Source organism: Cherax quadricarinatus, chromosome 37, assembly GCF_038502225.1.
Source record: "Cherax quadricarinatus isolate ZL_2023a chromosome 37, ASM3850222v1, whole genome shotgun sequence".
NCBI lineage: Eukaryota > Metazoa > Arthropoda > Malacostraca > Decapoda > Parastacidae > Cherax > Cherax quadricarinatus.
The window spans coordinates 2306618-2378706 of NC_091328.1; the positions used below are offsets into that span (position 1 = coordinate 2306618).

The following is a 72089-nucleotide window of genomic DNA, read 5'->3' on the forward strand; positions in this document are numbered from 1 at the left end:
GGGCCAGAAAGAGCTGAGCTGGAAAGACAGTCCACTGAGCATAGGGGCCTCAGCCAGGGAAGGGCTTGAAGGAAGGAACACTTCAATGGAAGGAACTAAACACCTCAGAGGACGCAATGGAAGACACAGTGGGAGGAGGAAAAGGCGAGATCAGTTTTTGTCTACGGGCTCCATGAAATTGAAGGGAAAACTTATGATGAAAGGAAACAGAAGGAGAAAACAGCGATTGAAGGTATCATGAAAGCAATAGGTGAGGGCGATATGACACAAGTGGCAAATTTTCGGAGAATTGAGTGGTTTGCAAGGGGACAGAAAAGGCCTCTCAAAGTAATTTTCAAGGCAGAATCAACTCGAACCATGATTCTGCAGGAGAAAGCACGACTGAGAGACAAACAAGAGTCCCAGAGTGTGTACCTAGATCGAGACAGAACACAAGAGGAAAGGTTGATACTGAAAGAGAGAGTACAAAAACGAAAGGAGGAACGAGAGGAAATGGCAAAGATGCGCAGAAGAACCCAGATGCAGGTGGAAGGGCAAACACACCCTCCAGAAACACCCGCAGAAGGACTCCAACACTGACAACCCCAAGGCAACTGAGCAATCTAAACCGACACTCACACACTGATCCCTCTGCCCCCACCCCCAACACCACAAACCCCACCCATACAGCAACCCCCTATGGGAACTTTGCCCCCACCCCTATCGCAAAGCCCCGTAGGCCCCTGCCAGGGATCCCAATCCCCCAACCCCAATCTTCTCCCAGGATCACAGTATCAGAAAAGAAGTTGAAGGTTTGGTACACGAACGCGGATGGAATAACAAATAAATATGAGGAGTGGCATAAAGATATCAATGAGAAGTCCCCAGACATCATAGCAGTCACAGAAACGAAACTTACTGAGACAATAACAGACACAATCTTCCCACCATGATATCAGATCCTGAGGAAAGATAGAAGGAGCAGAGCGGGAGGAGGGGTTGCACTGCTCATAAAAGACCGATGGAGATTTGAGGAAATGGAAGGCATGGACATGATTGGAGGAAGGGACTGCATAGTAGGTACACTTCAGTCTGGGGAACATAAGGTAGTCATTGCAGTGATGTATAATCCACCACAGAACTGCAGGAGGCCAAGAGAGGAATATGAAGAGAGCAACAGAGCAATGCTGGGCACACTGGCCGAGGTGGCAAGAAGGGCTCACTCCAGTAGAGCAAAGTTACTGGTTATGGGCGATTTCAACCACAGGGAGATCGACTGGGAAAACCTGGAGCCACATGGAGGTCCCAAAACATGGAGAGCCAAGATAATGGATGTGATACCGGACAATCTTATGCATCAACATGTTAAGGACACTACCAGAGAGAGAGGAGAGGATGAACCAACAAGACTGGACCTTGTGTTCACCCCGAGCAGTTCAGACATTGAGGACATCACATATGAGAGGCCCCTTGGAGCTAGTGACCACATGGTTCCGTGTTTTGAATACATAGTAGAATTACAAGTAGAGAGGGTAACAGGAGTTGGATGGGAAAAGTCAAACTATAAAAAGGGAAACTACACAGGTATGAGGAACTTCCTGCAGGAGGTTCAGTGGGACAGAGAATTGGCAGGAAAGTCAGTAAATGAAATGATGGAATATGCAACAACAAAATGCAGGGAGCTAGAGGAAAGGTTTGTTCCCAAGGGCAATGAAATTAATGGGAAGACCAAAGCGAGTCCTTGGTTTACCCGAAGGTGTAGGGAGGCAAAAACTAAGTGTAACAGAGAATGGAAAAGATACAGGAGGCAAAGAACCCAGGAAAATAGAGAGGCTAGTCAAAAAAGCCAGAAACGAGTATGCACAGATAAGGAGGGAGGCCCAGCGACAGTATGAAACCAACATAGCATCGAAAGCCAAGTCTGACCCAAAACTGCTGTATAGCCACATAGGAGGAAGACAACAGTCAAAGACCAGGTGATCAGGCTGAGGAAAGAAAGTTGGGAACTCACCAGAAGAGATCAAGAGGTATGAGAGGAGCTCAACAAGAGATTTAAGGAAGTATTTACAGCGGAGACATGAAGGCCTCTGGGTGGACAGAACAGAGGGGCACGCCAACAAGGAATATACCAACAAGTGTTAGATGACATACACATAACTGAGGAGGAGGTGAAGAAGATGCTAAGGGACCTCGATACCTCAAAGGTGATGGAACCAGACATCTCCCCATGTGTCAACATAGTTGCTGATCCCCTATATATGTTGTATAGCTTATCTGGGTATCATAGTTAGTACCATCCATATGTTTTACATACACGATCCCTTGCTAGGCCCAGTGACTAGTTTGTGTGACGTCACGTGACGCTGTTGTGAGCCCTTCGCGCCTGGGATCCTCCTCAGTTCCGTTAGACCTACCAAGCAGCTACAGGCAGGCTGGGCCTCCTTCTCTCACACTTTGCAATATAGTGTTACCATCCAACAAGTGTGTTTATCTCCAGCATTCATATCTCCTACGAACCCCCATGACACATGGGTCCTTAGAGAGGGAGCAGAAATGCTGTGTGTGCCACTAACCACAATCTTCAATACATCCCTTGAAACTTGGCAACTACCTGAGGTATGGAAGATGGCAAATATAGTACCCATATTTAAAAAAGGAGACAGAAAAGAGGCACTAAACTATAGACCAGTGTCACTGACGTGCATAGTATGCGAAGTAATGGAGAAGATTATCAGGAGGAGACTGGTGGAGCACCTGGAATGGAACAAGAGTATAAACGCCATCCAGCACGGTTTTATGGAAGGCAATTCCTGTGGCACAAACCTACTGGAGTTTTATGATAAAGTAACAGAAATAAGACACCAGAGAGAGGGGTGGGTTGATTGCATCTTCTTGGACTGCAAGAAGACCTTCGACACAGTTCCTCACAGGAGATTGGTGCAGAAGCTAGAGGATCAGGTGCATATAACAGGAAGGGTGCTGCAGTGGATCAGAGAATACCTGACAGGGAGGCAACAACGAGTCATGATACGTGATGAGGTATCACAGTGGGCACCTGTAACGAGTGGGGTCCCATAGGGGTCGGTCCTAGGACCAGTGCTATTTCTGGTATATGTGAATGACATGATAGAAGGGTTAGACTCAGAGGTGTCCCTGTTCGCATATGAAATGAAGTTAATGAGGAGAATTAAATCAGATGAGGATCAGGTAGGACTCCAAAGAGACCTGGACAGGTTCGACACCTGGTCCAGTAACTGGCTTCTCGAATTTAACCCCTCCAAATGCAAAGTCATGAAGATCGGGGAAGAGCAAAGAAGACCGCAGACAGAGTATAGGCTAGGTGGCCAAAGACTGCAAACCTCGCTCAAGGAGAAAGATCTTGGGGTGAGTATAACACCGAGCATGTCTCCGGAAGCACACGTCAACCAGATAACTGCTGCAGCAATGGGCGCCTGGCAAACCTGAGAACAGCGTTCCGATACCTAAGTAAGGAATCGTTCAAGACACTATACACTGTGTACGTCAAGCCCATGTTGGAGTATGCAGCACCTGTTTGGAACCCACACTTGATCAAGCACGTCAAGAAATTAGAGAAAGTGCAAAGGTTTGCGACAAGGTTAGTTCCAGAGCTAAGGGGAATGTCCTACGAAGAAAGGTTGAGGGAAATTGTCCTGACGACACTGGAGGACAGGAGGGTTAGGGGAGACATGAAAACAGCATACAAAATACTAAGTGGAATAGACAAGGTGAATAGAGACTTTGTCAATGGTCCAAGTCGGACCGAAACGTCGTCGTAAGCTTCTCTCTTTTATGTGCGGGTTATTTGTGTATCGTTCCAGTCACGGTATTGTGCCTTTTTGTTATTTAGAGACAGGATGTTCCAGAGGGGGACACAAAAACAAGGGGCCATAATTGGAAGTTGAAGACCCAGATGAGTCAAAGGGATGTTAGGAAGTATTTTTTCAGTCATAGAGTAGTCAGGAAGTGGAATAGCCTAGCAAGTGAGGTAGTGGAGGCAGGAACCATACATAGCTTTAAGATGAGGTATGATAAAGCTCACGGAGCAGGGAAAGAGAGGACCTAGTAGCACTCAGTGAAGAAGCGGGGCCAGGAGCTGAGTCTCGACCCCTGCAACCACAATTAGGTGAGTACAATTAGGTGAGTAAACACACACACACACACACACACATGTAGCGGAGGCAGGATCCATTCATAGCTTTAAGCAGAGGTATGATAAAGCTCATGGTGCAGAAAGAGTGACCCAGTAGCGGCCAGTGAAGAGGCGGGGCAAGGAGCTATGACTCGACCCCTGCAACCACAACTAGGTGAGTACACACACACACTCAGGAGCTGTGAATCGACCCCTGCAACCACAACTAGGTGAGTACATCTCAAGAGCATTTATTGTACCAGGAGAATGACAGAGCGAGACGATGATGCCTAGAATCCGCAGACACAGTCTCTATTGCACACAATGGAGCAGTGTACATACCTTGGCACTTACTACGAAAGCTATTTTGGACCGACATTTAAACCACAGACATTATTTCCTTTATCCAGGTCCAGACCTGACCCAAAGTTACCTAACTTCAGTAGCCACACACCTCACCTACACCTCATCTTCGTCAGGTGTCTTTCACCTGAAGTACCTGCCTTCCTGCTCTATGTATTTCGATGTTTTGCAGGTTTTCTGCGCTGCTAAAGGCTCTTGCATTTATAACGTCTTCCTGATAACCATAAGTTTCCCTTTGTTACACCTGTTTCCAACACTTGTCGGCTCTCAGCCACACACAACACCGACCAACCTGTCGGCTCTCAGCCACACACAGCACCGACCAACCTGTCGGCTCTCAGCCACACACAGCACCGACCAACCTGTCGGCTCTCAGCCACACACAGCACCGACCAACCTGTCGGCTCTCAGCCACACACAGCACCGACCAACCTGTCGGCTCTCAGCCACACACAGCACCGACCAACCTGTCGGCTCTCAGCCACACACAACACCGACCAACTTGATATATGTCGGTAGCCAAATGTGTTAGAAACGTTGAGTGATAGTAGACAGAAGCACCATTAGCATGGAGCCAGTAGCACCAGCACAGCACCACCACCACCACCACTACCAGTAGCACACCACCACTACCAGTAACACACCACCACTAACAGTAGCACGGAACTACCACCACCAGTAACACACCACTGCTAGTCGTACACCACCAACACCACCACCACCACCACTACCACCACTACCAGTAGGACAGCACTACCGCCATAAGGAACACACTACCACCAGTAGCACACCACCACCACCAGTAGCACACCACCACCACCACCACCAGTAGCACACCACCACCACCAGTAGCACACCACCACCACCATCACTACCAGTAGCACACCACCACCACCACCACCAGTAGCACACCACCACCACCATCACCACCAGTAGCACACAACCACCACCACCACCACCACCACCACCACCACCACCACCACCACCACCGACCCAGAAAAAAAAAACCAGAATAATCCATCGCATCGATTCCAAAACACATCACAATTCCACACACTAAACACACACATTACAAACACACACATTACAAACACACACATTACAAACACACACATTACAAACACACACATTACAAACACACACATTACAAACACACACATTACAAACACACACATTACAAACACACACATTACAAACACACACATTACAAACACACACATTACAAACACACACATTACAAACACACACATTACAAACACACACATTACAAACACACACATTACAAACACACACATTACAAACACACACATTACAAACACACACATTACAAACACACACATTACAAACACACACATTACAAACACACACATTACAAACACACACATTACAAACACACACATTACAAACACACACATTACAAACACACACATTACAAACACACACATTACAAACACACACATTACAAACACACACATTACAAACACACACATTACAAACACACACATTACAAACACACACATTACAAACACACACATTACAAACACACACACATTTCCTCTAAGAAACACACATTCATTAAGACAAACAGTAATGAGACCAATTAACCGGATTCACTCATTATAATGACCTTTATTAAAGTGGAACCTTTTATGTTTCCGAAGGGTCTCGGACCTTCCCTTATTAGCCGGAATAATACCTCATTAAACTGACAAAAAATTATTAAATATAGCATTAATAACAGGAGGAAAAACACACAGAAGTGAGCACTGAATTTTGTTCCCAGAAATAAAATGATCATCACGTCAAAAGTTCAGAGAACGTTTCGCTCGTCCTTTGAGTCGCTGGGCCGCTGGATGTCCCGGATAAAACTCACAGGCGGCAGGATCTCAGAATCTTGCCTAGGAAAGAAAAGTTCTCATTTGATTTAAATATCATAAGTTAGGTTAGGTTAAGTTAGGTTAGGTTAAGTTAGGTTAAGTAACAAAAAGGCATAATACCGTGACTGGAACGATACACAAATAACCCGCACATAAAAGAGAGAAGCTTACGACTACGTTTCGGTCCGACTTGGACCATTGACAAAGTCACACGGACCGAAACGTCGTCGTAAGCTTCTTTCTTTCATGTGCGGGTTATTTGTGTATAGGTTATGTTAGGTTATGTTAGGTTAAATTAGGTTAGGTTAGGTTAAGTTAGGTTAGGTTAGGTTAGGTTAAGTTAGGTTAGGTTAGGTTATGTAAGGTTAGGTTATGTTAGGTTAAGTTAGGCTACGTTACGTTAAGTTACGTTATGTTAAGTTACGTTACGTTAGCTTAGGTTAGGTTAGGTTAGTTTAAGTTAGGTTAGGTTAGGTTAGGTTAAGTTAGGTCAGGTTAGGTTAGGTTAAGTTACGTTAGGTTAGGTTAGGTTAGGTTAAGTTAGGTTAGGTTAGGTTAGGTTAGTTTAAGTTAGGTTAAGTTAGGTTAAGTTAGGTTAGGTTAGTTTAAGTTAGGTTTAGTTAGGTTAGGTTAGGTTAGGTTAGGTTAAGTTAGGTTAGGTTTGGTTAGGTTAAGTTAGGTTAAGTTAGGTTAAGTTAGGTTAAGTTAAGTTAGGTTAAGTTAAGTTAGTTTAAGTTAGGTTTAGTTAGGTTAGGTTAGGTTAGGTTAGTTTAAGTTAGGTTAAGTTAGGTTAAGTTAGGTTAGGTTAGGTTAGGTTAGGTTAGGTTAGGTTAGTTTAAGTTAGGTTAAGTTAGTTTAAGTTAGGTTAAGTTAGGTTAGGTTAGGTTAAGTTAGGTTAGGTTAGGTTAGGTTAGTTTAAGTTAGGTTAAGTTAGGTTAGGTTAGGTTAGGTTAGGTTAGGTTAGGTTAGGTTAGGTTAGGTTAGGTTAGGTTAGGTTAGTTTAAGTTAGGTTAAGTTAGGTTAGGTTAGGTTAAGTTAGGTTAGGTTAGGTAAGGTTGTAAATTTTCTTTCTGGATGCGGACCATTACTACGTTTCCTGACAATGGCTAAAGATGGATCGAAACGTCTTCACAAGGTTCCTTTCCTAAGTGCAGGTTATTTGTGACCTTACTCACATGGTAAGACCTGAGTCACTGTCTGCTGGTCCAGACCTGAGTCACTGTCTGCTGGTCCAGACCTGAGTTACACTGTCTGCTGGTCCAGACCTGAGTCACTGTCTGCTGGTCCAGACCTGAGTTACACTGTCTGCTGGTCCAGACCTGAGTCACTGTCTGCTGGTCCAGACCTGAGTTACACTGTCTGCTGGTCCAGACCTGAGTCACTGTCTGCTGGTCCAGACCTGAGTTACACTGTCTGCTGGTCCAGACCTGAGTTACTGTCTGCTGGTCCAGACCTTGAGTCACTGTCTGCTGGTCCAGACCTGAGTCACTGTCTGCTGGTCCAGACCTGAGTCACTGTCTGCTGGTCCAGACCTGAGTCACTGTCTGCTGGTCCAGACCTTGAGTCACTGTCTGCTGGTCCAGACCTGAGTCACTGTCTGCTGGTCCAGACCTGAGTCACTGTCTGCTGGTCCAGACCTAAGTCACTGTCTGCTGGTCCAGACCTGAGTTACACTGTCTGCTGGTCCAGACCTGAGTTACACAGTCTGCTGGTCCAGACCTGAGTTACACTGTCTGCTGGTCCAGACCTGAGTTACACTGTCTGCTGGTCCAGACCTGAGTTACACTGTCTGCTGGTCCAGACCTGAGTTACTGTCTGCTGGTCCAGACCTTGAGTCACTGTCTGCTGGTCCAGACCTGAGTCACTGTCTGCTGGTCCAGACCTGAGTCACTGTCTGTTGGTCCAGACCTGAGTCACTGTCTGCTGGTCAAGACCTGAGTTACACTGTCTGCTGGTCCAGACCTGAGTTACACAGTCTGCTGGTCCAGACCTGAGTTACACTGTCTGCTGGTCCAGACCTGAGTTACACTGTCTGCTGGTCCAGACCTGAGTTACACTGTCTGCTGGTCCAGACCTGAGTCACTGTCTGCTGGTCCAGACCTGAGTCACTGTCTGCTGGTCCAGACCTGAGTCACTGTCTGCTGGTCCAGACCTGAGTTACACTGTCTGCTGGTCCAGACCTGAGTTACTGTCTGCTGGTCCAGACCTGAGTCACTGTCTGCTGGTCCAGACCTGAGTTACACTGTCTGCTGGTCCAGACCTGAGTTACACTGTCTGCTGGTCCAGACCTGAGTTACTGTCTGCTGGTCCAAACCTTGAGTCACTGTCTGCTGGTCCAGACCTGAGTCACTGTCTGCTGGTCCAGACCTGAGTCACTGTCTGCTGGTCCAGACCTGAGTTACACTGTCTGCTGGTCCAGACCTGAGTCACTGTCTGCTGGTCCAGACCTGAGTCACTGTCTGCTGGTCCAGACCTGAGTCACTGTCTGCTGGTCCAGACCTGAGTTACACTGTCTGCTGGTCCAGACCTGAGTTACTGTCTGCTGGTCCAGACCTGAGTCACTGTCTGCTGGTCCAGACCTGAGTTACACTGTCTGCTGGTCCAGACCTGAGTTACACTGTCTGCTGGTCCAGACCTGAGTTACTGTCTGCTGGTCCAAACCTTGAGTCACTGTCTGCTGGTCCAGACCTGAGTCACTGTCTGCTGGTCCAGACCTGAGTCACTGTCTGCTGGTCCAGACCTGAGTTACACTGTCTGCTGGTCCAGACCTGAGTTACTGTCTGCTGGTCCAGACCTGAGTCACTGTCTGCTGGTCCAGACCTGAGTTACACTGTCTGCTGGTCCAGACCTGAGTTACACTGTCTGCTGGTCCAGACCTGAGTTACTGTCTGCTGGTCCAAACCTTGAGTCACTGTCTGCTGGTCCAGACCCGAGTCACTGTCTGCTGGTCCTGACCTGAGTCACTGTCTGCTGGTCAAGACCTGAGTCACTGTCTGCTGGTCCAGACCTGAGTTACACTGTCTGCTGGCCCAGACCTGAGTTACACTGTCTGCTGGTCCAGACCTGAGTTACACTGTCTGCTGGTCCAGACCTTGAGTCACTGTCTGCTGGTCCAGACCTGAGTCACTGTCTGCTGGTCCAGACCTGAGTCACTGCCTGCTGGTCCAGATCTGAGTCACTGTCTGCTGGTCCAGACCTGGACAGGTGAGATTAAATCCTTTTGGGAAACTATAAGAGGCCATCCTAGAGACCATCCTAGAGACCAACCTAGAGACCATCCTAGAGACCATCCTAGAGACCAACCTAGAGACCATCCTAGAGACCATCCTAGAGACCATCCTAGAGACCAACCTAAAGACCATCCTAGAGGCCATCCTAGAGACCATCCAAGAGACACTCCTAGATACCATCCTAGAGACCATCCTAGAGACCATCCTAGAGACCCTCCTAGAGACCATTCTAGAGACCATCCTACAGACCATCCTACAGACCATCCAACAGACAATCCTACAGACCATCCTACAGATCATCCTACTGACCATCCTACAGATCATCCTACAGACCATCCTACAGACCATCCTACAGACCATCCTACAAAAAATCCTAGAGTCCCTCCTAGAGACCATCCTACAGAAAATCCTAGAGTCCCTCCTAGAGACCATCCTACAGACCATCCTACAGATCATCCTACAGAAAATCCTAGAGTCCCTCCTACAGACCATCCTACAGACCATCCTACAGACCATCCAACAGACCATCCTACTGACCATCTTACAGACCATCCTACACACCATCCTACAGACCATCCTACAGAAAATCCTAGAGTCCCTCCTAGAGACCATCCTACAGACCATCCTACAGACCATCCTACAGACCATCCGACAGACCATCCTACAGACCATCCTACAGACCATCCTACAGGCCATCCTACAGACCATCCTACAGACCATCCTACAGGCCATCCTACAGACCATCCTACAGGCCATCCTACAGACCATCCTACAGACCCTCCTCCAGACCATCCTTCAGGCCATCCTACAGACCATCCTACAGACCATTTTAGAGACCATCCTACAGACCATCCTACAGACCATTCTACAGACCATCCTACAGACCATCCTACAGACCATCCTACAGACCATCCTACAGACCATCCTACAGGCCATCCTACAGACCATCCTACAGGCCATCCTACAGACCATCCTACAGACCCTCCTCCAGACCATCCTTCAGGCCATCCTACAGACCATCCTACAGACCATTTTAGAGACCATCCTACAGACCATCCTACAGACCATCCTACAGACCATCTTACAGACCATCCTACAGACCATCCTACAGACCATCCTACAGACCATCTTACAGACCATCCTACAGACCATCCTACAGACCATCCTACAGAGCATCTTACAGACCATCCTACAGACCATCCTACAGAACATCCTACAGACCATCCTACAGGCCATCCTACAGGCCATCCTACAGACCATCCTACAGACCATCCTACAGACCATCCTACAGAACATCCTACAGACCATCCTACAGGCCATCCTACAGGCCATCCTACAGACCATCCTACAGACCATCCTACAGACCATCCTACAGACCATAGTATTAAATTCTACATCAAAATAACGCGTGTACTGACTTACTTAACATGTGTACTGACTTACTTAACACGTGTACTGACTTACTTAACATGTGTACTTGCTTACTTAACACGTGTACTGGCTTACTTAACACGTGTACTGACTTACTTAACATGTGTACTGGCTTACTTAACACGTGTACTGGCTTACTTAACATGTGTACTGACTTACTTAACACGTGTACTGACTTACTTAACACGTGTACTGGCTTACTTAACATGTGTACTGGCTTAACATGTGTACTGACTTACTTAACACGTGTACTGGCTTACTTAACACGTGTACTGGCTTACTTAACACGTGTACTGGCTTACTTAACACGTGTACTGGCTTACTTAACACGTGTACTGGCTTACTTAACACGTGTACTGACTTACTTAACACGTGTACTGGCTTACTTAACATGTGTACTGGCTTACTTAACATGTGTACTGACTTACTTAACACGTGTACTGACTTACTTAACATGTGTACTGGCTTACTTAACATGTGTACTGGCTTACTTAACATGTGTACTGACTTACTTAACACGTGTACTGGCTTACTTAACAGGTGTACTGGCTTACTTAACACGTGTACTGACTTACTTAACACGTGTACTGACTTACTTAACACGTGTACTGGCTTACTTAACATGTGTACTGGCTTACTTAACATGTGTACTGACTTACTTAACACGTGTACTGACTTACTTAACATGTGTACTGACTTACTTAACATGTGTGCTGGCTTACTTAACACGTGTACTGACTTACTTAATATGTGTACTGGCTTACTTAACACGTGTACTGACTTACTTAACACGTGTACTGACTTACTTAACTTGTGTACTGACTTACTTAACATGTGTACTGGCTTACTTAACACGTGTACTGACTTACTTAACACGTGTACTGACTTACTTAACATGTGTACTGACTTACTTAACATGTGTACTGGCTTACTTAACACGTGTACTGACTTACTTAACATGTGTACTGGCTTACTTAACACGTGTACTGACTTACTTAACATGTGTACTGGCTTACTTAACACGTGTACTGACTTACTTAACATGTGTACTGGCTTACTTAACACGTGTACTGACTTAACATGTGTACTGGCTTACTTAACATGTGCACTGACTTACTTAACATGTGTACTGGCTTACTTAACATGAGTACTGGCTTACTTAACACGTGTACTGACTTACTTAACATGTGTACTGGCTTACTTAACATGTGTACTGGCTTATTTAACACGTGTACTGGCTTACTTAACACGTGTACTGACTTACTTAACATGTGTACTGGCTTACTTAACATGTGTACTGGCTTATTTAACACGTGTACTGGCTTACTTAACACGTGTACTGGCTTACTTAACATGTGTACTGGCTTACTTAACATGTGTACTGACTTACTTAACACGTGTACTGGCTTACTTAACACGTGTACTGGCTTACTTAACACGTGTACTGGCTTACTTAACACGTGTACTGGCTTACTTAACATGTGTACTGGCTTACTTAACATGTGTACTGGCTTACTTAACACGTGTACTTGCTTACTTAACATGTGTACTGGCTTACTTAACACGTGTACTGGCTTACTTAACATGTGTACTGGCTTACTTAACACGTGTACTGGCTTACTTAACATGTGTACTGGCTTACTTAACACGTGTACTGGCTTACTTAACATGTGTACTGGCTTACTTAACATGCGTACTGGCTTACTTAACATGTGTACTGGCTTACTTAACACGTGTACTGGCTTACTTAACATGTGTACTGGCTTACTTAACACGTGTACTGGCTTACTTAACATGTGTACTGGCTTACTTAACATGCGTACTGGCTTACTTAACATGTGTACTGGCTTACTTAACACGTGTACTGGCTTACTTAACACGTGTACTGGCTTACTTAACATGTGTACTGGCTAACTTAACACGTGTACTGGCTTACTTAACACGTGTACTGACTTACTTAAATAACACTTGTACTGGCTTGGCTGAGTAAGGCAGAAGCCAGCAAGAAGGTTATATCTGCTGCGTCACTTCTCCCTATTTGGTGAGTCAAGCTAAGCCGTATTCAAGGTCTCTGTACATGGCTATGCACGCTATTATACAGTTATACCATGGTCTGTAATTAATACTAGTTTTAAACATTTGCTGGTTATAAGCCTAGTAGATCTCATCTATGACAAATTCCCCCCCCCCTCTCCCTCCCTCAAATTAAAAATGGACACTGACATTTTCTGATATAATTAATTAAAATAGGTGAGAACCTACGTACTGGCACTGTGCACCCAAGCTGTCTATACCACCTGTCTATCTTACTGCATCTAAGCGAATTAATTTTGCTTTCTATATCTGCAGGGTAGAGAAAGTGTTTGCATAGCCATAGTGGGATGAATCTGCAGTCGAACACTCCACCACTAAATCGTACTTCCCTCCTCCCGTCGACACATGTGTCGAGGGACGAGGTGTATCCACACATGGTTATCACTAAGGAAGGTAGGTTCCACTATGGTTGGGTTTGGAACTTGGGAAGCGCTCTCAGCGCTGCACTCAACCTCTCAGAGCTCAGCTGTTGGAATTTGAGCACTGTTGACAGCCCTTTATTCTTCATTAACTCTAATTTGGTCATTAATTGCAATCACTCACCCAGAACTGTTAATGATTTGCGTCTGAATGAATTACGTGAATTAGTGGTGCATAGGTTTTAGAGAGAGAGATTTACACACACACACACACACACACACACACACACACACACACACACACACACACACACACACACACACACACACACACACACACATATATATATATATATATATATATATATATATATATATATGAATGTTGATGAATGTGATGAATGTTGATGAATGTGATGAATGTTGCAGCGAGGAGAAGGCTGGAGGCAGTGGAGATGTCATGTCTGAGGGCAATGTGTGGTGTGAATATAATGCAGAGAATTCGTAGTTTGGAAGTTAGGAGGAGGTGCGGGATTACCAAAACTGTTGTCCAGAGGGCTGAGGAAGGGTTGTTGAGGTGGTTCGGACATGTAGAGAGAATGGAGCGAAACAGAATGACTTCAAGAGTGTATCAGTCTGTAGTGGAAGGAAGGCGGGGTAGGGGTCGGCCTAGGAAAGGTTGGAGGGAGGGGGTAAAGGAGGTTTTGTGTGCGAGGGGCTTGGACTTCCAGCAGGCGTGCGTAAGCGTGTTTGATAGGAGTGAATGGAGACGAATGGTTTTTAATACTTGACGTGCTGTTGGAGTGTGAGCAAAGTAACATTTATGAAGGGGTTCAGGGAAACCGGCAGGCCGGACTTGAGTCCTGGAGATGGGAAGTACAGTGCCTGCACTCTGAAGGAGGGGTGTTAATGTTGCAGTTTAAAAACTGTAGTGTAAAGCACCCTTCGGGCAAGACAGTGATGGAGTGAATGATGGTGAAAGTTTTTCTTTTTCGGGCCACCCTGCCTTGGTGGGAATCGGCCAGTGTGATAATAAAAAATAAATATATATATATATATATATATATATATATATATATATATATATATATATATATATATATATATATATATATATATGTGTGTGTGTGTGTGTGTGTGTGTGTGTGTGTGTGTGTGTGTGTGTGTGTGTGTGTGTGTGTGTATCAATAACAACACTGCGACTAGCCAAAGGCTCGAACCCATGCTGCTTTGACCTGCCTCATGGTGAGCTAAAACTCATAACTCCTTAATCCACCGGACCATACAGTGGATTAAGGCGTCATGAGTTTTCGCCCACCATGAGGCAGACCAAACCAGCATGGGTTCGAGTCCTTGGCTAGTCACAGTGTTGTTATTGATCAATACCACTCGTTCGTGGGCACAATAACACACACACACACAACTTCCTATAGAAGCCTCCCAACCAGGTCAACCCCAGTGCAACCAAACACTCTAAATCAAAACACCCATGCCACATCCAATGCCCCCATCCACTACATTACAAACTCCACCCACACAGCAACAACCCATAGTTCCTTACCAGGTCTCCCACTTCCCCAACCCCAATACACCTCCCAGACCACAGTCTTAGAAAAGAAGTTGAAGGTGTGGTATACAAATGCAGATGGAATAACAAACAAGTATGAGGAGTGGCACGAGAGAATCAAGGAGACATCCCCAGACATAATAGCACTCACAGAAACAAAACTCACCAGAATAATAACAGATTCAATCTTTCCATCCGGATATCAAATCCTCAGGAAAGACAGAGGGAGGAGAGGGGAGGAGTTGCACTGCTCATTAAAAACCAGTGGGGTTTTGAGAAAATGGAAGGAATGGATGGCACGGGCGAAAGGGACTACGTAGTAGGAACAATCCAGTTTGAGGGACATAAGGTGATAATTGCAGCAATGTACAACCCACCACAGAACTGCAGGAGGCCAAGAGAAGAATATGATGAGAGCAACAGAGCAATGATCGACACACTAGCCGAGGTGGCCAGGAGAGCATACATGGGGGGAGCAAAGTTACTAGTTATGGGTGATTTCAATCACAAGGAGATTGACTGGGAAAACCTGGAGCCCCATGGGGGTCCCAAAACATGGAGAGCCAAGATGATGGATGTGGTACTGGAAAACCTCATGCATCAACATGTTAGAGACACTACCAGAGAGAGAGGAGAGGACGAACCAGCAAGACTGGACCTTGTATTCACCTTGAGTAGTTCAGACATCGAGGGTATCATGTATGAAAGGCCCCTGGGAGCTAGTGATCATGTGGTTCTGTGCTTCGACTACATAGTTGAGCTCCAAGTGGAGAGAGTAGCAGGAATAGGCTGGGAAAAACCAAACTACAAAAGGGGGAACTACTCAGGCATGAGGAACTTCCTTCAAGACATTCAACGGGAGAGGGAACTGACAGGAAAACCAGTACAAGAAATGATGGACTATGTGGCAACAAAATGCAAGGAGGCAGAGGAGAGGTTTGTTCCCAGGGGAAACAGAAATAATGGGAAGAACAGAACGAGTCCTTGGTTCACCCAAAGGTGTAGGGAGGCAAAAACTAGGTGTATTAGAGAATGGAAAAGGTACAGAAGACAGAGAACTCAGGAAAATAAAGAGATTAGCCGAAGAGCCAGAAACGAATATGCACAGATAAGAAGGGAGGCTCAGAGACAATATGAAAATGACATAGCATCAAAAGTAAAGACTGACCCGAAGCTGTTGTACAGCCACATCAGGAGGAAAACAACAGTCAAGGACCAGGTAATCAGACTGAGGAAGGGTGATGGGGAATTCACAAGAAACGACCGAGAGGTATGTCAGGAGCTCAACACAAGATTTAAAGAGGTATTTACAGTGGAAACCAGTAGGACTCCAGGAAATCAGAACAAGGGGGCACACCAGCAAGTGCTGGATGAGGTACATATAACCGAGGAGGAGGTGTAGAAGCTTCTATGCTAACTTGACACCTCAAAGGCGGTGGGACCAGACAACATCTCTCCATGGGTCCTTAAAGAGGGAGCAGAGATATTGTGTGAGCCATTAACAAAGATCTTCAACACATCATTTGAAACTGGGCAACTCCCTGAGGTATGGAAAATGGCAAATGTAGTCCCAATTTTTAAAAAGGGAGACAGACATGAAGCACTAAACTACAGACCTGTATCACTAACGTGTATAGTATGCAAGGTCATGGAGAAGATCATCAGGAGGAGAGTGGTGGAGCACCTGGAAAGAAACAAGTGTATAATTGACAACCAGCACGGTTTCAGGGAAGGAAAATCCTGTGTCACAAACCTACTAGAGTTTTATGACAAGGTGACAGAAGTAAGACAAGAGAGAGAGGGGTGGATCGACTGCATATTTTTGGACTGCCAGAAGGCCTTCGACACAGTTCCTCACAAGAGGTTACTGCAAAAGCTAGAGGATCAGGCACACATAACAGGAAAGGCACTGCAATGGATCAGAGAATACCTGACAGGGAGGCAACAACGAGTCATGGTACGCGATGAGGTGTCAGAGTGGGCGCCTGTGACAAACGGGGTTCCACAGGGGTCAGTCCTAGGACCTGTGCTGTTCTTGGTATATGTGAACGACGACATAACGGAAGGGATAGACTCAGAAGTGTCCTTGTTTGCAGATGATGCGAAGTTAATGAGAAGAATCAAATCGGATGAGGATCAGGCAGGACTACAAAGAGACCTGGACAGGCTACAAGCCTGGTCCAGCAACTGGCTCCTTGAATTTAACCCTGCCAAATGCAAAGTCATGAAGATTGGGGAAGGGCAAAGAAGACCACAGACACAATATAGTTTAGATGGCCAAAGACTGCAACCCTCACTCAAGGAGAAAGATCTGGGGGTGAGTATAACACCGAGCATATCTCCTGAGGCGCACATCAATCAGATAACTGCTGCAGCATACGGGCGCCTGGCAAACCTACGGATAGCGTTCCGATACCTCAGTAAGGAGTCGTTCAAGACTCTGTATACCATTTACGTCAGGCCCATACTGGAGTATGCAGCACCAGTTTGGAATCCACACCTAGTCAAGCACGTCAAGAAATTAGAGAAAGTGCAAAGGTTTGCAACAAGACTAGTCCCAGAGCTACGGGGATTGTCCTACGAAGAAAGGTTGAGAGAAATCGGCCTGACGACACTGGAGGACAGGAGGGTCAGGGGAGACATGATAACGACGTATAAAATACTGCGCGGAATAGACGAGGTGGACAAAGACGGGATGTTCCAGAGAAGGGACACAGACACAAGAGGTCACAATTGGAAGTTGAAGACTCAGATGAATCAAAGGGATGTTAGGAAGTATTTCTTCAGTCATAGAGTAGTCAGGCCGTGGAATAGCCTAGAAAGTGACGTAGTGGAGGCGGGAACCACACATAGTTTTAAGGCGAGGTATGATAGAGCTCATGGGGCAGGGAGAGAGAGGACCTAGTAGCAATCAGCAAAGAGGCGGGGCCATGAGCTGTGACTCGACCCCTGCAACCACAAATAGGTGAGTACAAATAGGTGAGTACACACACAACATGTGTGTGTGTGTGTGTGTGTGTGCTCACCTAGTTGTCGTTGCAGTGGTCAATTCATAGCTCCTGGCCTCAGCCTCTTCACTGGTCGCTACTAGGTCCACATTCCCCCTGCTCCATGAGCTTCATGGAACCTCTTCTTAAAGCTATGTATGGATCTTGCCGACATTACATTACTATCCAGATTGTACCACTTCCTGACAACTGTATGACTTAAGAAATACTTCCTAACCTTCCTGTGACTCATCTGATTTTTCGACTTCCATCTGTAACCTTTTGTTGCTGTGTCCCATCTCTGAACATCGTGTCCCTATCCGCTTTGTCAATTCCTCCCAGTATTTTATATGTCGTTATCATGTCCTCCCTATCCCTCCTGTCCTCCAGTGTCGTCAGATTGGGTTCCCTTAACTTCTCCTCGTAGACCGTACCTCTTAGCTCCGGGACTAGTCTTGTTGTTTCTCTAATTTCTTGACGTGTTTGACCAGGTGTGGCTCGAGACTGGTGCTGCATGCAACAGAACTGCAACAGAACTGCAACAGAACTGCGACAGAACTGCAGACACATTCATCACCTTCAAAACTACCATTAGAAAACATCTTATCTCCCTGATACACCCCGTCAACCAATTACACGAATACCACCTGTGGTTCACACTTACACTCGCCCATTTGACCATAAACAGAAATATCAATCTCAATCTTAAAATAATGAATCCTAACTAGTCATAAGTTGGCCTGTGATACTCCAATACTGAAACTATGTATAGTGCCAAAACAAAAGCATTCACATCGCTAAACTCACAAACTAGTATTTAGTCACTTAGCCATAATACCAACTTACCTCATAATTTGTAATACAGTATTTTAAATTTAAGAATTAATCTAAGTCTGCCCGAAATGCCTAGCCATGCTAGGTGTTCTAGTGGCACCCTCTGTAACTAGTACTTTACTATATGTAAACCACACAATAACCAAATTCTGTAAACTCAGCATTGTAATCCTCATAGAGAATAAACTTTGAATTGAATTGAATTGAATTGAAATGATGTACACGGTGTACAGTGTCATGAATGACTCCTTACTTAGATGTCAATACGCTATTCTTAGGTTTGCCAAGCGCCCATATGCCGCAGTAGTTTTTTGGTTGATGTGTACCTCATGATATGTGCTCCCCCCCCCCATCAAACACATAAAGCAACTCTCTCTCTCTCTCTCTCTCTCTCTCTCTCTCTCTCTCTCTCTCTCTCTCTCTCTCTCTCTCTCTCTCTCTCTCTCTCTCTCTCTCTCTCTCTCTCTCTCTCTCTCTCCCCGTCAACCACATAAAGCAGAACCCCCTCTCTCCCCTCCCCTCCCCAGCAACCACATAAAGCAACATTAACAAGTTATCTAATTAGAGAAAATGTAATTATAGAGTGAAGGAAGCCGCCCCTGGAGCCGCCCCTGGAGCCGCCCCTGGAGTCGCCCCTGGAGCCACCCATGTTGGTACAGACGCTGTTGATGAACTTCCTGACGGAGAATGTGGACGCTAGGGAGCTGTGTCTCTGAGTTCCGTCTTTTCCTGTATTATAACCCGTTTTATAACCTGTGTTATAAGCTGTGTTATAAGCTATGCTATAAGCTGTGCTATAACCTGTGATATTACCTGTGCTATAAGCTGATGGTTCCAAGATGATGTGTTGGGTGAGTGTAGTCATGGAGAACACATCACTATTTAAATTAATATTACTGGAGAGTTTCATTGTTAAAGACTCCAAACATTTGTGCTTAATTCTTCCATTTGTTTCATTCAGTAAGAATATATACCATCATTCCAAGCCACGACGTGATCGTGGGAGTCACTGTGCTGTACGATACCATTGCCGGAGTGGTCAGTCCTCCATGCATGTGTGTACTCACTAAATTCTGGTTTCAGGGGTAGAGTCATAGCTCCTGCCCCCGACTCTTCACTGTGTGCTCTTTAAGGCGTGTGTGTGTGTGGTGGTAATTTCAAAATGCAAATTTAGTTACATACTTTGTTTCCCACATAATAACTAGAAAATGCCTCTTCTGACTGGCTTGAAAGATTAAACATTGCTGTATCTTAACTGAAAGTAGTTTTGTATTGATTTTGGACTGTGGGTGACAAGTTGTCATCCTCAAAACAATTTTGTTAAAGTGGATTTTCTTATAAAAAAAAAATACTTTTTCTTATGGGACTACAGAGAATTAAAAAAAAATTGCGTCTTCAGGTCTCGTTCATATAAATGGGGATAGATTCTCCTATTTTCCGGACACTGATGTCTCTCAGATAACATGAAAACAACTCTTTAATTGACATTCCAAGCTGGTGTTAGTGGTATAAATTAAGAACCCAACAGTGAGATCCCGTAACTCGGTTGGTAGCGCACTCAGCTCACACATTGAGGTCCATGGTTCGATCCCCGATACAGGTAGAAACATTAGGATGTGTTTCCTTAAGACACCTGCTGTCCATGTTCACCTAGCAGTAAAATAGGTACCTGGGTGTTAGTCGACTGGTGTGGGTCGCATCCTGGGGACAAAATTGACCTAATTTGCCCGAAATGCTCTGCATAACGAGACTTTATATACAATAATATCTCACTATGGTCTGTATACCTTGTACATGTACTGAGCCTTCAGTTTTTGATGCATTTTTTATAAGCTGGATATGAGCATTACATTTTAATTATTACTGGTATCTACGAGAAGACCTCAGAATTGACCCTCATCATTTTCCTCTACTCCCGATTCATTAATTTTGACGTTTACCTGTGACAATTATTTTTTCCAGAAGTTGTATAGTTTATTTTTCTGTATTAGGGATTGGTATATTGCTTATCATTAGATTAATCTAAACTTGTGCTAGGAACCTGAGTAAAAGCTTAAGTACCTACTCACTCCTCACTCACTTATTTACTTACTTTTGTGATAAATGGTTTAGAAAACCGACAAGTTGAAGACTGAGTCACTTATGAATAATATGGGAATCCTTACTGAAGAAACGTTTCGCCACACAGTGGCTTTTTTGTAGGTTCGCCGGTATAATCACCCGGCCCAGGCATTCTCCAGGTGGTGGCTCAGTCATGCCTCCCTAGGGATGCCAAGCCCATGATGACACTCTTCAGGTCACTTGTTCTATCTAGGCTGGAATATTACTGCACACTAACAGCACCTTTCAAGGTAGGTGAAATTGCTGTCCTAGAAAATGTACAGAGAACCTTCACGGCGCGCATAACCTCAATTACTGGGAGCGCTTGAGGTTCCTAAACCTGTATTCCCTGGAACGCAGGAGGGAGAGATACATGATTATATACACCTGGAAAATCCTAGAGGGACTAGTACCGAACTTGCACACAAAAATCACTCACTACGAAAGCAAAAGACTTGGCAGACGATGCACCATCCCCCCAATGAAAAGCAGGGGTGTCACTAGCACGTTAAGAGACCATACAGTAAGTGTCAGGGGCCCGAGACTGTTCAACTGCCTCCCAGCATACATAAGGGGGATTACCAACAGACCCCTGGCAGTCTTCAAGCTGGCACTGGACAAGCACCTAAAGTCGGTTCCTGACCAGCCGGGCTGTGGCTCGTACGTTGGTTTGCGTGCAGCCAGCAGCAACAGCCTGGTTGATCAGGCTCTGATCCACCAGGAGGCCTGGTCACAGACCGGGCCGCGGGGGCGTTGACCCCCGGAACTCTCTCCAGGTAAACTCCAGGAGTGTCTCAGACCAATGTCTGCCATGGGTGGAGGTACAAGTACCCCTCGTCTTCTGGGACTAGTTATTCCCAGGTCTAGCCCCATTCCCCGCCTCCACGGGGCTCGGAGGGTGAAGCTAGGCACACTGGGCTGCCACATGCCCCGCCCACACTGGGTTCGAAGGGTGTGGCAGCTGCATAGCAGCAAACGATGGCAGGAAGTGCAAAGGCAGCAAGCACTACAGGGTCCTTTGCGAGCCAAACCCCAGCTGTGGGCTTAAAAGCCCGAGCGCTGGGGCAGCTCAAGAATGCGTGTTGCTGCTGCTAGTTCACTTGTCCCTTGCACTCTCCGACAGTGACTTCATCAGTCCAACATAAAGCAGAAAGGTGTAAGGAGAGGAGTTTGAGGTACTCAGTCCCTCAGCCTGGAATCGATATGTTCAGTCCATCGGTCTTGTAGAAAGTACAGCATATGGCCGGAGAAGTGGCTTATACTGTAGTCAGGTAAGCAGAAGGAGGAGGAGGCGGGATCACAGTGGATCCATCCACTAGTGTAAGTAGGTCTTCGTCCAAAGGTTGGACAAGTATTGAAGAATTCCTTGTATCAAGTTCCCATGATGTTACAGTGTCTGACAGATGTGATAAATGGTTTTGAAAACCTACAAGTTGAAGATTGAGACACTTATGCAACATCATGGGATCTTGATACAAGGAATTCTTCAATACTCGTCCAACTTTCCAACCTTTGGATGATGACCTACTTACACTAGTGGATGGCTCCACTGTGATCCCGCCTCCTTCTGCTTCCACTTACCTGACTACAGTATATAAGCCACTTCTCCAACCATATGCTGTACTTTCAACAAGACTGATGGACTGAACACATCGATTCCAGGCCAAAAAAATGAATACCTCAAACTCCTCCTCTCCTTACACCTTTCTGCTTTGTATTGGACTGTGTGGTGAAGTGTTTTTTTCAATAAAGATTCCCATATGTTGCAGCTCTCTCTCAATCTTTTACTTACTTTTGTTTACCTTAAAATCATTTTTCTCTTTAAAACACAACCATTTTCTTTTAACTCTTTATGGTAAACTATGTTGTTTTGTAAATATATAGTAGAAAAGGAAGATTTGATTCGACTTAGTGACCCTGAAGAGTTAATAACCCAGGATAACCCAATCAGTGTGGCCTATTTCCATTGCTATATTTTATTCCTTTCCTGTGGTCCTGGTCTGGCTTTGGAAGATGTGATTAATGTGACTTCAGTCGTGAAGGTGAAACAGTCTTGCAGAGGTTGGCACAGATTTGCAGCAGTTGAAACAGTCTTGTATAAGTTGGAACAGTCTTGTATAAGTCGCAGTAGTTGGAAAAGTCTTGCAGCAATTGAAACAGTTTTGTTGAACAGTCTTGTATAAGTTGGAACAGTCTTGTATACATTGGAACTGTCTTGTATAAGTTGCAGTAATTGAAACAGTCTTGCAGCAATTGAAACAGTCTTGTAGAAGTTGGAACAGTTTTGTAGAAGTTGGAACAGTCTTACAGCAGTTGGAAAAGTCTTGTTGAAGTTGAAATAGACTTGTATAAGTTGGAACAGTCTTGTATAAGTTGGAACAGTCTTATATAAGTTGGAACAGTCTTGTATAAGTTGGAACAGTCTTGTAGCAGTTGGTACAGTTTTACAGCAGTTAGAATAGTCTTGCAGCAATTAAAACAGTCTTGTAGAAGTTGGAACAGTCTTGTAGAAGTTGAAACAGTCTTGCAGCAGTTGGAACAGTCTTGCAGCAGTTGGAACAGTCTTGCAGCAGTTGGAACAATGTTGATGAGTGTGATGGTGTCAGTCGTAATGGTAAAACTACTGAGTGCAGCGTAGTGGTGGGACGGGGACACTTGTGGTGACAGCCCTGTCATAGATTCACAGCCAAGATATGGGTCCCACGAGGCCTCAGAAATCAAAGAGCACCTAGATATTACAGCAGAGACATAGAAACAAAATAAAAATAAAAGCTTCTACCTTCTATTTCGTAAATTTCACTTTGAAGCTAAGAAACTAAGTACTGAACCAGGATTTCTATAATATAACAAAACTCACTTAAACTTTTCATCTATGACTGGAATTTTTGCATCGCTTAGAAAAGACTTCCTGGCCTACACTGTATATACACTGAGCTCATTGATGTTGTTTGTCTTCTTGAGTGCAGAGCTCCTGTAAGATCCCCACCCTCTTAATTATCCTCATTAGTTGCAATACCCTGAAATCTACAAATTCTTGTATCCTCCGTACTAAAATCTCACTTCCCCATCAACCTCTAGCAATTCAGACGACCGAGGGGCTTCAATACCAGAGAGTTAGAATTTTTGTAAGGAACTCTGCTCTCAGCTTATTTGATTTGTATGCTCTTGCTGATAAATTTAATTATATAGGCCTTGCACCTCGTGCTCAGTCAGAGCCTACTGTCATTGTTGGCTATTACAGTGTTGGACATAAAAACATTAAAAATTCATAACTCAGTAATAGTAATGGTAAAAAAACTTATGTCACTCTTAAATATTCATAATGATTTACAGACTGTGGGAGACCTTGAATCCGCGCATATCTATGGTGGCATCCTTGATCTGTTGTCTTGGTTTCACCACTTCCTTTGCCAACTGTGTGACTTCCATTCTAAAATGTACGTCATCATGTCATTTCCCAAGAATACCAACTATCAATACTGGTAATGCTGTTATCCCAGGCAGGATATTCAAGCGACAACGTCTTCATGATCATCGTAGCTATGTAGCACATTTAACGGATTGGTATAATTCTTAAGAAGGTTCTTTTGTCGAGACCTTTAACAATGACCTTGTAGGTAATATTCAAAATTATTTAGGACTACCTGGACAGCCACTTCCGCCCCAAAGTAGCATTTGACATAACTAACCATCATGTAATTATTAGTCAACTTGCCAGAATTGAGAGACCGGCATTGAAATTATTCATAATCACTGCATCACAGGGTATACAATAATCAGAAAGCCAATGGGATGCACAGCATTTCGTGATGGATGTGGATGGATGGCTTCTTCGGTGGATAGAAACCTATCTGACCAACAGAAAGTCTGTGATGTTCCTGGAGTATAGAAGTGTAACCAAGACACTTTGAATTAGTAACCCAACACGGTGCCTTCAGTCCAACCTTATTCGGTTTTCTAATTAATGCTATCCTATGCCAAAGCAGCCGAATCGCTTTATGATTAGCTTTGCTGATGATATAATTAGACACATCATCGGACTCTCCAACACTTACAACGTCCTCAGCTATGATGATGGTGTGTGTCAAGACCTGGGGTTGATCATCTCGGCTGAGACAATGAAGGTACTACTTAAAGGCGTCCTTCCCAGCCGAGAAGCCCAGTCTGCAGGATCCACTTTCATGCTAGGTCTCGGCTAGAATATATAAGCGGATACTTTGTTTGGACTTGTAACCAGAATTTGTCGCTAGTACAAAGGACGATATTAAATTGATAAACCTATCAATGGGCGAAACGTTCTGTAATGTCTTTTCATCACTACTTAGTTTGCAGTATGGCATTTGGATCCAAATCAGAAAATGAAAGTACGCCTGTGCCCTAGACCAACCCTGTTAAGATAACGCGAAGACAATACTTGACATAAGCTTAAACAGGAATGTTACGTGGTGTATTGCATGTACGACCTTCGCAGCGTCCTGTTGCGACCTCAATTGATCAGCTTTTGCAGCTAGTGTACATGCGTCGTGATTTTTACCGAGACCTTCCCGACTTGTCCTCTTGTGTTAAAAGAGTTTTGTATATATTAATGGTATTATATACTGACAAGTAAGTTAATGAGACACAATATGTACTTTTTTGCATTTTACTAAGAAGATATATATATATCAATAACAACACTGCGACTAGCCGAGGATTCGAACCCATGTCGTTTTGGCCCGCCTCATGGTGAGCGAAAAGCGCACATGACGCTCTAACCCACTGAACCACACAATCCTACAAGAATCAAGCACCAAGCAGAACTACGTGTTTTATCTTGATCCGAGGGCATACGGTGGTGTGGGTGCCTCTGTGCACCCACACCAAGAGAAGACGTCTCGTTCAATATATATATATATATATATATATATATATATATATATATATATATATATATATATATATATATATATATATATATTGAACGAGACGTCTTCTCAAGGCAATGCTTTAAACCACATAAGGATCATTTTGCAAAACAAGGAAAATGTCAAATATCACTTTTTTCGTTAGGAAGTTGGTTTAAATAGTATTGGCTAGCCTTCCCTTCACTCAGAGTGAAAAAGTTGTAATAGGCTACATATAACTTAGCAAGGGGTGGCTAAGAAGATTTCTTGAAATTTTATAAATTTCCATATTTTGTCACGAAAACTTGATTCTATTATTATTTTGTTATTATTATTATTATTATTATTATTATTATTATTATTATTATTATTATTATTGTTGTTGTTGTCATTATTATTATTATTATTATTATTATTATTATTATTATTATTATTATTATTATTATTCACCTTGATACTGTAGTATGCATTACATAACAGGTATTCAGACTTAATATCAATGCATGGATACTGCTGAATATTACAAATAATAATAATAAATACCAAATAAAATGTATTTAAATATTTAAATACATTGTATTTGGCACCTATTCAAGGAGCGCGCCAACAGCATTAAATATTTCTGCGAGACGTGAATACTAGCACCGCAAAATCTCGTGGAAACACAAAGTGTCACCGGGAGTAAGAACTCGCCGGAGTTGGCAACTCTCCAACAGTGGTTGCGGAGACTTGGCAACACTGCCAGAGGGGGGTACAAATATCACGCTACTAGCAGCGTTCACAACAATACATTCCACTTCTATATTTATATATTTTCCATATGTTTGTGTAGAGAAAATTACAGCAGTAGTATTTTTAACGTATACTTTATGAGTGGCTAAATTTACGTATACTCGAGGTTTATGGGTTAAAAGGTTTTATATATTTTCTGGTAAGTGGCAAACGTTAAAGCGCGGGAGAAATTGACAGAAGGAAGAGCGAGCATTGTGTGAACGTGAGGCAGTGAGCCAGAGATCGCAGTCTCGCTACAACCCTGGTCAGGAGTGGGTGTGCATTGGCTTCACACAGCAGCTGCCAACGCAACTTTTATTAAACATTACTATATGTATCGGTCTTGAAGAAGTAATCTCGGAGAATTCGAATATCTTCGTCACAACACGACTCCTCACCAGATTGTATCGAGATATCTGACTCGAGTGTCTCGTGTCATACCTGCTGCTAGTTTCGCCCCTGGACGACCTGATCACTTGTCACAATTGCTCAACCATAATAAACTCAGTAGCATCTGAACCAGCAAGTGAAACTCAAGGTTGCACCTCTTCCTCAACGACAGCGACCAAGCTATCGATCACCTGAGGTAGACAGTTTCTGGCCATCGCCTGAGAAGGATATCATCAGCAACTTCTGCAGTGTGGCTTGTCCATCACCCCTGAGTCCTCATGATGTGTGCATTCATGACACCAGTGCTCAAGAATGACTGGGAGATCTACAACACGAAACGTTCCCGTAATAATTCTGAAAGCTCATCGGTAAGTAACCAGAATATTCCAGCGATGGTAATTAGTGGGAAGTCAGCCGCTGGTAAGAGGCTACTGGAAATAGTAATTCTTCATTGCAAATGGTACTTTAAAGAGATGTCTTGATGCTGAAGAGCTCCTGACAAGAAGAAATTAATTTACCTTCTACTTTGATAGATCAAAGCGGATTAATTCTTTTTTATTCCCTGGGTGCTGTATGACCCTATGGGTTTAGCACTTCCTTATAAATATGATAATGTATGCCCGCTTTGGGTTCAGCGCTTTATAATACTCTTGACGGGAGGCGGTGTCTTGACGCTGGTGTAGGGTTCTTGATCCAAAGAATTGGAGCTAGCATGACATTCATTGGATTATGTGTATCGAATCAGCCTCCAATTCCCCAAGGCGCTGTGTGACCCCTATGGGTTTAGCACACCCTCTGGAAATAACTAATTCTATATGAATATAATTCCGTTATTGTATTTTTACCAGGACAAGTATGAGCACAATGTCAATATTTAGCAGTAATATTCTGGAGTGACAAGAAGTAGCTGGTAAAATGGGCGTGTCCCAGTCTTGTTTGAGAGACGCAAAGTCTCAGTCTCTCTCTCTCTCTCTCTCTCTCTCTCTCTCTCTCTCTCTCTCTCTCTCTCTCTCTCTCTCTCTCTCTCTCTCTCTCTCTCTCTCTCTCTCTCTCTCTCTCTCTCTCTCTCTCTCTCTCTCTCTCTCTCTCTCTCTCTCTCTCTCTCTCTCTCTTTCTCTTTCTCTTTCTCTTTCTCTCTCTCTCTCTCTCACACATATATTGGTTAATTCACATATAAAATAAACAGCAATTTCAATCTCACCGAATCTAAAATATCTAGGAAGGCAAGAACGCTAGTGAACTCAGTGTCAACATGCATGCAAGGACGCTTCTTCAATGATACAATTTATTTTGTTTAACAAGAAGCATGCGCGATACAAGTTAAAACATGATTACAGCAAGAAATTTGGTGTTTATTACCAATATTCTTATTAGCCATTGGGTTTTCTTTTCACACTTTTCACTGATATAGGGCCTCGGTTACTACACTTTCCCACGTAACTTGGAACAGTTGTTGTGCTGCATGCTTCCAACACTAGTGTCGGCTCTACTGAATTACTGGTGATTAGAACCCGTGTCACGTTTTTACATTGACACATAAGCAGTCAGCAGAACTACATCCCATAGTGCAGTCAGCAGAACTGCATCCCATAGTATCATTCAAGTTTATAATTATATAATTTGGCAATAGACATCAGTACACTGCAAACTTGTATGTACGTATATATAAAAGAGTCAAGGTCATGGATGCTAAAGGTTCAGAACCTTTCATAGAGGTGAATTTTGACCAGTGCGTTAAAATTAGCAAGAGTTACTATTTTAATTGGCACGGTGGCATGTGCACAAATTATTATTATTATTATTATAGTTTAGGGGGAAGCGCTAAACCCGGAGGATTGTACAGCGCCTGGGGGGGGTGATGTGGAAGATATTCAGGCTTAATTCGGGGAACTGGAGCACAGATCCAATTCCCTAATTCAAGAGCCCCTCACCAACATCAAGGAACCTTCCTTGAGGGGCATGTGCACAAAGCAGTTTCAGATAAAGATAGCGTCTTCAGGACACAATCTGTTTAGTGTAGATTTTATAATTTAGCAAGTACTTTTGTTCTTTGCTGATTCAGGCGCCTGGCATCATAGTTCACTATCTCAGAATTGTTAAGTCTTCCGGTATATGGGGTCAGAATCGGGATGGAAATTTTATGCTGAACACTTTGTGGTATAAATTTAAATTGGTAGAGCCAATGCTAAATTATTATTATTATAATTAAGGGGGAGCGCTAAACCCATGGTTAGTGGCCCGGTGGGCTGGTGGCTAAAGCTCCCGCTTCACACACGGAGGGCCCGGGTTCTATTCCCGGCGGGTGGAAACATTCCGACACGTTTCCTTACACCTGTTGTCCTGTTCACCTAGCAGCAAATAGGTACCTGGGTGTTAGTCGACTGGTGTGGGTCGCATCCTGGGGGACAAGATTAAGGACCCCAATGGAAATAAGTTAGACAGTCCTCGATGACGCACTGACTTTCTTGGGTTATCCTGGGTGGCTAACCCTCCGGGGTTAAAAATCCGAACGAAATCTTATCTTATCTTAAGATTATGCAGCGCCTGGGGGGATGTGGAATGTATTCAGGCTTAATTCAGGGAACTGGAGCACAGATCCAATTCCCTCGATCAAAAGCCCCTCACCAACGTCAAGGAACCTTCCTTGAGTATGTATGTATAATGTTCGCCAAGACCGTAGTCCTGGCACGGGTCTCAATCTTGCGATGACCCGTCTCTGGCTCCCGAGGGAGAAAGGTTTCTACAATGATGCGACATATGCTGTTCAAGCACACTTCTGGTCAGTTCAACTGGTGCATCTCATAAGCGACAACACCGTATGTACTCCTAACTATGGACACTAGCGAGGAGGAGGATATGTCGTTATCACAGGTAACAGCTTGTCTGGTTCGTTGACTCCACGGTACACTAGTGTGGCCGCAGTCATCTCTGGTTCCTCTTCGGGAGGGAATATCAATCTTAGTTGCCTGTGGAGTGTCTCAGTAACTTCGCACTCCAGAAGATAGTGTGTTAGGGGCCGCTGGACAACGTGCTGACAGTACTGGCACATCTCAGCCATGTCTACCATCATCTTGGCTGTGGGAAAGCCCAAACGAAGCCGATGGATGGCGGTACACTGCGCTCTGGACCAGCTTCTATCATATGGAGGGGGTTCTCCCTGAGTCGCTGCTCGGTACCACTGTTGAGATGGGGTATCACCTAAGACCTTCCCTATAAGTTTCATGGCTCTGGCAGCCACCAGTTTGGTCTGTCGTAGGCTGATTGGGACAGTAATCCCAACATGTGGATAGTCTGTTGCTGCCTTGGCTGCATCATCTGCCGCCTCATTTCCCCGGATGCCAGCATGGCTGGGGATCCAGTTCAATGTCGATCTGTTACCCTGAACTTCTAAGGCTGTCATTATGCTCAGGATCGATGTGATGAGGTGAACATTGTCCTGTGGTTGAGGATGGGAGAGGGCATTGATTGCAGAGGTGGAATCATTTTAGCATTGGTTCTCCTTGAGGAGAACCAATGCTAAAAAATATGTACGGAGTATAACAAGGCAATTTGACTTGTCAATGGGTGCCCACAGCTCATCATTGAAGAGTTCATCCTGCAGCTGAATGGTCCCTGGTTTGTTTCCTAGATACACGGTATTAATTGCCTGTTATTGCCAGGGCCACGTTCTGGCAGAAAAAAAAATACTGTGCAAATTTGTGAGAAACCTGCTGACAGTCTTAGGCACCCACTCCCGAAAAAAGTCTATGGATAAATCTCCGTAGACCTGTTGCCCCTATTAACTTAGCAGTAAATAGGTACCTAAGTGTTAGCCGACAGCTGTGGATTGCTTTCCTGTGTGTATTCCTATATGCTTTACTTTAATTTTTGGTAATGTAATAGAAATATTTCATAAGCTTTTAAGCATTTGTAAAAGTATTACATGCATCTAACTGCTTCGGTTTTTTCACATTCAGGTACATAATGATGTATGGTGTGAATTTAATTCCTCAAGTTTAAATTACATTCTGTACAATATATCGTCTAGTGATACAAACTCCCCAAGATATTTGTAAATGTAGCCGAAATTAGGCAATAGTTATAGCGAAGCTGCTAGTTGTACATGAATGGTATACAATACCGACAAGATGAAAATTAGACATGTGCAACATGCGTCTAATTTTGCACATGTCTGAAGTTGCTAGTTGTTGAGACATATACATACGCAATTTTTGTACCATGGTAGATGAATTCCAGAAAGTACTATACATTCTCTATGAGTTTGGTACTCGCCCATAGAATATATAAATAGGTAGAGTAATTGACGGTGTTGTGGACAAGTTAGCATTTATGTAAATGAAATGCTGGGTAGGCTAAATGTTCTAATTATGACCCTTACGGGCTTTAGCCCTGGAATTAATTATAATAATAATGGGTGGACTAGATTGTCACACCTGTGAAACTATAAGCTCGTTTAAACATAAAAATGAAAGAAGCTAGCTTTGCAGAAACTGCATAGAAGTTTATTGGGAGGCAAATCAAACTGAGGAATATCAATTTGAAGTTAAATGAACTATTTTACACTTGTTGCCAGGCGTGGATGCCAAAATTGGACCTCCTCAAGGGCAACTATCATGTTCTTTAATGTGACAACCTAGCATTTACTTGAAAATTAGACTGCATGTAATAGTGGTTAGGCGTGTGAGTGGGGCGTGGATGTTGGCTGTGTGTAGAAGTGATCTTTAAAAGATATTTCAATATAGGAATATGTAGACGTCTGTGACTCCTCTAGGATTGTTTGATCTAAAGAACCGCATTATATCGTACAAGAATAAGATAATGTAATGACATTTCATCAGGAAATAATTTGACTGTAACAGATATGCATTTTTTCCTTTTATAGCTACATCGATTAATTTTGTTGGTGATGTGAAGGTTTAAGGATAGCAAATTCATTATGTATGTTAGATAATAAGTCTACTACCAAACCACTATTTCTCCATATCCTTTCTAAATCTATATTTGTCGAACTTGAGTCCAATGATGTGTGCGAGTCATGTCATGGTTAGATACTTTCAGCACGTTATTTATATCACCTTTATTTATTTACGTTTTCTATTTGTACACTTCAGTCACCCCCTTATATATTCTGTCTTGCCAGAGTGCAAATTCAGTGTTTTCAGCCTACCTTCATGGTAAAGATTTTTGATACATAGGATCGACTTAGGTATTATTCTCATATTTTCCAGTGCTTTAGTGTGTTTATATCCATTCTCTAATGTGGAGATCAGAACTGAACAAAAAATCTAAATGAGACCTTACCCGAAGATACCTGGAGTATACTTGGAGAGGGTTTCGGGGGTCAACGCCCCTGCGGCCCAGTCTGTAACCAAGCCTCAGAGTTGAAGTATAACCCTAGGAAACCATACCCCCGGCCGGGATTGAACCCGCGGTCATAGTCTCAAAACTCCAGCCCGTCGTGTTTGTATGGTTTGTTTGCAATCGTGTCATTACGATTTCTTGAGTCATAACCCTAGGACTTCTATTATTTTGTGTATATAAGATGCTAAGAATTGTTTTAGCTTTATTGTAAACCCTTATGCATTAACATTTTAGTCTATAAACAGTTACTTCATTTTCTAGGATTACAACCTTATAATTGTCTACATAAAGTGCATCTGCCACTTCTGACCACATCAACCTGTCCACATCATCATGTAGCTTTTAAATGTCTTCATCAGAAATTACCTGACGACCTAGTCTAGTGTCATAAGCAAATTTGTATATGTAACTATTCTCGTCCAGGCAAGAAAGATGCATCATAATTTATTCCTGGAAATTTTTTGAAGAGCTGGATATAAATCTGCACTCTGGAATTACTCCCTACAAGAATAGGAGACTCATCAGTTAATGTAAAAAAAATGAAAACCTGAGGTGTAAAAGTACACGAAGTTAAACAGAGTACACTATTTTAAACACTACATTAATACTGTATAGTAGAATTCATGAATGTTGAATTTCTAGTTCATTTTTAAAGTATCAGTGTAGGTTCAGTATAAAGTACAAAGTATCAGTATTACATATTAAAATAGAACATATGGTACAATATTTAATATTTTATATATGGGGTAGGGCTCTTGTATAACAGCAATAGAATTTGGATTATGAAAGTAGCAATTCATATTTGCTTGTTAACCGCACAAGCGTATCATAAACCTTTCAGTCAGAATGTCAAATCACAATTATGTACTAGTTATGTTATAAAACTGGCTCTCTAGCAGTAACTTTTCTCAAACAGTGGACTGTAGCTCCCATGGAAGTCATCATTAAGGTAAATCTTAAATGATTGGTGAGTCGTCTTGCAAATTGGCTAAAATACACTTTGCTAACTATTCACTGTCAATCTCTATCTGTTTTTTTTTATATTTGCACAGTTGAATTTACAGGCCAAGAGTTGTTATCCTACCTCAGCTCATTTCAAACCCCCTCCCTATCTTAGGTATACTACCACTGTGATATGTGACCTACAACAATTGGCTAACATCTGAGTACCAACTAACTCCTAGGTAAACATGCCCAACATTTCTACCCATGCTAGGGATTGAATCATGGCCCTTTAGTATCTGAGCTGAGGTTGTTAACAGCTGAGCTGTGGTAGTTTGCTGTCTTGCTGGGCATTGAACCACTATCTTTATGTATTGCAGATTACACTGGCTTCTGGCACTTGCAGCTGACACATTGCTTCTCATGCAACCATTGATTATCCCTCCAACACTCATTCTATCTGTCACTACCAGACAAGCCCTCATTTGCCTTAAATACAGCTAAACTCTGGTACATTCCATAATACAAGTGCAATATCCACCCATTGGGAGGAACCTCATGCCTGTTTCTCCTCTCATTCCATGCAACTAATCAAGCTTTACACAAATGTGACACTTATCAAGCTATACCACATATAATACACCTAGCAACTATAACCAGGTGGAATACAATATAAAGCATTTATAGGAGGTAAAGATCTGATAAACCATAGTTATTTTTATACTTATTTATTTTAATTTTCTACAGTTATCTGCCCCAGCCAGCCATCGATCACGGCCTGCCCATGTCAGGAAAAGAGGCATAGGTGAAACTGGGCGTAGCTTCTCGTACCATGCCCCTTCTCAAGGCCGCAATGATATGATGTACCTTGGCTCGCCACCTAGGGCTTACCATTTGTCGACTAAGAATTCCAGATATGCTTCAAGAACTTCAATGGACCCAAATTCCCCTGGTTAGTTATGTTAAATAAAGAGTACTATACTGTACAGTTGTACATTATTTCTAAAAGCACATACATATTGTATGTAGATGCTCATTCATCTCAAGGATTCAGCTAGATGGATAAAATGCCTGTCTTGGTAGTAGACTGCCTATCTCCTTACTCTCCCCTGTCCTAACACTAGTCTCAACTATTTAATTCTGAGAGCAAGACCTGGCGTACACTGTACATAGCCTTATGCCAGTGCATGAAGATTTGTGACTAAGAGTACTGGCTTTGCATCTCTGTTCAAACAGTTGCTGTGAGTGACAGTTGGATTCAGCCTTCCTTCACATATCCATAGCCTAGGGAGGATTATAGTGCCATCCCATGGCCCACAGATTGTGGGACACACACCATAACCATTAAGAGTGTTTCAACAAGGAACTCATTCTGAATCCACCTGATCAGGGAACACCACAGACCAGGCCCAGTTCATTATTTACTAAACTCCAGTTGTATTATTTATTTATTTGAAAGAATGCCTGACATTAGTATTATTAAAAATCATGAAATAAACATTATGAAGTGGTAAAAGCAGAACAAAGATTTTTACTGACTTTATTATAATTGTACTTTACTGAACATGGGTCCCTAGTGTTTAATGATTGGAACAGATCTTAAATGTTAACAACATACAGTATATTGCTTTATTTGTTAATAAATAATTAAGGGCTCTACTGTTTTTTGCATAGTGTATAATAATAGATTTTGCACTGTTCTCTTCAGGGACCACTAGCCCACCAAAGAGCCCATTGGCCACCACAACGACTAGTGGCCCAAACAAGAGCCCATCTTCTGGATCTCTCTCAAAATTCCACAACAAGGTGGGTGTGATTACTTATTATTGTGGTGCCTATTTAAAGCTGTGGTAAATTCGTTCATAATGCAGGGAATACGTTCCAGAAAACTGGTGCTTTATGGAAAATAGTTCTGTGTAACTCGGGAACATAAACAAATGTGTGTCGTGGGGGTTCGGTAATGGATTTGGAGCAATAATACACACGTAGGATGTCTTGGTAGCATATAATAAGAAAATAAGGGGAGCACTCAGATCCTCACGCCTGACCTGTCTACTCTGGTATAATTCGGCGTCGACTGAAGGCAGTGCCCGAGGACATTTCAAAGGGTGATGTGATGTCACAGCAGGGCAGCAGTGAGTCACGTAACAGTTAGTGAGTGATTCACCTAATGGTCACTGGTATGAGCACGTACTACTGATACTACTGATAACCGATACTACTGATATATGAAGGTTACATTTCAGAGGCCTCCAAATTTGATGAACAACTTGTGTTTCTTTTAAATATTGTACTAGGTAGGTACAAATTAAAATAGGTTATCTTGCTTAAATTCTGGTTGTTGCATTTTTTTACACATCAGTTTTACAGGATAGCAGCTCTTATCCTGCCTCAGCTCATTTCAGTGCCTACCACTATCTAAAGTATATTACCAAACTCCCCAAGATGCAACCCCCGGTATTCTACTAATACCCAGGTACCACCTACTTACTGCTAGGTGAACAGGGGCAGCAGGAGTTTACAGCCTGGTCTGTGACCAGGCCTCTTGGTGGATCAGGGTCTGATCAACCAGGCTGTTACCATTGGCTATACGCAAACCGACATACGAACCGCAGCACCTAAAGTCAGGTACTGACTTTAGGTGCCTGTCCAGGGCATACTTGAAAGACAGCCAGGGGACTATTGGTAATAACCCTTATGTACGCTGGGAGGCAGTTGACAGTCTTGGTGTAAGGAAACATGCCCAGTGTTTCCACCCATAACTTTGATGAGTTTTGAGTTTTTCTACTCCCAGAGCCTGGCCATGGGCTAGCCTATGCTGGGGATCAAACCATTGACACTCACTATGTGAGCTGAGTGCGCTGCCAGTCGAGCCATGGACACCCTGTTGACATTAAAGTGTGGAGAGGGTTGATGTGACCATACTGGGCTGAAGTGCTGGCCATGTCTTTTTCGTTGATATGGATGCAGATTTATCTGCAGTTGATGGTTGTATATAGAGTGCACAACTATTATGTAATACATCTCTGATCAGTCTTACCTGTAGTACTTTGTACATCTGAAGATAAGGCATCATTGCTTATCTGAACACTGTTTTCAAATGAATATTTGGTAGTCTTTTTTTTTTTTTTTTTTTTTTTTTTTTTTTAGGGAAAACTTTGAAATTTAGCCAATAAAATGAAGTTTCTTGTATAATGGCTGCAGTATTTACCATTTATCTTTTAAGTTCTTCATCCTCTTCTTTTATAACTGTAGTTATAAAATTATAACTGTAGTGTAAGTGTGCCAGAGGCACACTTACACTACAGTTAAAAAACTGCAACATTAACTCCCCTCCTTCAGAGTGCAGACATTGTACTTCCCATCTCCAGGACTCGAGTCCAGCCTGCCGGTTTCCCTGAATCCCTTCATGAACATTCCTCTGCTCACACTCTAACAACACGTCAAGTCCTAAAAACCATTCGTCTCCATTCATTCCTGTCTAACACGCTCATATCATATCATATCATCAAAGTCCTCACATCTTGTAATCCTTACCAGAGCCAGAAATTCTTGGACCTAACTTCTTACTGGGGGAGCACCAGATAATTATTCACTGCAGAAGGCCACAATTAAGTTTACCTATTTATAGTTGATTAGGGCACATTATGCCATGACACTTTTATGTGAATAAGTGCATCAGCAGGCTTAGGAATTGATCAACTTCAGTTAAGGCTAAGGGGTAGAATACCTTCTGTCAAGGCTGAGGGGTGGAAGACCTCAAAATTACCTCTCCACTTCTCCCACTGTCTCCAGTACTAAAATCATTACTGTAATTCATCTCAAAAACCTGCAGCATAGGAGAAACTTTTCAGCAGTAATGATTCCCAACCATTGCACATGTCTTATTCATGAACTTATCAGTGTTGTATACCATTATTATATTGATAATAGTACACAGAATTGTTAAATGTTTATTGCAGGTGATGGATAAGCTGAAAAATGTTCTACACCTGAAGGATGACAGCAACCGTGAGGAAGAGCAGGAAGGCTCCAGAGGCCAGTCATGAGCAGGGAGGAAATTGCTGCAATAGGATACCCAAACTGTAAACAAAAATGTCACGGGTAAAGCAGACTAGTAGCATGGAAGGGACCCAAGGAATTTTGCCTGACGAAGAAGGTGATAGGTCATTGAGGCTGAGAAAGACAGATGAAGGAAAAATATGGAACTGTTAGTAAGCAAATCTGAAGGCACAGTAAGACAGGATCACAATGTAGTAAGGGAACAAGAGTGTATAAGCATTAGGCTTTTGACTGTAAGGCCTTAATTTAGCACAGTATATAAAAGAGTGCACACAAGTACTTAGAGTACATACACAATTTATGATTCACTTAAAAGCAGTTAGATTCAGGAAATGACCCAATGAAAATGTTAAATACATAAATTGAATACTGTAAATTTATGAATTGTTTAAGGAAGTTATTTGAACTCCAAATAGTTAACTATTATTTACTTTTAATGTAATATGTAGTACCATTTATCCATGTAAATCACCCTTAAGAAAATATTAAACAAAATTGTAACGAATGTCATACAATTAAAATGCAAATCAGTATTTTGGGAGAGCTTCAACCAGTATTGGTCACTTAAGCTCACATCCTCTGCTTTTCAAGTATTATATTAAGAAATATTTTGGTGTGCATTTGACAAATTTTTGTTGCTATTTTGTATACAGATAATATACACAGTACCACTGTTATATTTTAATTCATAGGAAAACTCATTTCACTGATATGCTTTAAGATCAACTGTGTTGCAAATGTTTCGCATCCAGCATAAGCAGTCCTAGGAGATAGAAAATTTAGGCTTATAAATTTGTGCTTGGTGATAAACTGCATCGTCTAATTCTGTAAAGAAAAATGCTTATATAGTGAAATACAGTACTTTATTATAGTTAAATATATTTTTAATATTTTATAAAGTAGTTATTAAGTTTTTTTGGTATATTAGCACCCAAAGTAGTATTATTGTGATGTACATAATGAAGTATTTTTTGTGAATGATTATCAGTTGGCAGGTGTGGTGTATTGGTCAGTCGTTTGTCCGTTGAAAGAGATGTGTACACTATATTTCCAAATGACTAAAATTAGGCAATATAATTAAAAAGTGTAAATGGTCATTGGTTTAATGTTTCACATTTAATTTTAAATACTACTAATCTGAAAAATTGCCTAATTTTAGGTATATAATACACTTCTAAACAAAGATACATAGATTTAAATTTTATTAAATGAAGATGCTTGTATGCCCTCATGCCACAGTGGCAGCATTTATATGTTGTACAAGGATGTATTTGTGTACTATGCAATGGTCAGTTGAGATTTGTGCAGCAGGATATTGTACTGAAGGTTTAGAAAATTCCGCTTTTCCTCCCACTCTTACTGACATCTAATGAAACATGGTTTAATTACTTAGTAAGTACATTACATCAAATGGAACACCATCAACATAAGCTTGACTGCTGTGATTTCAGTTATGTAATTATTCACACGAGTAATTGCACAAACACAACACCCCCCCTACACACACACACACACACACGCATACACAGTGAAGAGGCAGTGCCAGGAGCTATGACTCAACCCCTGCAACCACAATTAGATGAGTATACACACACGTACTAGGAAATACTTTTTCCGTGTGAGAGTTGTAGAGAAGGCGAGTGAGGCAGTAGACGTAGACTTCATGCAAGTCTTCAGGCAGAAATATGACACAGTAAGTTGATTCACATTGATCAAATGAAAGCTAAGAAATGGGTTCAAGAGCTAGAGCTCATCCACTTACTCATACGTATTTACATAAATGTAAACCGTGGCTCATAGTGTAATAAAATTAGTAGCATTTGCTCATTGAATACATTTATTTAAACTTCTATTATACTGTAGTTAGCACTAAAAAATCACATTAATATTGTTTCACAATTATGCACTGTACATAATTTATTTTTTAGTAAATTTCTATAAAATAGATTTTGCTGCAGTTGCTGATTTTCTTTTGCGAGTTTTCTTAAAAGCATTAGTAACCTGATAAATGCTGCTTTTGTGTTTTAGTTGCAAATGTGCATTTTAGTAAGCTGAACCTGGTATTAGATGGCAAATCTAGAGGCCAGTTGGGTTTTGTTCTTAGTCTTGTATTTCAAGCTAGTACATTGATGCCAAATATTTCAGTAGATGTAGATTTTCTAATATCAGTTTAATTTATTGATTATAAACAGTCTTAAAAACAAACATTCAGATGTCAGGGATTTTTATCATGCATCAATAGGGTGTAACTAATTATAGTACAATACTGCAATATTTCTTTTATTAGAAGAAATCTCCAAAGAGAAAATTTAATTTTGAGTTTGGAATGATTTTTAAAATTTTAAATTGCCAATGTTAAAAAAATTTTGTTTTCTTTAGGAAAATATCTCTGAATTTTTTAATAATATGTTTGGAATTTTGATGGCAGAATTTTCTCATATTCAGAAATTTTGAATAAAAGAGGAAATTTCTAATTACAGTTAGGAAATTCTCCATAAATCAGAATGTGTTTACTGATTAAAAGAAATTTCTGATTTACAAGTATTCAGAATTTTCTATAATTTAGACACCCAATAGCATTCAGTTGAAAGGAAAAAGACTTGGACAAAAATATTTTGCAAATTAATTTTCCTAATTTTAATTCCTGTCTATTTTTATATATTTTTTTTTTAATTGTCAAAATAATTTTCCACAGTAGTTGGAGGTTAGTTAAAAAAAAAATCCAGCATTAATGGTATGATAAATGGCAGCTAGCCAAATTAATGCTCAAATAAGTTACTATTATTTTCTGTGATTTCCTGATTCAGATCTGTTATTAAAGTACAAAAAATGAAGAAATTAAAGGAAGTTTTGAATGCATAATAGCTGTTAGAATTGTAAAACGTTGGTTTTTGGTACGAGTCATTGTGAAGGCTTGCCCAAAGTGTGGGACAAACTTTGCAGAGGTTGTGCAAGATGGCTATGTATTTTATCCAGATGCCAGTCTAAATTGTACACTAGTATGGTGAAAAGGCTCTTGATCCAAGGAATTGGAGCACCCCTTTCACCAAGTCAAAATTTATAACCTCCCACTCTACAGGAGCTGTATGACCCTTGTGGGTCTAGAGCTTCCCCATAAATATAATGGGGAATAAGAATACGGTACGTATATTGAAATGATTTGCTTAATGTGCTTTAACGTTCTCTTAAGATTTTATATATGTATATATATATATACATATATATATATATTTATATATATTTATATATATTTTATATATATATATATATATATATATATATATATATATATATATATATATATATATATATATATATATATATATATATATATATATATTTATATTATATTCTATGTTCCTAAATCAAACAGTGTGCTGCTTTGGTAATTTATATTTTTATTTGAAAACTCAAGGCATGTTACCCCTGCAGTGTACAGTACGTACTATGTGTGAACTGTCAGTCTTGTATTACGGAGTTGAACGGAAGAGTCCTCATGCAATTGTTTCCAGAATGATTGACTTCGAAAGATTCTCGATGTTATTGAGAATGTGGTGCTAATTCAAATTTTATTATCTGAATAGAGAAGTTATATGTAAAAAAAAAATCCTTCCTATAGGTTTAATGAGTTACAATTATTCTTATAAATTATAAGGACAGATTATGTTTATTTGGTTTCTAAAGTGAAGTTATTTGATTTTTTTTTTTATTTTGTTATCTGTACAACTACAAGTGTGTGTTCAATCAGTGCCAGACGTCAGTAGAAGTAGAATTAATTTTTTAAGACCAAGGTTCAAAGCAAAACTCCGATTTTCTACAGTGCCAATCTGTGTTGAAAATCACACATCTGTTTGCTACTTTTTATACTTTTGGGTAGAGAATTTAGATTTTGACTTTAGTAACCAAACAAGTGTAACTGTATAATCATATTTGTATATATAGTATAGTAATTTTTTTATAGGCAAATGGTTTATCAAATTATATGAATAAAGATATATTTATTTCAGAATAAATATCTGGAATCAGCATAAAATAAAAGCTATGTAACACGATTCTTTTATTTAAATTTGCCTCGTAAGTGATGACTTTAAAAGCTACGGTAATTGGAAAGCTGCCATTCATAAATACATCATAAGAATGTGTTACCAAATAAAATTACATTTCAGCCTTAAGTTAGTTATCTTTCTGGAAAGGAGGAAAATTTTCCTCAAGGCTGTTATGTCTACAACCTTGACCTTTTTTTAAGGCATTCATTTAAGTGATTAAAAAATGTATTTTAATATGTGCAGGTGACAGCATATAGTAATAATTTGCTTCCTCTTTACTGAAAGTTAAATTAACTCTAGAGGTCCTTCCCAGTTTTGGGGATGCTGTCTGAAGCACCTGCTTTCAGTGCAGCACTGTATGACCCTTGTGGGTTTAGTTTAGTTTTCATTGTAATAATAATTTTAACCTGGTTTCAATTCTTTCTTCTGTATTAACGTTGGTAAAACTACCGACAATGTTAGGTAAAAGGACACAAGTGCAACTACTGGGACATTTTACTGTGGCAACGTTTCGCTCTCCAGGAGCTTTGTCAAGCTCCTGGAGACCGAAACGTCTTTTTTTCTGTTGACTAAGATGCAGATTAGGGGTTAAGTCAAGTTTCTGTCATCGGCCATCAAAGAGGGGAAAAAATGACTTAGGTTACGGGAAAGGATGACTATACAGGTATATGTGATAGGGCATGCGAAAATTACGTAACTAATTTTCAGACCATAAGGGCCCCTCAAGAGAGGCTCCTTGACGCTCGTGAGGGGCTCTTGATCTAGGTAATTGGATCTGTGCTCCAGTTCCCTGAATTGAGCATAAATGCCTTCCACCCCTCTCCCCCCTCTCCACATACGCTGTATAATCCTATGGGTTTAGCGCTCCCCCATGATTATAATAATGGTGAGGGCCTCTTGATCTAGGGAATTGGATCTGTACTCCAGTTCCCCGAATTGAGCGTGAATACCTTCCAACCCCCAACAGGCGCTGTATAATCCTACGGGTTTAGCGCTCCCCCTTAATTATAATAATACTGTAATAACACCATGAGGGACGGCCAATTAGAAGCGTGATCAACAAGAGTAATGGAGAGCTCGACAAGACGACTGACAGTCGGTGTCAGCACAAGTGCCAGCAAAATCCTCTCAGTATAAGGATGACCAGATATAATATTTGAGAAGCAGAGACGAGTCAGTTAGTGATTAGCAGGAAGAAGGCAGTGCTAAGAGCACAACCTTGCAGCACCACTTATTAAAAAGAGGTACAATAAAGCTCTTGGAGCAGGACGAAGGCTGAATCTGGAGAGGCTTTCGGGGGTCAATGCCCCCGTGACCCGGTCTTTGACCAGGCCTCGTAGTGGATCAGCGCCTGATAACCAGGCTATTACTGCTGGAGCAGCGCTGTGTGACCCTGGTGGGTTTAGCGCTTAGTTTTAATTATATTAATATTATTGCTGGCCGCACGCAAACCGACGTAGGAACTACAGACCGGCTGGTCAGGTACTGACTTTAGGTGCCTGTCCAGCTCCCTCTTAAAGACAGCCAGGGGTCTATTGGTAATCCTTATGTATGCTGGGAGGCAGTTAAACAGTCATAGGCAACCAGCGAAGAGGCGGAACCAGGAGCTGTGACTCGACCCCTGTAACCACAAATAGGTGAATATATACAATTCTGAGGTGAAATTTGTCTGCCTATCAGAAAATTGCTGTTTAAGGCAGCCGAGAGGCCGATGGTAAGCAACACAATCAGTGCTTGCTTGACAACACTGGTGGTAAAACTGTGTCCAAGGAACATGTTATCTATCACCAGAGTATGCACCACTCTCTTGGACGGCCTGCCCCTTCCCCTTCACTCCTAACTCTGAATTTTGAACAAAGTAGAGAACAAGCGTCACCTTGGACTAACATTTCGTCAGAACCTTCACTACCAGAAACATTTCGATGGTCTTACTGTATTAACAGGTCACCCACCTGGCCAACTTGGACAGCTAGAACAGGCATTATACCACAAGACGAGCAGCCTAACACTGGTCACAGACCGGGCCGTGGAGGCGTTGATCCCCGAGACCCTCTCCAGGTATATGTTTCTAAAGGACATCACGATAACATCAATCATTCACACTTCAACAGTATCATTCAGAATATCTTATATCAGATAAACGACTGATGTGATATTTATAAGGCTTAAAACTCTCGCCTTGTCGTTTTGGTTTTAGAAAGGTCATCCCGCCATCATTTCAAGGAACGGGTGGAGTTTGAACCATGATAAGTGGTTCGTAACCGCATTATTGCACAACTCTTTAACATATCTCGATACACATGTTTGCAATACCCCTCACTTATGACTAATTAATTATTGGAGTCCTGTTTTCATTCTAGAAGACTTTAGATGCTGCCTGATATTACAGCTTGTCCCAAGCCTACATACCAAAAATATTTCTCCAGTCTGTTCCCTGACTTTTTGTAAGTTTACAGCTATGCATGGAACCTGCCTGTGTGTGTGTGTGTGTACTCACCTGTTTGTGGTTGCAGGGGTCGATTCACAGCTCCTGGCCCCGCGCGCGCGTGTATGTGTGTGTGTGTGTGTGTGTACTCACCTATTTGTGGTTGCAGGGGTCGAGTCATAGCTCCTGGCCCCGCCTCTTCACTGATTGCTACTAGGTCCTCTCTCTCCCTGCTCCATGAGCTTTATCATACCTCGCCTTAAAACTATGTATGGTTCCCGCTTCCACTACTTCACTTTCTAGACTATTCCACGACTTGACTACTCTATGACTGAAGAAATACTTCCTAACATCCCTTTGATTCATCTGAGTCTTCAACTTCCAATTGTGACCTCTTGTGTATGTGTCCCATCTCTGGAACATCCTGTCTTTGTCCACCGTGTCTATTCTGCGCAGTATTTTATATGTCGTTATCATGTCTCCCCTGACCCTCCTGGCCTCCAGTGTCGTCAGGCCGATTTCCCTCAACCTTTCATCGTACGACAATCCCCGTAGCTCTGGGACTAGTCTTGTTGCAAACCTTTGCACTTTCTCTAATTTCTTGACGTGCTTGACTAGGTGTGGATTCCAAACTGGTGCTGCATACTCCAGTATGGGCCTGACGTAAATGGTATACAGTGTCTTGAACGACTCCTTATTGAGGTATCGGAACGCTATCCGTAGGTTTGCCAGGCGCCCGTATGCTGCAGCAGTTATCTGATTTATGTGCGCCTCAGGAGATATGCTCGGTGTTATACTCACCCCCAGATCTTTTTCCTTGAGTGAGGTTTGCAGTCTTTGGCCATCTAAACTATATTGTGTCTGCGGTCTTCTTTGCCCTTCCCCAATCTTCATGACTTTGCATTTGGCAGGGTTAAATTCAAGGAGCCAGTTTCTGGACCAGGCTTGTAGCCTGTCCAGGTCTCTTTGTAGTCCTGCCTGATCCTCATCCGATTTGATTCTTCTCATTAACTTCACATCATCTGCAAACAAGGACACTTCTGAGTCTATCCCTTCCGTTATGTCGTTCACATATACCAAGAACAGCACAGGTCCTAGGACTGACCCCTGTGGAACCCCGCTTGTCACAAGCGCCCACTCTGACACCTCGTCACGTACCATGACTCGTTGTTGCCTCCCTGTCAGGTATTCTCTGATCCATTGCAGTGCCTTTCCTGTTATGTGTGCCTGATCTTCTAGCTTTTTCAGTAACCTCTTGTGAGGAACTGTGTCGAAGGCCTTTTTGCAGTCCAAAAAAATGCAGTCGATCCACCCCTCTCTCTCTTGTCTTACTTCTGTCACCTTGTCATAAAACTCTAGTAGGTTTGTGACACAGGATTTTCCTTCCCTGAAACCGTGCTGGTTGTCAATTATACACTTGCTTCTTTCCATCTGCCCCAACACTCTCCTCCTGATGATCTTCTCCATGACCTTGCATACTATACACGTTAGTGATACAGGTCTGTAGTTTAGTGCCTCATGTCTGTCTTCCTTTTTAAAAATTAGGACTACATTTGCCATTTTCCATACCTCAGGGAGTTGCCCAGTTTCAAATGATGTGTTGAAGATCTTTGTTAATGGCTCACACAATATCTCTGCTCCCTCTTTAAGGACCCATGGAGAGATGTTGTCTGGTCCCACCGCCTTTGAGGTGTCAAGTTAGCATAGCAGCTTCTTCACCTCCTCCTTGGTTATATGTACCTCATCCAGCACTTGCTGGTGTGCCCCCCAGTTCTGATTTCTTGGCGTCCTAATGGTTTCCACTGTAAATACCTCTTTAAATCTTGTGTTGAGCTCCTGACAAACCTCTCGGTCGTTTCTTGTGAATTCCCCATCACCCTTCCTCAGTCTGATTACCTGGTCCTTGACTGTTGTTTTCCTCCTGATGTGGCTGTACAACAGCTTCGGGTCAGTCTTTACTTTTGATGCTATGTCATTTTCATATTGTCTCTGAGCCTCCCTTCTTATCTGTGCATATTCGTTTCTGGCTCTTTGGCTGATTTCTTTATTTTCCTGAGTTCTCTGTCTTCTGTACCTTTTCCATTCTCTAGTACACCTAGTGTTTGCCTCCCTACACCTTTGGGTGAACCAAGGACTCGTTCTATTCTTCCCATTATTTCTGTTCCCCTTGGGAACAAACCTCTCCTCTGCCTCCTTGCATTTTGTTGCTACATAGTCCATCATTTCTTGTACTGGTTTTCCTGTCAGTTCCCTCTCCCACTGAATGTCTTGAAGGAAGTTCCTCATGCCTGAGTAGTTCCCCCTTTTGTAGTTTGGTTTTTCCCAGCCTATTCCTGCTACTCTCTCCACTTGGAGCTCAACTATGTAGTCGAAGCACAGAACCACATGATCACTAGCTCCCAGGGGTGTTTCATACATGATACCCTCGATGTCCGAACTACTCATGGTGAATACAAGGTCCAGCCTTGCTGGTTCATCCTCTCCTCTCTCTCTCTGGTAGTGTCTCTAACATGTTGATGCATGAGGTTTTCCAGTACCACATCCATCATCTTGGCTCTCCATGTTTCGGGACCCCCATGGGGCTCCAGGTTTTCCCAGTCAATCTCCTTGTGATTGAAATCACCCATAACTACTAACTTTGCTCCCCCCATGTGTGCTCTCCTGGCCACCTCGGCTAGTGTGTCGATCATTGCTCTGTTGCTCTCATCGTATTCTTCTCTTGGCCTCCTGCAGTTCTGTGGTGGGTTGTACATTACTTCAATTATCACCTTATGTCCCTCAGACTGGATTGTTCCTACTAAGTAGTCCCTTTCGCCCGTGCCATCCATTCCTTCCAATTTCTCAAAACCCCACTGGTTTTTAATGAGCAGTGCAACTCCTCCTCCCCCTCTCCTCCCTCTGTCTTTCCTGAGGATTTGATATCCAGATGGAAAGATTGAATCTGTTATTATTCTGGTGAGTTTTGTTTCTGTGAGTGCTATTATGTCTGGGGATGTCTCTTTGATTCTTTCGTGCCACTCCTCATACTTGTTTGTTATTCCATCTGCATTTGTATACCACACCTTCAACTTCTTTTCTAAGACTGTGGTCTGGGAGGTATATTGGGGTTGGGGAAGTGGGAGACCTGGTAAGGATCTATGGGTCAGTGCCCCCCACGGCCCGGTCCTGGCATCCTATATATAAATCCCCTTGTTATGCAGAACATTTCAAGCAAATTAGATCAATTGTATCCCCAGGATGTGACCCATACCAGCCGACTAACACCCAGGTACCTATTTTACTGCTAGGTGAATATGGACAGCAGGTGTCTTAAAGAAACACGTCCCCAATGTGTGTGTGTGTGTGTGTGTGTGTGTGTGTGTGTGTGTGTGTGTGTGTGTGTGTGTGTGTGTGTGTGTACTCACCTATTCGTGGTTGCCTGTCTCCCAGGGTGGTGATAGTACCAGTCTTCCTTCACCTTGTTGATGGGACTGGCAGGGGAAGGAGAGAAGGTGGGAAGGGGAGGTGCTGGTAGGGGAAGGTGGGAACGCTGTACACTACGACAGTTACCGTATCACTGACATCATCGTTGTCGCTATGACAACCTCTCGTATCACTCTTGTCGTCACCCACAGCAGTTAAGTACATTTGGAGATAGATAAGGATTTTCCGATCGCAGGTACAGGGATTCAGGGAGGGGGGAGGAGGAGGGAGGATTACTTTGGGGATGGGGGAAGGAAATTTACATATGCAAGTGTCCTGTAGCTCGGTTGGTAGCGCACTCAGCTCACACACTGAGGTCCGTGGTTCGATCCCCGGAACGGGTGGAAACATTGGGAACGTGTTTCTTTAAGACACCTGCTGTCCATATTCACCTAGCAGTAAAATAGGTACCTGGGTGTTAGTCGGCTGGTATGGGTCACATCCTGGGGATACAACTGATCTAATTTGCTTGAAATGTTCTGCATAACAAGGGGATTTATATATAGGATGCCAGGACCGGGCCGTGGGGGGCACTGACCCCCCGAAACCCTCTCTAGGTATGGTGTGTGTTAATTGTATCATGTAACTGTAGAAATAAAGATTATTATTATTATTATAAGTCTCCCAAGACATACTGGGGCACAGAGGGTAGCAGGAGGCGCTAGTTACCATCTGTCAAAGATACTGGAGGTTGGGAGGTGGTGTGGTGTACACGGGAGGGGGTGAGGTGGAGGGCAAGGGGGGTGGAGCACACGGGAGTGGGGAGGTGGAGCGGAGCCCATGGGAGGGGAGGAGAAGGGGTGGAGAACACGGGAGGTGGGGTTGGAGCTTGGGTAAGGCTAGTAGGGGTCATTGGGGTACTAGTCTCGACGTCATTAGGATAGATGTGAACAAGTGGAGTTCAAAGATGGGTGTGGCAAGGTCACACATGGATGTGGCAGAGACAGACGTGGGTGTGACAGGGACAGACGTGGGTGTGATAGGGGCAAACGCGTGGGTGTGGCAGGGGCAAACATGGGTGTATCAGGGGCAGACGCGTGAGTGTGGCAGGGGCAGATGCGTGGGTGTGGCAGGGGCAGATACGTGGGTGTGTCAGGGGCAGACGCGTGGGTGTGGCAGGGATAGACGCGGGTGTGGTAAAATTAACATGATTAGATGAGTCAGAAATGCGCACCAGAGGGCTGGCTATGAGCGTAGATACAAGTTGGCAAATTATATAGGCGAATATGGGCGTGACCGGGCGTGGGCGTGGGCGTGGCATGACCGGGCGTGGGCGTGGCATGACCGGGCGTGGGCGTGGCCGGGCGTAGGCATGACAAGGGCGTATGAAAGTCACACAAGTGTGTAGTGTAACTTGAAGAAAGTACTAGCATCTCTTGCGGTATCAGTTGTCTGGTCACCTTCCACACTCTAAAGCCCTTTTCTTCCGCGTCTCTGTTGTGTTTCACTTCGGTTACATCACATATCAGACTTCACCAGTTTCTTGTGATCTTAATGCACAGTATGTTGTAAGGCATTGTTACCCCGTCTGTTTGTATCAGTATCTCATAACAACGAAGGAGCACTGTAACAGGCCTTCTGACCCATCTTGATGACTGAGACATGTCCAACAATTTGGTATTTCTGTAAGCTTCCTTAGTCAAATACAGAGGAGAATAAATTGGAAGTAGCTATTACTGTTGGTCCCCGCCTCCTGCAACCTCTTCAAGGCCTTTCATGCCTCACCTTCGGCAGTATATAAGTCTCAATTCCCTTGCTTCAGCTGAGAGGAGAGTGCAACGGACAAGTGTAGTAGTAGCAGCAGCAGCAGCAACACACAGCAAGAGGCATTCTTGAGCTTCCCCAACGCTCGGACTTAATGCCCAAAGCTGAGGTGTGACTCCAAAAGGATCCTGTAGTGCTTGCTGCCTTTGCACCTCCTGACATCGTCTGCTGCTATGTAGCTGCCACACCCTTCGATCCCAGTGTGGACGGGGTTTGTGGCAGCCCAAGGTGCCTAGCTTCTCCCTCCGAGCCCCGTGGGGGCGGGGAGTGGGACTAAGCCTGGGGACAGCTGGTCCCAGAAGACGAGGAAGTACTTGTACCTTCTTCCATGGCAGACATTAATCTGAGACACTCCCTCGACAGGGAGCCAAGGCCGAGCCACCTCTCGGAAAAGGCCCAGGCAGGGCCATCATACCGGCGAATCTACAACAGATCATCGGTACAGCTCACATTGTTCTAGACTATGCAGCAGAACTCTTCTCCAGGCTGAGGGACTGACCATCTCAAGGACAATTTCTCCAAGGTTGAAGGGCTGATTACATCATCTTTACCTCGCCATTACTGCTGTCTTCAATTTATTCTCCTCAGTGTGTAACTGAAGAAGCCTACTGCGCAGACGGAACGTGTCTTACACATGAACTTGCCGGTATTATATACCATTTTCTTCATACCTGTTAACCCATGCTAGGCAGGTCAAACTTACCTCCCCCCCCCCCCCGCATCTGCTCCTATATATTACATTTGTGTCTATAAGAACTTAAGAGCATAAGAGAGAACACTGCAGCAGACCTACTGTCTCATACTTGGCAAGTTAATTGTATCTCAAACTATACCACGGACGGGGATAGAACCCGCGATCAGAGAGTCTCAAAACTCAGACTCTCTGATCGCGGGTTCTATCCCCATCCGTGGTATGGTTTGTTTGCAATCGTGTCATTGCGATTTCGTGAGTCAAGTTAAATGTATCTCTTTGATAACAGTAGTAGCATCAGTATATAAATACATAAACATTGAGGGGTAGTATCTCCCAGACACCCACTGTGTCTCACAATGAGAGAAGTGTCTCTCAGACACCCCTGTCTCTCATACTGAGACTGGTATCTCCCAGACACCCCCTGTGTCTCTAACATTGAGACTGGTATCTCCCAGACACCCCCTGTGTCTCTAACATTAAGACTGGTATCTCCCAGACACCCCCTGTGTCTCTAACATTGAGACTGGTATCTCCCAGACACCCCCTGTGTCTCTAACACTGAGACTGATATCTCCCAGACACCCCCTGTGTCTCTAACATTGAAACTGGTATCTCCGAGACACCCCCTATGTCTCTAACATTGAGACTGGTATCTCCCAGACACCCCCTGTGTCTCTAACATTGAGACTGGTATCTCCCAGACACCCCCTGTGTCTCTAACATTGAGACTGGTATCTCCCAGACACCCCCTGTGTCTCTAACATTGAGACTGGTATCTCCCAGACACCCCCTGTGTCTCTAACATTGAGACTGGTATCTCCCAGACACCCCCTGTGTCTCTAACGTTGAGACTGGTATCTCCCAGACACCCCCTGTGTCTCTAACATTGAGACTGGTATCTCCCAGACACCCCCTATGTATCTAACATTGAGACTGGTATCTCCCAGACACCCCCTGTGTCTCTAACATTGAGACTGGTATCTCCCAGACACCCCCTGTGTCTCTAACATTGAGACTGGTATCTCCCAGACACCCCCTGTGTCTCTAACATTAAGACTGGTATCTCCCAGACACCCCCTGTGTCTCTAACATTGAGACTGGTATCTCCCAGACACCCCCTGTGTCTCTAACACTGAGACTGATATCTCCCAGACACCCCCCGTGTCTCACCCACAACACCCTCTCTGACCTAGTCTTCTCAAGAACTTTCACTTCTCGTTACTACAGACCCACCAAAGAAACCCCAGCCACTCCTCTCCTCCACACTCTCAACTATTCCACACAATGTGAAATAAGACATATGCACAGTGTTAGATACTTAACTGTGGAAGCGTTTAGCCACGAAACGTGTCTTATCTCACTTGTGTAGAAAAAGACGTTTATGAACATTTCAGGACATTTATTTAGTGGAAACGTTTCACGTTTCTCCCCGAGTGGCTTCTTCAGTCCTAATGTGACAGTGTTTTATACCATCTCTTACTCATTCCACACTATCTTTCGCCCATCTCCGCGTCCTGTATCCTAACATATTATCCTAACCTCAACTGCCAATATACAAATATTGATGCTGAGACAAGATTCTTCATCCCACGAACTGATGATTCACACTGTTCATGACACATAAATACGTATGAACATGGGATGGAACGCTTGTAAAGACACGATGATACATGGGATCACTAATGGTGTGAGGATGATAGAGGTAGTGGTGGAGGTGGTTGAAGACGTGGTGGCTGTATTTAGGGGGGCATTTGATAATGACGATGATGATTGAAACAAACCACGGAGCCGGTGGGTTTTGAAGCTATGGCAGTGCTCAGTATTATACTCACCCCGGGATTCTTTTCCATGAGTGAGGTTTGCAGTCTTGCGCCCCTAGCCTTACTCTGTCTGCGGTCTTCTCTGACCTTCCCAATCTTCATGGCTTTGTATTTAGTGGAGTTAAACTCCACGAGCCAGTTGCTAGACCAGGCTTGCAACCTGCCCAGCCAGGCCAGTGCATAAGCCATTGAACTTGTAGATTTACGATTCACTCGCCATGGGTTTAAACTCCATCCGGTCCGGGGTTTGTTTACAGTTGTGTCTACGATTTCGTGAGTGATATTGATTATAATTGATGATAATGATAATACTGGGAAAATAAGGGAAGAGAGGAGGGGGAGGGGTTTATGGTACTGTTAATTAACGTTCAGGTAGAAGCAGGTACCTGTGAGACACAGGTGATAACAAGTGTGTCAGGTGAGTGCAAGCGATAACAGCTGGCGTCGTTTTAGCAGACAAGGGCATCCCCCTCCCTCCCCCCTTCCCATTACCCCCTACCTCACGTCATGTTGATATGGGAACCCCCTCTACGACTTCACCCCCACACTGTGTGTGGGTGGGAATGGAGTCTACATATTTCCCAAAACTTTTATTTGTTACCGTTTAAACCTTTCACTGACCCTTATATAGAACTGCGTTATTGATGTTGATGTTGGCATCACTGACGTACATCTACGTTTTGAGCTCAGTTTACTCAGATAAGCTGTGAGTAGTAAATTTTAGCCTAGATGAGACAGACAGAGATAGACAGACAGACAACCTATTTATTACTTGTTTGTAGCTACAAGAGCAGAGATATAGTGGTAGTGGTGATAGTGGTAATAATGGTGGTGATGGTGGTGACAATGGTGGTAGTGGTGGCAGTAGTGGTCTTAGTCTAATGTTTTTATTACGCACACCATACTCATCCTGTGGGTGGTAGTCAAAGGATTACAGAGGTACATAATTAGTCCAGGAACTGGACTCCAAAATTATGATAGCTAAACAAGTTACAGTGGTAATGAACTGGTAGTAGCAGTGGTAGTGGTGGTACACTAGACAGTACCTCAGACAACACACAGTAACTGCAGTATCAACGCAATAATACTTAAGTCAAGACTTTGGAAGTGATAGACGCGGTCTACATTGGCTACGTCAAGTGGTTTTTATTGATTTGTTTTTCTCTCAAACTAGTTTCATCTTCCCCTCCCCACCCACAGCAAAGGCCAGGTTGTGCCCCCTGCTGTCACAGTGTCAGGGATTCCATAATGGGATTATTGTGAGGCTTCCCACTCATATGTCAGTCCTGTGGTGGAGCACGCAGCACCTGTCTCCAGCTAAGACGTCAGGAGTCTCCATGAACTTAGAGTCGAAAGATTTGCAGTCAGACTAATCACAAAACATATAGGGAGAGAATAAAGCAACTGTACCTGATGATTTTGGATGAGGGAAGCACTAGGGTGTCAGGGTTTGGAAATATTAGGTGTCATGTTAGGTAAAAGGACACAAGTGCAACTAATGTGATATTTTATTGTGGCAACGTTTCGGTCTCCAGGAGCTTTGTCAAGCTGTCATGGTGCCATGGTTTGGAAATATTGGGAGTCATAGTTTGGAACCAATGGGAGTTATGGTTTAGAAATATTGGGAGTCATAGTCTGGAATTATTGGGAGTTATGGTTTGGAAATATTGGGAGTCACAGTTTGGAAATATTGGGAGTCATAGTTAGGAAATATTGGGAGTCACAGTTTGGAAATATTGGGAGTCATAGTCTGGAATTATTGGGAGTCATAGTTTGGAAATATTGGGAGTCACAGTTTGGAAATATTGGGAGTCATAGTTAGGAAATATTGGGAGTCACAGTTTGGAAATATTGGGAGTCATAGTCTGGAATTATTGGGAGTCATAGTTTGGAAATATTGGGAGTCACAGTTTGGAAATATTGGGAGTCACAGTTTGGAAATATTGGGAGTCACAGTTTGGAAATATTGGGAGTCACAGTTTGGAAATATTGGGAATCACAGTTTGGAAATATTGGGAGTCACAGTTTGGAAATATTGGGAGTCACAGTTTTTAAATATTGGGAGTCACAGTTTTTAAATATTGGGAGTCACAGTTTGGAAATATTGGGAGTCACAGTTTTTAAATATTGGGAGTCACAGTTTTTAAATATTGGGAGTCACAGTTTGGAAATATTGGGAGTCACAGTTTTTAAATATTGGGAGTCACAGTTTTTAAATATTGGGAGTCACAGTTTGGAAATATTGGGAGTCACAGTTTTTAAATATTGGGAGTCACAGTTTTTAAATATTGGGAGTCACAGTTTTTAAATATTGGGAGTCACAGTTTTTAAATATTGGGAGTCACAGTTTTTAAATATTGGGAGTCACAGTTTTTAAATATTGGGAGTCACAGTTTTTAAATATTGGGAGTCACAGTTTTTAAATATTGGGAGTCACAGTTTGGAAATATTGGGAGTCACAGTTTTTAAATATTGGGAGTCACAGTTTTTAAATATTGGGAGTCACAGTTTGGAAATATTGGGAGTCACAGTTTTTAAATATTGGGAGTCACAGTTTTTAAATATTGGGAGTCCCAGTTTTTAAATATTGGGAGTCCCAGTTTTTAAATATTGGGAGTCACAGTTTTTAAATATTGGGAGTCACAGTTTTTAAATATTGGGAGTCACAGTTTGGAAATATTGGGAGTCACAGTTTTTAAATATTGGGAGTCACAGTTTTTAAATATTGGGAGTCACAGTTTTTAAATATTGGGAGTCACAGTTTTTAAATATTGGGAGTCACAGTTTTTAAATATTGGGAGTCACAGTTTTTAAATATTGGGAGTCACAGTTTTTAAATATTGGGAGTCACAGTTTTTAAATATTGGGAGTCACAGTTTGGAAATGGAGCAGGCAATTTTTTTTTCTTGGGGGGGGGCAGGCTTAGTGGGTTTGGGTTTCAGAAGGACCTGCCTAGTATGAGTCAGTAGGCCTGCTGCAGTGTTCCTCCTCTATGCTTTATGCTCTTAAAATGCATCTTTGTAGGATATATATTGAAGAGGTACTACATCATTGAATATTGAATATAAAGTAAATTATACAAAGAGGGAACGACATACAAGAGGTGAGTTTGTAGACACACACACACACACACACACACACTGACGACACTGGACAGGAGAGAAAGGTGGGACATGATAACGACATATAAAACACTGAAAGAAATCGACAAGGTGGACAGAGACAGGATATTCCAGAGATGGAACACAAAAATAAGGGGTTACAATTGAAAGTTGAAGACTCAGATGAGTCACAGAGATGTTAGGAAGTATTTCTTCAGTCACAGAGTTGTCAGGAAGTGGAATAGTCTGGAGAGTAATGTAGTGGAGGCAGGATCCATACACAGATTTAAGAAGAGGTATGATGATGCTCATGGAGCAGGGGGAGAGTGGACCTAATAGTGACCAGTAAAGAGGCGGGACCAGGATCTATGAATCGACCCCTGCAATTACAATTAGGTGAGTACAATTAAGTGAGTACACACACACACGTACGGTGGTATCCTGGGTGAGATGCACCTTGTGATAGTGAACTGACCTAAACAAGTTACAACTAGTAATTACTATGACTCCTCTCTAGTCACGGATCTCGGCGGCCAATGAACCCATTTATATATATATATATATATATATATATATATATATATATATATATATGTATATATATATATATATATATATATATATATATATATATATATATATATATATATATATATATATATATATATATATATGCACTACCATGCTCTGAAAAACTTACCCTGTTTCTCCTGTTGCTGCCTTTGCAACATTGCACAGCTCCTGATGACGCACTAAGAAGTGTGAAAGTACTTGAGCTAAAGATTTCCACCCCCGGGACTTGTCTTGCATTGTTAAGATCGCTTGCCTACGATTTTTTTTTTTTTGCGTGCGCGTGTGTGTGTGTGTCTGTGTGTGTATTCGTGTTCACGCGCGCGTGCGCGCGCCCACAGTCTCGATGAAATAAATATAATGACTTTGAAGACATCTTCAGAGTCGCCCAGGACGCCACCCACAATAGTGGACTAACACCCAGGTACCTACTTCCTACTAGTTACCAGAAGCAGGTGTTGACCTATATATCCCGTCTCGTACAAGGTTCGATCCCGGGTCTTCTGGGTTATAAGCCAGGCTCTCCCCACTGCGCTACAAGGAACTTATCAAAAGTATTTGATATCAGATTAAATTCACAGGAGCGTCGTCTTGACGTAAGCTCCACTGAGATGTGGTGCAATAATATTTTGTGTGTAAGATATTAACACAGCTGTGGTAATGGTGTCCACGATGGTCTTTACCTGACCCCCAACCCTCGTCTGCTGGCTAATAACTTGCACACGTTACCCTTCAAGGGAGGCGCCTTGATACTGGTGTAGGGCTTTTTAACCGAGAAATTGGAGTTGTTATTCCCAGGGCCGGATTACCGCATAGGCAAACTAGGCATTTTCCTAGGGCCCCGCGCATTTGGGGGCCCCACGGTCCAAGGGGTTCAGGGGCTCATCCAAGACTGCGCACATGGTGCAAGTGCAAAGGGGTCCCTACCTAAAAAGTTCAAGTGTTTGGAGAGTAAAATTGATTTTTAAAAATTAATCAAAACAAAAATAAATAATGAAATAAAATAAAATAAAAATAAATAAACCTAACCATAGATGGCAACACTCAACACGCCTTTGTTTACATCAGAACAGCTGTGTTTTCCCGCTAATGGGTGAGTATGGCAGATTCCTCTCCAATTTTCTGTAGTAATTACACGTTATCTAGACTTGTACTGTGACAAATTAACTGAAGTGTTGTTGATAGACATTGATGTGTATGGATAAATGTTTGTTTTCGCCTCTAAATGTTAAGGGAGGTACCTGATAGGGTTACTTGACCAGTAAAGACGCATGGACCAGTAAAGACGCATTTTTGGAAAAATACTATAAAGAAAAACCTAAAAACGCAAACTGACTTCCGTTTGTAGGTTTTAAAAGCACTTTGTCCTGTCTTTAAGTCTTTATCATTTCAATAACAGATCTCAATTGATTGATGTTCTACATCACTTCCGTCGCAAATGCTTAGTTTTCAAGTTGCGACGGAAGTGATGTAGAACATCAATTAATTTACTACATATTTCCCCAGAAACACATAAGACACATCAGAAAATCGTTGGTTGGGTGAAACTGAAAATTGTCCCTGCATTCTTTAATTCTCATGTCCTTATCTATGGTGGTAGGCCATATATCATGCAAAACATAATGATTAGTTTAGTTATGAAAATGGTAATATAAATACCATTGTGCATTGTTCTTGGACTCGGTATGATTTCTGTTTAAGTAAATTGGAGATCAAGGAGGATGAATTAGTAAAATATTCGTAGCCCAAATCACTAACCTAATCTATGGTAAAAGTTCTGTATATGACTCCTTTCTGGTAACGTTTTGAATTTTTAGATGCGCAGCCGGAGGAAAGGGGGCTACAAGGGCCATATCCCCCCAAATGACAGAAAAAAAATTAATAATTAAAAAAATAATAATAATTGATGATGAAAAATTTGTATTTGCATGATTACAGACAATGATACATCCTCATTATGGCATCTCGTGAACGTGATGTTGGACGTTCTTATGCAAGTGGGTCACAGAAAAGAAAGAAGAAAATTCAAGAAGAAGAACAGAAAAAGAAAGATGTAGGAAGCTGCAGAAAGATCACAGACATGCTCACGAAAACAGTTTCTGATGTTACCAGTACAGTTGAATCTGCAGATACGTCAGATCATACAGGAAGCCCTCCCTCCATTATTTCTCAGCCAGCATCTACTTCTTTTGTGTCTCCTCTCAATGTCTCAACGGACATTTCATCCACAGGATTTGTCTTAAAAGATCCTGCCTCATGGCCAAATGTAATCCCAGATTCTCTACGTAATGCTTTCATTGCAGAAAACTTCAGTCAAACTCTGAACATTGACTTTAGGAAATAGCAAGGATTTATGATGGTGGAAGTCGTCGTTGTTTAAAGTCATCTATGTTTTATAGGAAGCTTGCAAATTCAGAAACTGTGAAAAGATCATGGATGGTATACTCTGAAAGCTCAGGAAAAGTGTACTGTCCAGCATGCAAGCTATTTTCTACCAAAGAAGATACCTTCACACAGGGGTTCAATGACTGGAAAAATTCCAAGCGTTTCGAGGAACATGAAAACAGCACCACTCACAGGAGCTGCATTTTAGCCAGTGTATTTCGTGCACAGAAAAAAGGCTTATTGGATTCTCATTTGGAAAATCAAACTGAAAAAGAGCGCACTTACTGGAGAAAAGTTCTAGAAAGAGTTGTTGCTGTTGTAAAATTCTTAGCTCTAAGAGGACTTGCTTTCCGTGGAGAAAATGAGGTTTTTGGTTCGGAAAACAATGGCAATTTCCTAGGGATCATAGAACTGTTAGCACAATTCGATCCATTCTTAGCAAAGCATGTGTCACGCCTTGGGAATGCAGGAAGAGGCACTGTATCTTACATGTCATCTACTATATGCAATGAATTTATTGAACTGATGACTAAGAAGGTCCTCAGTAACATCATAGCAGCTGTGAAAACTGCAAAATACTTTGCAATAAGTGTAGATTCAACACCAGATATTTCACATACAGATCAATTGACATTCATTGTTCGCTTTGTCGACTCCAGTGGTAAGCCTGTAGAGCGCTTTATAAAATTCATTCCTCTTTCAGGCCATGATGGAGAAACAGTGATGAATGTAGTACTGGATACTCTGCTTGAACATGATCTCTCTATTATGGATTGCCGTGGCCAGAGCTACGACAGTGCAAGTAACATGTCGGGTAAATATAATGGATTGCAAGCCCGTATCAAGCAAATCAACCCACTTGCTGAATATGTGCCCTGCTCAGCACATTCTCTTAATCTTGTTGGGTTATGTGCTGCGGAGTGTTGTGTCGCTGAAGTTTCATTTTTTGGACTTTTACAAGCACTCTTTAATTTTTTCTCTGCTTCAACGCATCGGTGGAGTATACTCAAGTCAACCATTCATGGAGATGTCATCAAATCATTATCAACAACAAGGTGGTCAGAGCAGCATGATGCAACACATGCTTTGAAAGACAGCTTTGCTGAAATACGTTCTGCTTTGATCCAAATAGCAGAGGATGAAGACCAGACAGCAACTACAAGAAGCGAAGCAGCCAGCTTAGCATCAAAATTGGAAGATTTTGAATTGGCCTTACTCTGTGTGCTTTGGGACTGTATACTGGAACGGTTAAATGCCACGAACAAGACACTTCAGAAAATTGAAATTGAAATGGCTACTTGTGCTAACCTCTATGCAGGCTTAGTGGAATTTGTAAGCTCACTTCGCAATGATGAAGCTTTTGAAATGTTTGAAGAGAAAGCTAAACTGCTGGTGAAAGACTACAGTTACCGGGCTGATCATCAGCGGTCAAGGAAGAGGAAACGCAGTTTTGAAGAGCCAGACAATGAAATTGTGTTGCTACCAAGGCAGAAATGTAAGACAGCTACATACTTCGTCATTCTGGATTCACTGATTACAGAATTGGTGAAAAGAAAAGAAATCTACTAGAATCTCAATGACAAGTTTGGATTTCTGTTCAAAATTACTACTATGCCAGATGCAGAATTGAGAGAAGCTGCATTAAAGTTGCAACAACACCTTTCAGCAGATGTTCAGGACACATTTGTTGAAGAAATAGTTCATTTTTCTACATGAATCAGATTAAAGCTCCACCTGAAAAGTGTGCGCCCTCAGCTGCTTTGAAACATTTAAGAAATGCAGGTATCTCAGAAACCTTCCCTAATGTTGACATAATGTATCGCCTTTACCTAACACTTCCAGCTACTAACTGTGAAGGAGAACGTTCATTTTCTGTTTTGAAAAGAGTGAAAAACCAGCTCCGTTCAACAATGAGCCAAGACAAATTGTATAACCTAGCCTTGTTGACCATTGAGTCTGATCTAACAAGAAATATTGATTTTCAGAATATAATTGATGATTTTGCCAATATGAAATCCAGAAAAAAGTTTATTTAAGAAGTGCCTGTGAATATAAACAATTCTTTACTTTCTTGAGTTTATATGATTTGATAGTCTTATGCATGATGCAATGATAACAATAATGGTCAGTGATTTATAAAGGGAATAATAGTGCTGTAGTGGTTATGCTGAATATAATAGGTACATGATGTCACTACTTTAATAGCCTAATCTAGTAATACTATTCTGTCTTGAGTTTATTCTCTTTAAAATGCATGATTTAACAAGATACGTAGTTATAATGGCTGTTGGTAAATGGTTTTGGTTGTCTTGATGTACTTTCCCTATTAAATTTAATGTAAATAGCCAGAATGTATTTAATTAGACCTTAAACAGGCTCACACCGACCCCACCCCACCCCCACCCCCAAGATGGAAGGGGTCGCTTCGCTTACCCGTAACTCAAAGGGGCCCCGCCAATCTGAATAGCCTAGGGCCCGGAGACTTCTTAATCCGGCCCTGGTTATTCCCCATCCCCAGAAGAAACCTGGCTACCTCCTGTTTCCTAGTCGCCTGATTATCCCCTACGGCCCCGTTCAGGACAGGATAAATATCAGAGCTGGAAGAGATACAAAGATCATTTACGGGCCACTTAGAACCAATAAAGCATTTTACTTTACTGAGAACGTCCAAAAGTCTTAAATATGTACTCACTGGAGCGGAGGAGGGAGAGATACATAATATATAAACCTATATATATATACCTAGAAAATACTTGAGGACCTTGTGGCAAATCTGTACACTGTCATAACAACATACTGGAGTGAAAAGCATGGGTGCTGTGGACACAATAAGGGAACACTGTATCAACATCCGTGGCCCCACACTATTCAACATCTTACCAGAAGATATCAGAAACACTGCTGAGATAAGTAAAAGTCTTCAAGAGGAAACTGGACAAGTATCTTCACCAGGTGCCAGCTCAACCAGACTGTGATGGATATGTGCGCCAGCGCACTACTAGCAGCAACAGCCTGACTGAAATAGCAAGCACCAGACGAGCCTGACCCAACGCCGAGTTCTGGGAGTAGAAGAACTCGGATCTCATCAAAGGTATATCAAAGGTGTACGGATTTAGCTCTTCACCATGAACTTAATAATAATAATAATAATAATAATAATAATAATAATAATAATAATAATAATACGTAATATTTTCTTTATTTACATAAGAGGCTCCACCTCTGAGTAACCTGACGTTTTGTTATATATCTTTATGATGTGATGTAAGACCCGGGCCGGGAGAATACCGGCGAAGAAAAAAAAAAAAAGACATAATGTGAGGTACATCACGATATATATACACAAAAGAGGCAGTGCTATAACATGTGGACTCGTCACAATGAAATTACTCGTAGACAAACAATATCATCGTTGTACTCACTCTTATATGTACTCACCTGAGCACTCATGTGATACTGACGCAACACTCCTGTGATGGTAGATAAGACACATAGGCAACTTTATTCCGATACGTTTCGCCTACACAGTAGGCTTCTTCAGTCGAGTACAGAAAGTAGGCAGGAACAGTAGAGATGAGAAGACGATGTAATCAGTCCATCACCCTTGAAGTCGTAGGTTTGAGGTTGTCAGTCCCTCAGCCTTCAAGGGTGATGGACTGATTACATCGTCTTCTCATCTCTACTGCTCCTGCCTACTTTCTGTACTCGATTGAAGAAGCTTACTGTGTAGGCGAAACGTTTCGGAATAAAGTTGCCTAAATGTTGCCTATGTGTCTTATCTACCAATCTGTCGGTATTGTATACCATTTGATAATCACTCTCCTGTGATACTGACGCAACACTCATGTGATACTGACGCAACACTCATGTGATACTGACGCAACACTCTCCTGTGATACTGATGTAACACTCATGTGATACTGACGCAACACTCCTGTGATACTGACGTAACACTCATGTGATACTGACGCAACACTCTCCTGTGATACTGACGCAACACTCCCCTGTGATACTAACGCAACACTCTCATGTGATACTGACGCAACACTCTCCTGTGATACTGACGTAACACCACTGACTCCAAATCACCAGTAATGATGGTTTAACATTTTGTTTTGCGTTGTATCGTCAACGTATTTTATACACGAAGAGATGTATCTCTCTCAGTGTATATAGAGTTTACCTTCCAAAGGTATTAAAATATACTTGACTATTGAAGGAGGTGATATACAGTCTTAATGACCTGGAGTGATATACACGTGATCTAACGCTAGGACACATTTATTAGAAATCTTGTCCCCCAGGATGCGACCCACACCCGTCGACTAACATTCAGGTACCCACTTGCTAGGTGAACGGGGACAACAGGTGTTAGGAAACACGCCCATTGTTTTCACTCTTGCCGGGGATCGAACCCCGGGCACTGGGAAGCGAGAGTGTTGGCTTATTTCAGTACCAGGCCATGGAACACCCTGACACAATATATATATATATATATATATATATATATATATATATATATATATATATATATATATATATATATATATATATATAATCGTGCCAAATAAATAAAACTTGCTATTTTTCTTTAAATAGCAACGCTTTTCTTGCCTAATAAAGCAAACGAAAATTTGTGTATCCAATAATTTCGCAAAAATCATTCTGAACCTAACGAAAAAATATATATTTCATTGTGTTTGTTTATTATTAAAGTGTTGTAACTTTATCTAAATTATATATAGTTGGATTAGGCTAAATTAAATTGCGCTTGTTATCATAAGGTTAGGTAAGTTTTCTAAGGTTCTTTTGGTATAAAATTATTTTTTACATTAACATAAATGAAAAAATATATCTTTAAACGTATAAGAGAAAATTTAAGAAGAGCTTTATTTTAAATGAGTTCTTGCTAATTGATCAGTTTTATCTATTCGGCACGATATATATATATATATATATATATATATATATATATATATATATATATATATATATATATATATATATATATATATATATATATATATATATAATATATATATATATATATATATATATATATATAAGGGTCTAAGGAAGTGGAGAAGGGAGGGAGGGAAGGCGGAAGTAAGGGCAAGACTGTGAGGGAAAGAGTGAGCGTGTGAGGGAGTAGGCACAAGCGGGGAGGGATGATTTGAGGGAGGCCTGGATAGAGGAAGGGAGAGAACGCGTGAGGGAGGGAAGGGGGGAAAGCGCGTGAGGGAGAGAGGGAGGGTAGGCGTGAGGGAGGTATTGAGACTACGTGCTAGGCTTCACGTCCACCACACACAAGCCTTGTAGGTTAAACACACACACACACACACACACCAGTGAAGAGGCGGGGCCAGGAGCCATGAATCGACCCCTGCAACCATAATTAGGTGAGTACACAATCACACACATACACAGTAGTAATGGCCAGTAAAGAGGCAGGGCAGGAGCTGTGCTCGACCCCTGCAACCACAAATAGGACTTGATAAGGTGGATAGGGAGAGGATATTTCAGAGATGGGACACAGCAACAAGGTGTCACAATTGGATGTTGAAGACTCAGATAAGTCACAAGGATGTTAGGAAGTATTTCTTCAGTCTCAGAGATGTCAGGAAGTGGAACAATCTGGAGAGTGATGTAGTAGAGACAGGATCCATACATAGCTTTAATTAAGAGGAAATATGATAAAGCTCGTGGAGCAAGGAGTGGACCTAGTAGTGACCATCAAAGAGGAGGGGCCATGACCATCAAAGAGGAGGGGCCATGACCATCAAAGAGGAGGGGCCATGACCATCAAAGAGGAGGGGCCATGACCATCAAAGAGGAGGGGCCATGACCATCAAAGAGGAGGGGCCATGACCATCAAAGAGGGGCCATGACCATCAAAGAGGAGGGGCCATGACCATCAAAGAGGAGGGGCCATGACCATCAAAGAGGAGGGGCCATGACCATCAAAGAGGAGGGGCCAGGAGCTGGGACTCGACCCCTGCAACGACAATTAGGTGCAACCGCCATTAGGTGAGTACACACAGGGAGCAGAGGCACTGTGTGTGCCACTAGCAGCAATCTTCAACAAGTCTATCGATGCAAGCAACTGCCGGAGGTGTGAAAGTGCAAATGTAGTACCACTGACATACACAGCAAGGTTGTGGAGAAGATTATCAGGCGAGTGGTGGCGTAGCAAAGGAAGGAGTAGGTTTATATATGATAAGTAGATCAATTCTCACACCCCTCACAGCTATATAGTCCATGAATTCATTGACTATTTGGCTCTGAGGGTTATAAGTATAGATGTGCTATAAGGCTACAGAGACTGTGGGAAAGGACAGGTGGGTCACAGATGGCGGCCGCTGACCCAGACAGGACATAGCACTGCTTTCTTTAAAACTACCTACCTTATTAGAAGCCCCGTAACCCAGTGGAAGAGTGCTCGACCGACCTGATACCATTCAGGACAACGGTTCGAATCCCTATTTATTCTTCCGCTTATTCAGTTTCAAAATTACCACTGAAATTTATATACAAAGTAAATGGGCCTAGTCTTATACATTTTAACGAGCTATTCACTCTTTTATATTTAAATACCGTAGGCCTACTATGTATTCCTTGTTAGCCTAAGATGCTAGCTTACATGAGCTAGAAAGTGTACTATGAAATTTTAAGTATTATGTTCCAATCAATAAAGATTCCTTGATGCTTGTAAGGGCTCTTGATCCAAAGAATTAGACTTATGCACCAAGTCCTGGTCATTCTAGATGATGGTAACTAGCTAGCCTCTAGCAGCAAGTTCCTGGTTATTTTTGATGGTAACTAGCCAGCCTCTAGCTGCCTAGCAGCAAGTTTCTGGTTATTCTAGATAACAGTAACTAGCCAGCCTCTAGCAGCATGTTCCTGGTTATTCTAGACAGCTTTAGACAAGGCCAAACTATCTTCATGCCAACCAACAGGGATCTCATGTTTTCCTTAGTATATATGCAATTGTGTTGATTCTCTCTCTCTCTCTCTCTCTCTCTCTCTCTCTCTCTCTCACTCACACTCGCTCTCTCTCTCTCTCTCTCTCTCTCTCTCTCTCTCTCTCTCTCTCTCTCTCTCTCTCTCTCACTCTCTCTCTCTTTCTCTCTCTCTCTCTCTCTCTCTCTCTCTCTCTCTCTCTCCAAAATATGGCTATCTTCATTCTCTTTATATTGAGAAAATATGAGTCTAAAGTGGTACGGATTCTGTTCCTGTCAGTACTGACACAAGATATATACAATATCCAGTATATATCCTCAGTATTTTTTTATAGTTTATTTGCACATGATATATAGTTGCACTATCTCAATGTATATACAATTAATAATAATAATAATAATAATAATAATAATAATAATAATAATTCCAATAATAATAATAATAATAATAATAATAATTCCAATAATAATAATAATAATAATAATAATAATAATAATAATAATAATAATTTCAATAATAATAATAATAATAGTAATAATAATAATAATAATAATAATAATAATAATTCCAATAATAATAATAATAATAATAATAATAATAATAATAATAATAATAATAATAATAATAATAATAATAATAATAATAATAATAATAATAATAATAATAATAATAATAATAATAATAATAATAATAATAATAATAATTTCAATAATAATAATTTCAATAATAATAATAATAATAATAATAATAATAATAATAATAATACTGTGATATAGTTCATGTAGATCAAAAGATCAATAATTCACAGTGACTATTGGGTCAGGTTAAGTTTAATTCCTTCACATGTCAGTCACTGTGGAAGACACTGCACCCCCTCCCCCTCCCCAAAAATTATTAAATAAATAAAGCCAGTGTATTTGAACCTGACTGAAAAAACCTCACTTAATCGATTGACTTCGAGAGTTTGTGTGGTTGAGGCGACCTTACCCCCTCCCTGCCTTACCCCCTCCCTCTCTCTCTCTCCCCCTTCCTCTCACCCCTCCTTTCTTCCCTCCAGCCTTCATCCATCCCCTCCCTTCCGTCCTCCCTCCCACCATCCTCCTTCCTTCCCTCCCTCTCTACCTCCTACCTCCTTCCCTCCCCCTCCCCCCTCATCAGGGGTCGTGATATAATAACCCCCACCAGAAGACCTCGGGGAAGGGGGTTTTTCTTTTTTGAGTCTTATAATACTGTTAGTGAATATATATAATGTATGTTGCTGGGTTTGTTAGGCTTGAATAATAATATATTATACACACTACACAATACAATATTATTATTATTATTATTATTATTATTATTATTATTATTATTATTATTATTATTATTATTATATTGATAAGGAGGTAAACCCATAGGAGTCAGGCATTACCAGGGGAATATTCATTTTGTATTTCCTCCCATATATCTTCAGTACATTGTTATGACAGTGTGTCGATTTGGGGACTCGGTCCTCTAAGTATTTCTCTCTCTCTCTCTCTCTCTCTCTCTCTCTCTCTCTCTCTCTCTCTCTCTCTCTCTCTCTCTCTCTCTCTCTCTCTCAATCTCTTCACTCCAGAAAGTAAATTCGATGTACAGTGGACTCTCATATATCGGGTGGGTTGTGGTCTTGGAAACATAGAAAATCGCGAAATGTAATGTGAATAACTTATAGAAAAATAGGATTATGTTCCACATGTCTCCAGAAATATCAAACTTTTTTTTTTTGTTTATATATTTGTCAAAAGTAATAATGTTTTTGATACCTTATATTATAGAAGTCAGTACTTGTTGATCTGGAAGTGTGTGAAGCGGGTTGACGTTTCCCTATCAGACCTAGTTGGTGGTGGTGAGGTTAAGTTTATTCAGGTTTAGATAGTTGACTTTATTTAAGATAACAAAGGACGTGTAGCTTTATGTTCTCCAGCCTCCATTTATTGTTGATTGTGGCATTTAGTCCCTTGTAAGTTTAACATCAAAATTTGCATCTACAGTGTTGAGTAGATGCCAGAAGTATGGCTTTCCTGTGTATGTTATCATTCATTGCTGCAAGGAGTCTGCACCACTCTGCTTGTGCAGTGGCATTTAAATGTCGTAAATACTCCTTGATTAAATGATTGTATCAAAGATGTGTTTGGTGATAAAAACACCAACTTCACATGCGAGGCCACAAACTGCAAGACTTGAGGATGGCTGATGGAATCATCAAGAGTGAGAAGAACCTTCGATGAAAGATTCTTATGGTGCTGGTAAAATAATGCTTGAACCACTCGGTAAACAGAACCTCACTCATCCATGCTGTCTTGTTAGACCACCAAATAACATGCAAAGTTATTTTAGTTTTACCTTTCAAAGCAAGTGTACTTTTCTACTGATAGCTCATGATAAGTTCTCAATGTCAGCTTCTTTCAAAATACACCCGTTTCTTCAGCATTAAATATTTGCTCAGGCTTGTAGCCACCCTCAGCAATAAGTTTCTCTAGCTCAGCGAGGAAATTATAATCAGTGAGAATCATTAAACCCATATGTGTCATGCAGAACATGGGGAATGGAAGACAACCAGGTTCGATTCAAGTTCTTCACCGGTATCAATGCACTTCCCATTAAGGGGTGGCATGTTTTAAGGTGCTTGATGCACACTGGTGTTGTGTACTTTAAGATGGGCCTGACAAATGTTGTATAAAGTGTCGTGATTGCTGAGATTCCTGATATATAAATGGTTATAATCATAGCCATAATTTTTAAAGGGATGGACCGGTAAGCCAATGGAAGGCCTCGGGCAGATGACCAAAAGTTCCAGCTGCGGGTCATCGCATGACTAAGATCCGCGTCAGGAAACACGTGCTGTTTCTTGACAAACCTTACCTAACCTAACCTGAGATTCCTGAAAACTAATCTTTGAAAAGCCAGACTCACATATTCTCTCTCTCTCTCTCTCTCTCTCTCTCTCTCTCTCTCTCTCTCTCTCTCTCTCTCTCTCTCTCTCTCTCTCTCTCTCTCTCTCTCTCTCTCTTAAGTTACTAAATTAGACAGTGAACCCAGAGTGTGTTTTAGGGGACACAATATTATAAATATGTGTCCATGAATAGGAACGACAGACATAACTGCTTAGGTTCTGTAGTCATCTGAGGTCAACCTCCTGACATTTAAAGCTGTGACACTCTTGAAGATACTGTTGCTTTAGAAATTCTTGCTTAATGAGCTGCCTGTCTAGTCCTCGGTATGCCACCAGGAACATATAACACTACACTAAAGTAATGCACATTAGACATTAAAACTCACTGTAGCGTCACCCCAACTTCATCCTGTTCTTTATTTGTATGTCTCATAACAATAAAAATGCTTTAAAATGTAGGTAACAGCTCTTAGCTTGTAAATAAAGTGAGGAACCTCCTAACCTTGTAAAACCCTGTGTAAAAAAAATAACAACTGCATTACAATATGTAAAGTACGTTAGATTGATCAAGAGTCACTGTAGTGCCATTTGCAATACACAACAGTACACTACAAAGAGTAAAGTGTTTTAGACTGATTAGGAATTACTGTAGCGCTTCTTACAATGCATATTAACTGTGTTACTAAGGCTCCGTATTGATGCAACACTGAGAGTCATTATTTAACACAACACTCGACGTTCTGGGGAAGACTAGTAACCGGTCGTCCTACACCACAGAGGACAACACAACACAAGAGGAACAAGTAAGCTTACCAGTACCTGTCTGGCATACTACTAGGCAAGAAAAATCCTCTTCCATCCTCAACTGGATTGATAGTTATCTGGATTAATAATATATTCATGGCGATCTCCAGGCGATGTATGACCCGTAGGGGTCATACATCGCCTGGAGATAGGGAGGTAAACGGGTTATATCTAAGCGGAGGGTAGTTCCAGTTCCTTAGATCAAGAGGCCTTCACTGGCATCAAGGAACCCCGTTTAAAGGAATATAATGATGGTGATAAGCGATGTGTGGTGTAGTAAAAGATGGTGTCAAGTGTTTTGTGACGTAGTTAAGATAGTAAGAGAGATCGTGTTCCCATAGCAATCTGAAAGATAATATCATATATCCGAAACAAAGATTACTTATATACCCTAGTCGTTGGTATCCGTGTTGTTAGTAATTTAACACCTTCCCCTTTCCACTCTGAAATCTCCTTGCTCAGGCTAATGGATTCCACCCTCTGTGAAGGAAAATGTCAGGGAGAGCTTAGTTTTTTGTTCCCACTGTTACTCTCATAGAGTAAGGCAGCAGCACATTGTGAATATATCCATTTTTTTGCGAAATAAGCAGTGTCACCAGGACACTCCTGTGGCACTCGGTGTTTCTTTTGCTATATTGGCACTTGGCACTCAGGCTTCCCTTGCACCTGGTACAGTGCCACTTACCTCATAATTAAGTCTGTGTGTGTAAGATCATATAACCAGCTAGGACCTAGCAATAGTACTGTCTTGGTGGATTGTTTTCCCAAGAAATTATTGTGGTCATGAGATGTTACAATGTATGACGATTGTACACTGACGAGATAATAGTTCACGGGAAGAATGTCGAGCAATACTATACGTAGCAGCAGTGCCAGCAACTGTCGCATGTACCCTAGAGTTAAGTCTACGTGCCTCGGGTACAATATGTAGTCACCTAGTTACATCTATAAGGGTCGAGCCCCTGTGAAATCACCTTGTTGGTGACTCCGGTGGGTTAATCCTCAGTACGTACTTCGACCCATTACATGCACATCGAATCGACTGGTGTGGCTGACTAAGCACTCTTTAAGCTTTGTTATATCCAAGTTTGAATCATGAATTGAGTTAGCTTCCCGTATATCACTTACTAAAGCATTCCATTAGTTCACTTTCCCTTACACTGAAGGAACTCTTTATGTCCCTTTGGCTCATTTAAACTTCAAGTTGTGCCCAATCGTCCTGTTTTCTCGCAGTTTGAATAGTCTGTCCTTATCAGCTTTATCTCCGAGTATCTTATAAGTTGTGATCATATTTCCTCTGATTTTCCAGCTAGGAACATGATACAATACACACATAACCCGCAGCTTAAACAGTCGAATGTGACTGTCAAACTAGAATAAAAAAATATAGTAATTACGTGACTGTCTATTTAAATCTGTGCTCAATAGATCACCGTTGTCTGTTTGCCTTCCAAAATTTTCTGTATTATTGCATTTATTGGCACTATGGTACATTATTTAGAATAAAAAAAATAACGCCTGTGACTCACATCATTCGTTCAAGGACTTTAGTGAGTGAGCAAATAAGTTTATTTAGGTACAGGATCACATATGTACAATTATCATACATAGTAACATATATGTAAATTACCTAGGATAACCCCCAAAAACGGTTAGACAAAGTGAGTATATCGAATGTTAAGCTTTGGTGATATATATACAACTGTCTTCCTGTTCGATAATAATAATTAATAAATGCTTGTTTGCCAAGAAGATATATTCATGTTACAGAAATTGACTTGCACTGGTTGCTTCCAATATAAAAATGACCACAGTTAGGCTAAGTATTTTGGGAAGTGAGTAAGCATTCCCATTTTCGTTCTTCGTGGGGGGTCTCTCTCTCTCTTAGCGCCATCTCTTATCCTATTTTTCCACTATTATTGTGTTCATCTGTATTTTCGGGGAATCTCTCTTCTTTCTTTTAATTTATTCTCCATGTTTACATGTCTCCCTCGTGTTCTACCAATACTGACCTTGGTGTTCAGTCAGGTCACCTACTACCTGGCTCTCCGACACTGATCCTGGTGTTCAGTCAGGTCACCTACCTGGCTCTCCAACACTGACCTTGGTATTCAGTCAGGTCACCTACCTGGCTCTCCAACACTGACCTTTGTGTTCAGTCAGGTCACCTACTACCTGGCTCTCCGACACTGATCCTGGTGTTCAGTCAGGTCACCTACTACCTGGCTCTCCAACATTGATCCTGGTGTTCAGTCAGGTCTCCAACTACCTGGCTCTCCAACACTCTTAGGTATGCTACAGTCTCTTGGGTTTTGTTAGCGTTTATACTGTATTTGGATTAATCTATAATTTGATAAACTTGTGTAAATTGTGCTGTCATCTAAGACTTTACAGTCCATTTCATCGCAAGGTAACAATGTATTACTCCAGACCAAGAATGACGAAGCTGCTACTAGACCCGGGGTGTCTACCTACCTGGAGGGTGTCCGGGGGTCAGCGCCCCCGCTGCCCAGTCCTTGACCAGGCTCCCGATGGATCAGAGCCTGATCAACGAGGCTGTTACTGCTGGCCGCAGGTAGTCCAACGTACGAGCCACAGCCCGGCTGATCGAGTACTGACTTTAGGTATCTGTACATCTTTCCCTTGAAGGCAGCCAGGGGTCTATTGGTAATTCCCCTTATGCCTGGTGGGAGGCAGTTAAACAGTCTTGGGTCCCGGGGTATGGGGACCAAATAATGGGGACATGGAACTCGATCTCTGAACAATTTACCGTTTTTCTATAAATATGATAAAATCCTTATGATTTTCTTTCAGCCATTCATTTCCTAGCTATCCACGTGTAAAGTAAAACCAAACTACTGACGTCTTTTGAAGTCATACTGGTACCTAATATGACTTTGTCATGATGATTTCGACACTGGTGAAGGGGGTGGGGGGGGTATGGGAACATATTAGGCAATCCATTGAGGGGTCTGTAATCGTAGAAGGAGGTTAAGAACTCCTGTACTAAACCATCGCATATTGCACCATGTTATAGTGACCTATTGGACTAAATATGTTATAACGTGAGAGAACATGTTAATGGTGTAACATCTTACAGTGAGGTATTTCACAATATTGCTAGATTTATATTCTTTATTATTGGTGGAGCGCTGTATGACCCTGGTGGGTTTAAAGCTTAGTTTTGATTATAATATTATTGTTGGGTTAACCTTTTATATTTGTTATTTTATTCATTTGTACTCAGAAGCTCCTTGGTGTAATTAACTGTAATGCAGTGTTGGAGGTTCCAACACTATAAAACAGGTTCGAGTACCAGAACACAGAGGTTCCAACACTGGAACTCAAGAGGCCCCAAACACTAGTAAATCATCCAGAGCTCAATAAATAATCCAATGTGGTGTTAGTACTTGAGGCTCTCTCTCGAGGGACAGACATTGGATAGCTGCTGAGTTATGTATCTGATAAACATTGGAAAGTTGTTATGTATGAGTGTGTTTTTGTGTTGCAGTTATCGCCAGACTAGACGTCAGCGCTTCAATACTCTTGTACTCCCTGTAAAATCTTGCCGTGACCCCCAAGGTTCGAGAATTCTGCTTTGGGTAAACGATACTGTAAGCCGACAATCTCTGATGCATAGGCATTTTAACCTTGATAAAAAAAAATGTGTTTCTTTTGCGACATTTTTACCCACAATGGTGATGGCTAGGTACTTTATAAAGCTCCAATGTTGATGAAGCCTCGTAAAATAAGTTTTTTTTTTT

General features: G+C 42.0%; 1 protein-coding gene across 1 annotated transcript; it reads left to right on the top strand.

Annotated features, from left to right (window-relative positions):
* The first annotated feature begins 26768 nt into the window (after positions 1-26768).
* Positions 26769-38247, top strand: LOC128702907 (uncharacterized). The gene is made up of 4 exons (XM_053797402.2): positions 26769-27383; positions 34066-34270; positions 35027-35124; positions 37281-38247. Exons 1-4 carry the CDS (start codon positions 27294-27296, stop codon positions 37365-37367), a joined length of 480 nt encoding a protein of 159 aa, XP_053653377.1. The 5' UTR covers positions 26769-27293; the 3' UTR covers positions 37368-38247.
* The last annotated feature ends 33842 nt before the right edge of the window (positions 38248-72089 follow it).

Excerpts from the sequence above, each read along its gene's own strand:
- LOC128702907 (XM_053797402.2), top strand. The coding sequence starts at position 27,294 with ATGATGTGTGCATTCATGACACCAGTGCTCAAGAATGACTGGGAGATC. Across the intron at positions 27,384-34,065 it reads ATAATTCTGAAAGCTCATCG|TTATCTGCCCCAGCCAGCCA; the intron begins GTAAGTAACCAG and ends AATTTTCTACAG. Across the intron at positions 35,125-37,280 it reads TCTCAAAATTCCACAACAAG|GTGATGGATAAGCTGAAAAA; the intron begins GTGGGTGTGATT and ends TGTTTATTGCAG.